The sequence below is a fragment of the Hylobates moloch genome, unplaced genomic scaffold (genome assembly GCF_009828535.3).
Source record: "Hylobates moloch isolate HMO894 unplaced genomic scaffold, HMol_V3 SCAFFOLD_5, whole genome shotgun sequence".
In the NCBI taxonomy this organism is placed as follows: Eukaryota; Metazoa; Chordata; class Mammalia; order Primates; family Hylobatidae; genus Hylobates; species Hylobates moloch.
The window spans coordinates 96635343-96705518 of NW_026652280.1; the positions used below are offsets into that span (position 1 = coordinate 96635343).

Sequence of the window (70176 nt, forward strand, 5' to 3'; positions counted from 1 at the left end):
TAGTTGGGGAATGTCTGTAAATCTACTCTGACAGGCAGGCAGCCCTGATCCTTGTGAAGAGTATAGGAGAAGGGGACTTTTCTCCCCACTGATTACTACTGCAAACACAGCTGAGACTTCTGCTATGGGAAATCAGCATGGGTACATCTGTAGACAGCCTTTCTGAAATACTTTGATGTGACACATCCCCATAGGAGGAGTGCCCTCCAGGTTCAGGCTTGTGTGAGAGGTAGAGTCACAATCGCCCTCTATGTAGAACATCAGGATTCCTGCAGATAAAAAGAAGTGCCTTTCTAATCTGAATAGCCGGAACATCACGTTAGGAGTGTGGCTGGAAGAAGGATCAATTTTCCGACGGCTGGGAAGGAGAGCTGTGGTGGCTCCTGCTCCTCCTCCTGAAAAGACCTAGTGCATCTCACTGAGAGATTCCCCAGCTACCTCTGTCAAGGCTGGGACCTCTGCTCACCATTGAGGTATTGCATTTACCCACCTGCTTTAGCTGCAGCTGGATTTTACCCATGGGCACCTCCTACTGGCCTGAAGCCTAAACTGTTCAACCCAGTGAATAAAATGCTAGGAAAAAAAATTTTTAAAGTGCACACCACTGAGGAATAAAATAAGTTTCATGAGACCTCTGGCATTCCAGCCCCACAGGAGACAGTGAACCTGCTTACACACCCAGCACATAGATACTACAACCAGCATCTGAGAAAGTTATTGTACAAAGATTCTCTATAACCAAGAAATTCATAGAGTCTTTGCCATTGAAAATACACAGCCAAAGCCAAGTACCAACAAACTATAAACATTAAAGTCACATCCTAAAGGGGAAAATATAAATTTAAGTAACTCAGAATCAAAACTAAATTAAAAAAATTAGAAAAAATAGTCTAGCAAAATGTGAAGGAACCCAAAAATAATAATTCTGGCAATATAAAAAAACAGATTTCTATAAAAGTCACAAAAGGTAACACTAACCCTCCTGCAGTGGATTCAAACCAAGATGAAATCTTTGAAATACCAGTTAAGGCATTCAAAAGGTTGATTATTAAGTTACTCAAGGAGATACAAAAGAAAAATGAAAATCAGCATAAAAAAACTTCAAGATATGAATAAATTTTCTAGAGAGACTGATACTTTAAAGGAAAAACAATGAGAACTTCTGGAAATAAAAAACACATTTAAGGAACTGCAAAAAGCAGAGAAAAGTTTTAACAGTAGATTAGACCAAATTGAAAAAAGAATTTCAGAGCTCAAAGGCAAGGTTTCAAAGTAACCCAATCAGACAAAAATGAAGAAAAAAGAAATGGACAAAGTCTCCAAGAAATATGGGATCATGTAAAGTGGCAAAGCCTAATAATTATAGGTGTTTCTGAAGTAGAAGAAAAAGCAAAATGTTTGGAGAACCCATTTCAGGTAATTGTTGAGGAAAACTTCCCTGGTCTTGCTAGAGATTTAGACATTCAAATAAAAGAAGCTCAAAAGCGTTAGGTAACCTATGAAAGAAAACCTATCAGACTAACAGCAGTCTTCTCAGTGGGAAACTTACAAGCCAGAAAAGACTGGGGTCCTATCTTTAGTTTCCTTAAACAGAATTACTTCACTGTCAACCAATAATTTTGTACTCAGTAAAACTAAGTTTCATAAATGAAGGAGAAATAAAATCATTCTCAGACAAACAAAAGATGAATGAATATGTCAACACTAGACTAGCCCTGCAAGAAATGCTAGGGGGAGTTCTAAATCTTGGGGAAAAAAGGTTAATATACATCAGAATAGAAGCTCCTAAAGGGCTCATAAAATAATAACACAATGAAGAAAACAACGTCAGTAGGTAACAACATGATGCCTGGAACAGTACTTCACATCTCAATATTAACATTGACTGTAAATGATCTAATTGCTCCACTTAAAAGTTTCAGATTGGGAGAATGGATTAAAAAATCACAAACCACATACCTGCTTTCTTTTTCTTTTTTTTTTTTTTGAGACGGAGTCTCACTCTGTCGCCCAGGCTGGAGTGCAGTGGCGCAATCTCGGCTCACTGCAACTTCCGCCTCCCGGGTTCACGCCATTCTCCTGCCTCAGCCTCCGGAGTAGATGGGAACTGCAGGTGCCCGCCACCACGCCCGGCTAATTTTTTTGTGTATTTTTAGTAGAGACAGGGTTTCACCGTGTTAGCTAGGATGGTCTCGATCTCCTGACCTCGTGATCTGCCCGCCTCAGCCTCCCAAAGTGCTGGGATTACAGGCATGAGCCACCACGCCCGGCCGAATCTGCATTCTTAACACCAAACATGCTAACCACCCTAACCCATCTTGCTGTCAGCTATATCCACAAGGCAAATTCACACCTTCATCTCCGAGCTTGAGGTCAGAATAGTTAAATTTTAGTTATGTTTTAAAAATCTACATCTGACCAGGTCACTCATCTATCAGACATTCTTCAGTGATGCCCTGCATCTATGGAGCTAAGGTCTTAAAGCATTGAGTGAGCTTTCCCAGTTTGCTTACCATAGAGGGGAACATGTGTTTCCTTCATGTGAGCTGCTTGCTCCTCGATATTTTTATTTTTGTCTGAAATATTTCTTTTTCTCTTTTATGCAGCTGATCCCAGATCTTCTTGGAAAATTCATCTTACGGGCTTCCTCTAAAAGTTTTTTTTCAGTCATCCTGACCTGAGAAATGAGCCACTTCTCAGGCACACTGAAGTGTTCTGTACTTTACAGTACTTTAGAGAAGATGTCTGCTTCTCTACAGGGTTGTAAGCTGTCTGGTGGCAGAGATTGTACCTTGCTGAATTTTGTGTTCTTTCTGCCTGATACATATTTGTTCAATAAATGTTTATAGAGGTGAATTGAACAATAAGAAAAGATTTGCTACTATATTAATCTCATACCCAAAATTCACTCTTTGAGGCTTTACTGAAGGAAAAACTACGACCTGGGAAGAGGAGTTAGAATGTTTGGGAACAGTCATATAGTATAGAGCTGAAATGCTTGAGGATGGTCTAAATGTTGTTTCTGTGAAATAGTATCTATAGGAAATACAAAAGTGTTCTAATTACTTCCTTCTCTCTATTCCTGAGTTTTCTTATTTGCAAAATAGGCAGAACAATGGTGCTTATCTCACTGAAGTATAAAAATTAAGTAAATATTGAATGCAAGACACTAGTAAAAATGTTTGATGAATAGTAAGTGCTAATAAGAGTTAGCTATTAATATTTTTACGGTAATAGTAATAGTAGTGAGAGCAACAGTAGTAATTTCAGTGCTACTTTTAAGTTAAAAAGAGAGAGAGAGAAATGAAGTTTTGGCATGGATTCAGCAGTCATCTCAATCCAATGTTTTCTTCTTTCCTTCTTTGCCTCAGCCTCCCATGGATCAATGCAACCATTCAAGCCTGGCTGAATTTGTGTTCCTTGGCTTTGCCAGTGTGGGCTATGTCAGGGGCTGGCTTTTTGTCTTGCTGCTGTTGGCATACCTGTTCACCATCTGTGGCAACATACTCATCTTCTCAGTCATCCGACTGGATGCAGCTCTGCATACACCTATGTACCACTTTGTCAGTGTTCTTTCCTTCTTGGAGTTGTGGTATACAGCTACCACTATCCCTAAAATGCTGTCTAATATTCTCAGTGAGAAGAAAACCATTTCTTTTGCAGGATGCCTCCTTCAGACCTACTTCTTCCACTCCTTGGGAGCTTCTGAATGCTACCTTCTTACAGCCATGGCCTATGATAGATACCTGGCCATTTGTCGGCCCCTCCACTACCCTGTAATTATGACCACCACACTCTGTGCCAAGATGGCTGCTGCTTGTTGGACTTGTGGCTTCCCGTGTCCCATTTCTGAGGTCATCCTGGTCTCCCAGCTCCCATTTTGTGCTTACAATGAAATCCAACACATTTTCTGTGACTTTCCTCCTTTGCTGAGCTTGGCCTGCAAGGACACGTCCACTAACATTCTGGTGGACTTTGCCATTAATGCTTTCATAATTCTTATCGCTTTACTCTTTATCATGATTTCTTATGCAAGGATCATTGGGGCTGGCAGAAGATAAAAACAGCATCAGGAAGAAAGAAGGCCTTTTCTACCTGTGCCTCACATCTTGCTGTGGTCCTCATCTTCTTTGGGAACATCATCTTCATGTACGTGCGGCTAAAGAAGAGCTATTCCCTGACCCTTGACCGAACACTTGCTATAGTTTACTCCGTACTAACACCAATGGTCAATCCAATTATCTACAGTCTTCGTAACAAGGAACTCATTAAAGCCATCAGGAGGACCATCTTCCAGAAGGGAGATAAAGCTAGTCTTGCTCATCGTTGACTTTCTTCCTATGTCCTTTCTCACCTCAATGTTCAATTCATAAAAGTTCCTTGAATAATCTTCCCATCATCACACATGCTCCGAATTTCATTCCCTTTCACTTCTTCAAAGACTTCATTTCTTTATGATTTTCTCATTTTCTACATCTTTACTTCTTCCATTTTTTACTCGATCACTTATGTCAGCATTTAAGAATATTTTAGTATCTACATTCTTTTTTTTAAAAAAAAGCATGTATATTTCCTAGGCCCACACATTTCCATCCAGCTAGAGATAGATTTCTCTGTTCCTTTTCCCAATCAAACTTCTCAACACACCATATCTCCTCTTCTTTACTTCATATCCACTTCTCAACCCATTCCAATCTTATTTTGGCTCAGACCTTCCAATTAATATTTTGTGAAGGCCATTATTGACCTCCATGCTGCCAAATCCATGAGAAACTTCTTTTCCTTCCTCTCCCCCGAACTCTTGACACACATGACCAGTTTTTATGCCTCGATTCTCCTAACATTTTACTCCTTAACTCTCCCTAACTCTCATGACATCATTACCTCCCAATTTTCTTCTTATCTTTCTAGTGAGTCTTTCCCAGCCTTCGTTGTCCTGCCGTGCTATCTCCCTAGATACTCAGAGTTATTCTTATGGATTTAAATATGATCTCTGTCTATCACAAGGGCTTTTAAATTTTTATCTCCAAACCACAATTTTTCTCTGAGATTGAGATTTATATATTCAACTTCCTACTTATCAACACTGCCTGGATTGGAATTCTCAATAATTTAAAACTTAACATGTCAAAATTGATTTCTTAAAATTTCTAACCATGAAAGCTTGATGCTTTTGTTTCCCTGTGTTTCTTCTAGAAAATTTTAAATATTCTATTTTGCTTCCTTTTCTTACACCCATAATTCCAATCAATTATTAATGTATGCCAATCTTTTCACAAAATATATTCTTAAATCAATTTATTTCTTATTCTCTGTAGTGTTTCTACCCTGGTGTAAATTGCCAACATCTATCAACTGGATTAATATAATAATATTCTACCCATGCTCCTTTCTCCTACTCTCATTCTATTCTAATATATTTTCCACATAAAATATAAAGTAATGTATTTGAAATCTGAATTGTATATATCACTTCATAAAAACATGAGAAATTCTCAATTGCCTTTAAGATAAAATTCAAAGCCTCACCATACTTTATAAGGCTATAAACAAAATTCTTCCCTGCCTTCCTCTTCAACATAGAGTCATACCTCTTCTCCCTCAGCTCCCTCTTCCCTAGCTACATGATTACTCTTTCAGGTCTTCAAATACATTATGGATTTTTCTGGCTTCAGGATCTTCACCCTGTTTTTTCCCCAACATTTCATTTGGTTCACTCCTCCTAACTGTGTGATTTTCTTTCCAAATATCAATTTCCAGTGACGCTAGCTTTGAGAGGACTTCTGAACACTCAGTCTAATTTATGTCACCCATTTTTATCTCTGAAGTATGTTTTGCTTCTTTTCAAAATATGTATGGCAATTTATGTGTTTGTGGACATTTATGTATATATAGATAGATACAGTTGGTCATTCTTTCCTACAAGTATCTATAAACTAGATTTGATCTTAAATTATTTCAGATTTTTTATTTGTTGTATGTCCAGAATCTAGCACAGCACCTAAATAGGATGAGTATTCAATGCTATCGTAATGAATGAAACATGTAATAAATCTTACCCACATCTGGTCAATAACATATTTGGCCTTTAACAATGACATACGGATTCTAATCATTACTGAAGCCCACTCTTCTATAGAATGCATCAGTCTTCCCTAGTTGTACTCACCAGTTTTCTGCACATCCCACCTCAACTTGTCTCACATCTGCCTTTTGAATTTCCTTGGATAATACTGGTAACTAGTGCTTACTTAGCTACTGTGCATCATACTAGGTTAACTTTTCTGGATCTGCATTGTTTTTTTTTTTTTTTTACTCACAAACTTTGGTGGGCATGTAAGCCATCTCTAGATAACATTCATTTTTAACATGATATGGTTATGTGTAAACATAAATTTTCATGTCATTTGGGAAAATGTGTAAGCATAGGATTGCTAGGTCACATGAGAAATGTATGTTTATAATTAACTGTCTAGGTGTTTTCCAAAGACTAGTGCTTTTTGGGTCCCTCTGCTGTGGTGCAATGTGGGGCATGTGTAGTGAGAGTTCATTCAGCCTGGGCAGCTTTCCTGAGCTGTGGGAATGGGCTTGTGATGAACCCCAGCTTCTGTTTCTCATTGCTGTGTGTCTATGAGTAACAAATCTGCTTTTCTTGATTTGTTGTGTGTTTTGTCTCAGCTGATTTATGAACTGGGTAGAGAACCTTTGCATATATATGTATGTCCTTTACTCCAAATCCTCCCTGCTGTCACCCACACTACTTTATCATATATTTTTGTAAAATAAACACACAGTACATTGCTACTATTTTTGCTATATACAGTCATTTTCTGTAAACAGTGGCGGTAAAAGACATTGCAAGAGGGTGAGAAGTTAGTGAGAACTGAGGAAGTCAATGGAGCTGCAGGTTCAAGAAATGTAATACCATAAAAAAGGCAGGCAGTTATGTGCTGAAGTCTGCTCATAGTTTTTGGGAAATGATTGACAACTTATTAGAAATTCTGTGGAACCAATAGCTTGGAATCAGATACAGTGGGAGTATTAGCACTATGCCAATCAGCAAATGTTATAAATCAGGACCTTTTTAGAAACAGCAGGCTATGTCAAAGCTAAACAATGCAGGCACTAAAGTGGTAAGGATAGATTTAATCAGTAATATACAAATATACAAATACACACACACACACACACACACAGACATAAATTATTTTGGTAGCCTTGAATTTTCTCAGGCAGGCACTTAAAGAGGTGCTAGGATCGTCTATGGCCTTGAGCTCTTAGAAACTATGTTAGTGTTTATTTAAGTCTTTTAATACATGTGGTGGGGGAGGGAAGGTGGGGAGGGTGGATGAAATCATTTTTGCTGACAGTCTATAGATTTTGTAAGCCAAGATTGAGGTTTAGTCAAAAAGAGAACTAGAGTTCAATGAAGTAGAGAATCTTTGTTAGAGGAAAATCGGTTGTTAAACATTTACCCCAACACAAGTAGATACAGAATATCATTTGGAAGGGAGGGTAGCAGAATTGATGGACATATTTTAGGAATAGAGGATATTCTAGTTCACAGAAAAGAAGTAATTGAAATGAAACTGACAGAGGTGGAAAATTTTATTTAAAAGGTAGTGGTTATTTAACTCTTAATTGCCTTATAGGGATTTAGAAAACCTGAATAAACCTCTAGTCATTAAGTGAATAAAATTATTACTTAAACTCTATGTATACTAGTCAAAAAACAAAATAATACTTTGACACAAAAATTAAGTTATTAGTTAAAAATCTATTCACCACAAACAAAATATTAAATACTTGCAACTCAGTTTGGAAGAAAAATCTTCCAGAAATAAATTAGGAGATAGAAAAATATAAACTTGGAAGAAGAATATTGAAAGTGTGGGTGGGATGGAGAAAGTGACAAAAATTATTTAATTCTTCTCATAGTTCATATTATAGTTTGTAAGTACTTTTTTTTACATTATCACATTTGATTATTAATTTTATATGAGGAAAGTGAGTCTTCCTTATACTTTTAAAATTTTTCATCTAACAAATAATAATTATATATGTGATGTTTTGATACATGTATGCAGAGTAGAATGATCAAATTAGGCTAATTAACATATTTATCACCTCACATATAGTACTTATCATTTTTATTTTGCGGCAAGAGTATTTAAAATCCACACTTCTGGCAATATTGCCAACCAAGGCTCAATGAGGTGCCTAATGTCTCATAAGTATTTGGAAGAATGGCTGGGATTGAATCCAAGATTCTGAAGCAGCACTCTTTACAGAGCAGATAACACTAAAGTAGAGAGGAGACTGCAGTGTGTAAGACAACATATAACTGCTATTAATTAACATGAGCAACAGACAAGATTAGGAGTCGGCCTTGATGGTATTTATGTCCCCAGTGTCTCCCTGTCTTCACCCTTTCAGGATCAAAGAAGGTCAGTCAAATTTTATAAAGATCCTATCATAATTGAAAGTTGTATGCTTACTCCCAAGTCATGCAATACAGGAATCCATCTGAACCTAGTTTTCACACCAGTTATTGTTATTTACTACAGTAAGTAATTGCCTTGGACATGTTCTATCTCAACTTGGACTGGTAGTTATTGTTGTAGTAATAGGTAATGAAGGACTACTGGCTAATGAACTTGCTGTATGTCAGTTCCTTTCCTGAGAGAGCACTTCAGTGACCCCAGGAGGTCTGCTCAGAAGGCCCATGGGCTTCTGCCTCTATAAGGACCCTATCAAGAATCCAGGTTTTATGGGAGAAGAATTTGTTTCATGGTTTAACTTATTCCCACAGGTTCCATCAAAGTGATAAACTTCAACCCCTCCAGGCCTCGGGAGTGGCTGGGTATAATACTGCAAATGAGACATAGGAAGTAAGCAGGAAGTTCTCTTCAAACTTCGGACTCTGAGCAGTGGCTGGGCTTCCAGAGTCAAGCTCTAGCAGAGCGCTCCCCGCCAACAATCTCTAGGTAAGACTTTATCAAGCAGGCATTTTCATCTTCACATTCCTTCTTAGTTTGATCACTAAGAGACCTAGAGGATTCAGAAATAGGGAGAGGCTTTTGGATAATCAGGGTCCATAAAACACATAATTGAAACACAGAAACTATTTTTAAAAACAGATATTCTGCTTTTCAAATGCTATAGTGAAGAGTCTGGCTTCAAAACTAGTAAATTGGCTATATTTTTAACTAACTATGTAAACTGGAACTAGTCTTCTCCCTTTTCTGGATCCCAGTTTTTGTTGTTGTTGTTATTTGTTTGTTTGTTTCTTATTTTAAATGAAGACATTGAGTGTGATAATCTCTAAAATTGCATCTCCCTTCTTACCCCCAGATCTTTGGCCCTATGCCTAAACAATTATGAACTATGAATAGTGCAGCTGTGGTATCTGAAGAAAAGAATGCAAGGCGCATATTCTAAAAGTTTTCTAGAATTAGGGGAATAAACTATGATTTCAATGGATCTAAGTAAGATAAATGTAAATTTGTATATGTGGTAGGTTTTATGAGAGCCCTGATTCCCATATCAGGAATAGGAGTAGATGAGTAACTGATGAGCTAAAGAGCTGCACAAGTCATCTCAATTGCCCTCTTTTTCATTACCCACCATAACTCTGATACATCAGGCATTGTGCTAAGTACTCTAGGAGGTAGGACATGGTATGAAGTTTCCTCATTAATTTCAAAAAGCTCACAGAGAGTTGCCTTGGAGTGATAAGACATATGCCTGGAAAATAATTGCAGTGCATTACAGGATATAATTGGAGGGACAGTGAGAAAGTACTACTGAGAATTTAGAAGTGTGAAAGAACAGTATTTAACTTAGATGGTCAGGGAAAAAAAATGACAGACTTGAGGTAGAAAATGGTTCAAGTGTCTTCAGATTGACAAAAGATAAAGCATATTTCTAGTGAGGGTACACTGCAAACAAAGGAGTCTAGGCTAAATACAGAAACCCACTTGGCAAACACTGAAATTGCTATAATGGTGACGAAAAGAAAGTTAGAAAACATGACTCTGGACCAGAGCAATAAGGTTGTTTCACAGAGCAAAACAAGGAATAATGGTGAAAGCCAGGTTTCTGGTCATTGGAAAGGACAGTTGTAAACTAAAACATTTCAAAAATGGAGAGAACTGTCTTATGGGTCAGGAAGCTTCCAGTGCTGTAAATCCAGGCAGAGGGTTGATGCCCATTTGTGGGGATATGGATTCCTCTATGAGTGAGAAGATATGAGTTTTTGCTGGGCTGAATCAAAATTAGAAACATAAGTACAACATGAAGTTTGATACACATGATTTATCCTTCTATTTTAGCCTTCCTTTTTGTGATATTTAAAGGTCTTTTCTTTTTATGAACTGTTGGAAATATATAATACATTTAAGATATTCTAGCAATCCATTGAAATCCAAAATTACGGGGGCCACTGGAAAATGATAGTTTCTAAAGCTTTTCTCAACACTAACTTAAGGTTTATCAGTACTAGAAGTTACAATCATAATTAGAAATAATAAAATAAATTTTTTAAAAAGGGAAAACCATCAGTATTTTTTGCCATCTTAAAGGGGGTGTGAAGAAGAGAAGGAAATGGTCCAAACCTCTGAGAATTGTGTGCTTGGAAGATGAGGGAGTTGGGGGTGCTAGTTTTCCGTGGCAAATTATACTTGATCTGATCCTGATGGCTGATTGCTTAGGCAGAGTATGGAGGGAGTGAACAACAGCAGGTCATTAATGAGTGATGACACAATGTATAGTGTGATAATAAGTCTTTGAAGTTATGTGGAAACTTTACCTTCTGAGAAAGGAGAGGACAAGGTACTGGCTTCTCATATTCAATCTTCTGACCAGCCATCCATGTAGATCTGAAAATTTAGTTAAGGGCTCAGAGTCTAGACAACTCATCTGTGAGTGGGACTGGAGGCCAGAGAAGGAAAGAAGCAGCTCTAGAATAGAACCTTTTATTTATATTTAGAAGGGAAGGAATATAGAACATCTAGAAAATAAGGGTCTGAGAAGAAGTAGAAATTTAGGGATAATCCTTTATAGAAGGCAGGTATGCATCCAAGACTTGAAGGAAACAGAAGGCAGAATTGGGCAGTGGATAGGCATGGATATGCAGTGAGAAAAACTAAGACAAAGAAATTTTGGACAATAAAGTAATTATGCTGAAGCAAAATCACCCATATAAAAGTTTGGCCCAGAAGTAGGTCTCTGGAATCTTAGTAGAGAAACATCCTATATTAAATCTTGGATTGAGAAAGGCTTTTGTATATGGGATGGACATACTCCCTAGGTTTAGAAAAATGCCAAGAAAAATCAGAGTAAAGAAAGTTAGTTTGGATGAATTTCAGGATCCTGGAGAGGGAAGAAGTGATAAGAAGACTGGAAGGCAGAAAGAGAAGACTCGGTGTCTTTCATAACTCTGCCTTTGTACAAGCACTCCCTTTTGTTTCCAATACTTTTATTTTTCATTTTTCCATCTAAAAAATTCTGACATTTTCTTCACTTCAAATAAAAATTATATCTTCTGGCAAGGCACGGTGGCTTATGCCTGTAATCCCAGCACTTTTAGAGGCCAAAGCAGGTGGATCACTTGAGCCCAGGAGTTCAAGACCAGCCTGAGCAACATGGCTAAACTCCGTCTCTACCAAAAACACAAAAATTAGCCAGGTGTGGTGGTGCATGCTTGTAGTCCCAGCTACTTGCTGGGCGGAGGTGGGAGGATTGCTTGAACCCAGGAAGTCAAGGCTACAGTGAGCAGAGATCCTGCCACTGCACCCCAGCCTGGGTGATAGAGTGAGACGCTGTCTCCAAAAATAATAAAATAAATTATGTGTTCTATGAAATTTTCCTGATTTATCTGCATATCCAGCCCATGGCTCGTAACTCCGATTGCATATGCAAATTAGCAGTTATCTTAATAGATTTGCATATTAATCACATAAATATTTATTGAGTTGTAACTATATTTCAGACATGGCTCTAGGCACTTGACATACACCAGTAAACAAAATAGAAAAGAAAAAAATGTTTGCCCTTAAGGAACTTAATACTCTCAAAGAGGAGAGAACCAATAAACAATAGGAATAAGAAATAAGTATATTTTATAGGTTAGAACATGATAAGTCCTCTGGAAAAAAAGTTAAAAATTAAGTAGAGAAAGGCAATAGCAGTACAGAATATAGATGTAAGGATGGAGGCACACTGCAGTTATATAGGGTGGCCCAGGTAGTTGAGCTGGTGAAATTTGAGCAAAGATGATATAAATGAAAGAGCTATCCAAGTGGTGAAAGAGATACTAGAACAAGGAAACAACTACAGCAAAGGTTGTTAAATGACATGTCACTAAACACATTTGATCAGTGGAAACGCAGAAACCTAATTTAGAATGTAACAGGATCACTTGGTGTGTTGAGATGAGGCTACAAGCGGACAAATGCAAGTAGGGAGATCTGTTAGGAGTCAATTACAGTAAGAGAGGTGAGATAAAAGTGACTTGGACCGAGGTGGTAAAACATAATCAGTTCCTGGGTATATGAGAGAAAGATAGAAACAAGGTTGACTGCTGGAGTTTAGCTTGTCAGTTAGAAGATTGCAATTGCCATCATTTGTGATGGGGAAGACTAGGGGTAGAGCCCCCAGGAGTTCAGTTTGAGATGGCTCTTAGACTCCGAAGAGGAGATGTGAGTAGGCAGTGAAATATATGAGTCTGGAGTAGGGGAGAAAAATATTGCCTGAGATATGGATTTAGATGTCTTCAACAAATTTATAGTGTTTAAAGCTCTGGTATTGGATGGTATTAGCAGAGGAGTTGAGTTTATATAGAAGAGAAAAAAAAGATTAAGCACTGACCATGGGCACTGTGACATTAAAAGGGTGGGGCATGGTGATAAAGTGGCCACAGTCTGAAGTTGAAATGCAGAAAGATAGATTTGCCTCCTGTCTTTCTTTGGCTTTTTTATTTACTCCAACCTTCTTATTTCTGGCTGGAGCTCTCACCGGTGTCCAAAAGAGGTCTAAATTCAGACCTATATGCCCCTGAAAGATACTAGCAGACCTGAGTTCTCATAAAGGAATAGGAGGGAGCAGAAGGGAAAACAATTGATTCTTTGGTAGCCAGAAAGTTGAAGAAGAAAACAAATTAAAATGAGAAATTAGAAAATAATATTCAAATTATATATATTTGGTCCAGTACAGTATCAATATATTATCAGTATAAATGATGATTTGTACCTTAGACAAACAATATGTATAAATGTTAATATATACCTTGGATTAGAAATACTTAAATTTCTAAAATCTATATAGATTCTATTGAGAAAGTCAACTGGGTTACAGGATGGATTAGGAAGGCCAAAAATGAGATGTGTTAATCAGGGAAGACTAAACATAAAGGTGAATAGTCTGAAGGAGGCTGTTGACAGGAAGGGCAGGGAGAAATGGAATTGAAATGTTGACCTCTCAAAGCATTTACTGAGAGGGATCTACTCTGGAGGTGAGTGTAGGGAGGGCAATAGAAATTTGAGGGTTGCCTTCTTGTTAGAACCTCTACAGTTCAATTTTCTTTCCTATCCTTCCACACTTCACATCTAGGGACATGAATGATGAACAATGGACACAGGGAACTGGAGCCAGGTAACAGAATTCATCATCCTGGGCTTCCCCCTTCTCCAGGGTGTCCAGATTTATCTCTTTCTCTTGTTGCTTCTCATTTACCTCACGACTGTGTTGGGAAACCTGCTGATATTCCTGGTGGTCTGCCTGGACTCCCGGCTTCACACACCCATGTACCACTTTGTCAGCATTCTCTCCTTCTCAGAGCTTGGCTATACAGCTGCCACCATCCCTAAGATGCTGGCAAATTTGCTCAGTGAGAAAAAGACCATTTCCTTCTCTGGGTGTCTCCTGCAGATCTATTTCTTTCACTCTCTTGGAGCGACTGAGTGCTATCTCCTGACAGCTATGGCCTACGATAGGTATTTAGCCATCTGCCGGCCCCTCCACTACCCAACCCTCATGACCCCAACACTCTGTGCAGAGATTGCCATTGGCTGTTGGTTGGGAGGCTTGGCTGGGCCAGTAGTTGAAATTTCCTTGATTTCACGCCTCCCATTTTGTGGCCGCAATCGCATTCAGCACATCTTTTGTGACTTCCCTCCTGTGCTGAGTTTGGCTTGTACTGATACGTCTATAAATGTCCTAGTAGATTTTGTTATAAATTCCTGCAAGATCCTAGCCACCTTCCTGCTGATCCTCTGCTCCTACGTGCAGATCATCTGCACAGTGCTCAGAATTCCCTCAGCTGCCGGCAAGAGGAAGGCCTTCTCCACGTGTGCCTCCCACCTCACTGTGGTTCTCATCTTCTATGGAAGCATCCTCTTCATGTATGTGCGGCTGAAGAAGAGCTACTCACTGGACTATGACCAGGCCCTGGCAGTGGTCTACTCAGTGCTCACGCCCTTCCTCAACCCCTTCATCTACAGCTTGCGCAACATGGAGGTGAAGGAGGCTATGAGGAGGCAGCTAAAGAGAATTGGGATATTGGCATGAGTTGGGGCTGGGAGTAGGCCAAGGCTGGGCTTGAGGATATGGTGGCCCGAGGGATCAACAGTGGCCAGAGGCGAGAAACCAAAAATTCAGTGCTTTTCTACGTGGGATGGTGGAGCTGCAGCAAGTGCTGACTGACTTTTAGTGTTATAGCGACCTTCATACTGTCTGCTGGAGCCACATTCGGCTTGAGACCAGAGACTAGGGAAAGTACACATCCCTTCAACATGATGTGGCGCAGTGATTTTCAAAACTCAGGTGTTTATGTATCACACTTAGGATTTTTTAAAAATCTGTGTCTTACCTAATATATATATAATATATATATATAGGCATTTTTCAAATTTACTTGACAATATAAATATAGTCAGTCATGTCCTAAACAAAATGTGCTAAATAAAATTTAGAACATGAAATTCATGATGTTTTTGTACCACTTGCAATCATTTCATGTGGAGAAGGCTGGTACAGCAGAAAAAAGCATGTTTTTTGAACTCACATATATCTGGATTTAAATCATATTTTATTCAGTCACTTGCTAATTACTTAATCTTTAGAAAGTAACTTAGCATCTCTGAGTCTTAATTTCATTATTTGATAACGATATTTTCTTGAAGAGTGTTTTGAATATTAGAGTTAAGATTTGTAAACCACAGTGCACAGTGTCTGATATGTAGGTGATAGTAAATAAATAAGGACTTATTTTTATTTATTTTATTCTGCGAAGACCTCTCATCATTACTCTGAGTCTTAGAACAATATCTAGTAAAACATAAATAAATAAAAATACTTTCCAGGTATTTTCCCCAAAGGAAAGGAGTAAACCAGCCAGAAGGAATACTTGTATAGTATACAAGTATACTATACTTGAAAAGTATAGTTTGTCACAGTTCTGTTCTGACAAGTTTCACATACCTGTCTTAGTGGTCCTAATATCTATGGCCAGTATAATGTATGAAAATATAGGAGTTGAGTCAGTGGCAAGAAATAGGATTTACTTTTTACATGGAACCATTTCTTTATTTAATTGTAAGCTAATTATTTCCCGAAACATGTGAAAAATAATTCTAAAATGTAGCATATGAGAGATCTGGGGATTTAATTAATAGCTAATATTATGTATTCTTTATGTATCCTTCCATGAATGGAGGATCAAATATTAACTACAAGAAATCTTTGAATTCTATAGAACTTCCTAAGAAGATTACAAAATATTTTTAATACCACACTTTTAAAGGTATTCATCCATCCATGCATTCAATTTAACACGTTTATTTAGCTCTTACTATATATCAGATGCAGTGTCAACCCTACAAAAGCAATGAACAAGACATATATATGTCCAGGTCCTACCTTTAGGGTGTTTTAAAAGAGTTGAGAATATAAATATTAAAATCATAATTAATTTATAATTAGTTATAATTAATTATAATTGTGGGAAGTAGTATTAAGATAAACATGCATTCTCTTCTTGAGAAAGTTGCATTTAAACTGAAAACTGAAGAACATGTCAGTTAGCCATTTTTATGAAAGTATGCATAGCAACTTTTTTTTTTTCTTTTTTTTTCAGATGGAGTCTCGCTCTGTCACCCAGGCTGGAGTGCAGTGGCGCGATCTCGGCTCACTGCAAGCTCCGCCTCCTGGGTTCATGCCATTCTCCTGCTTCGGCCTCCCGAGTAGCTGGGACTACAGGTGCCCGCCACCACGCCCGGCTAATTTTTTATATTTTTAGTGGAGATGGGGTTTCACTGTGTTAGCCAGGATGGTCTCGATCTTGATCTCCTGACCTCGTGATCTGCCTGCCTCTGCCTCCCAAACTGCTGGGATTACAGGCGTGAGCCACTCGTACCCAGCTACAACTATTATATCTATTCTGAAATATTAGAAATTTAGAACTCGGTAGATGAAACAACTTGCCAAAACTATAGAGTAAGTCAGAGTCAGGGACTCTGAATTAAGAAAAGTGTTCATCCTTCCAGGCTGTGTTTCTCTAATCTTTAAAAGGCCCAGGGAAGGAAAGGCAAAGGACTAAGATATGAAAGTAATAGTTTAAAACATAACAACCAGGTTATGGGTTTAGAAACAAAAATGCAGTGGCTGAGTGGCTGCCAGGGTGCTTTGTTCCTTGGGACTTCACTCCCTGTTTAAAGAAAATGATTTAAACTGAGAGAATGATGGTCTCTACCCCAGTTTTAGAGAAGCATTGTTTAACCCCATATTCTGCTTTTTAACTCTTTTGCTAAAGCATTCAATTACAAGACTGATAATTTTCCAAGTCCAAAATAAAAATAACTGTGTCTTAGGAAAGTTAGTAAATTTCTAACATGAAGGAACAATGCTGCATCATAAATGGGGCTGTATTTCTTTCTATTTTTTTTTTCGGAGTTGGAGTCTTGCTCTGTTGCCCAGGTTGGAGTGTACTGGTGCAATCATAGAATCACTGGAGCCTCAAACTCCTGGCCTCAAGCAATCCTCCCTCCTCAGCCTCCTAAGTAGCTGATGTTACAGGCATGAGCCACGGCATTTTCTACCGTGAAATGGTAAATTGCTGTTTTGTTTGTGTCAAAATATTATATAACAGTTTCAGTTCTTGGCCCTAAGAAAGTCACTTTCTGAAATTTGGAGAACTCAGCTATTGCTACTAGGATTTCAGAAAGCAGAAACTAAAGATTTAATAGCATCCTCCGGAGGTTTCCAACATGTTGGCCCTATAAGTAATTTTTGTCTCATAACAATAGTAAAAGTAACTGCTAAACATTATAGGCACTGTGCTCAGTACGTTTATATGTATATGTGATTATATATGTAATATATATTTTATATATATAGTCTTTACAATCTATGAAACTCCCATATTATAGATAGGAATATTAAGACTCAGAACACCTGTGTCAGTTTTCAAAGTTGTATAGCAGGTTAGCGGAAAAGCCATGATTCATGTTTGGACAGTAGGATTTTGAAGTTCTCAGTCTTAGTGAGACCTTAAGTCTACTCTAATAAAGAGAAGCTTTCTCGTTATTGGAACTAGTTAACACTGGGAAGGCCACCTTAGTTAAATGTTCAAGCAGAGGCTAAATTACCTTTTTTGTCATATGCTGATGAGGAGTTCATATATTTAGGTGTAGAAAAAAATAGATGTCTTTTTTTTAACTTTTATTCTAAGTTCAGGGGTACATGTGCGGGTTTGTTACATAGGTAAACTTGTGTCATAGAGGTTTGTTGTACAGATTGTTTCATGACCCAGGGATTAAGCCTAGCACCCATTAGTTATTTTTCCTGCTCCTCTCCCTCCTCTCACCCTCAACTTTGTGAAACGTTCCAATGTGTGTTGTTCCCCTCCACGCGTCCGTGTGTTCTCATCATTTAGCTCCCACTTATAAGTGAGAACATGCAGTACTCAGTTTTCTGTTCCTGTGTTAGTTTGCTAAGGATAATGGCCTCCAGCTCCATCCATGTCCCTGCAAAGAATATGATCTCATTTCTTTTTATGGCTGCATAGTATTTCATGGTGTGTATGTACCACATTTTCTTCACCAAGTCTAGCATTGATGGGCATTTAGGTTGATTCCATGTATTTACTATTGTGAATAGTGCTTCAATGAACATACACGTGTATGTGTCTTTATAATAGAATGATTTATATTCTTTGGGTATATATGCATCTGACAAAGGTCTAATATCCGACATCTATAAGGAACTTAAACAAATTTACAACAGAAAACAAATAGCCCCATTAAGAAGTAGGCAAAGAACATGAACAGATACCATCTCACACCAGTTAGAATGGCTATTATTAAAATGTCAAAAAATAACAGATGGTGGCGAGGCTGTAGAGAAAAGGGAATGCTTACACACTATAGATGGGAGTGTAAATTAGTTCAGCCATTGTGGAAGACAGTGTGGTGATTCTTCAAAGACCTAAAGACAGAACTGGATGTCTTCCAAGGTAACTTCGGGTTCAGAGCAAATGAGGAAAAATGGCTATTCTTTTACACAGATGACCTTAAGGAAAAAGTAACAACATCATACTAATAGGAGAGAGCCTTATACTGAACTAGGGCTGGGACTAAGAAGAAGTTAAGGGGGGTACCTGAAAATAAAGTAATGAAGGATCTGGACAGACTTATTATTTTAGCCTGGCTCATTTGAGTTCTGCTTCCACTTGGGTGGCAAATTTTCCATTCTTTACTCCTTCTCCTTCTATTTTCTTGGGCTGATACATGCACTGCTTATTATTGACATCAAAGGCTTCCCCTTCTCACTCTATCTCCTTTCTTCCCACAGGCCTTGATCCACTGATTCTCTCAGCCAGCCCAACCTGTCAATCAATTGGTGCACCTACTTTTCTCATGTAAAAAGAAGTTCATATTTATTAAATACAATTGTTGATGACAAATGAGATAATACATGTTAGGGAATTGTTAAAAATGAGTATTAAATAGCTTCAGGACTAGAAATGATCTTAGCGATCATCCAGCCCAGCTGTTCCTAAATCAAGAACAAAGCTTGGATAGTTGACAGATAATCTGCAGAATTATATTCTGTGTTCCGGCAATCAGAAAGATGAGAAAACATTTCTGCTATCTGTGGACCCCTACTTAGTCTAATGAGAGATGTGGGACAAACAAAACCATATTAATAGCAAGAGAAACAAAAAGAAAAAAATCATACCAAAATAAGGGCCAATATTGGTCCTAAAATCAGTGCCAGAGATATTAGTGTGAGGAATCTTTCTTGAAGAGTGCAGTAATTCCAAACCAGGTTGAGAAGCTGGAGGCAACAATATTAAAAATAATTATGTCTAAGGTTCATTCGTAAAGGTTAAGGATATCTTTGTGAAAAGAATCAATGTGCAGGGTTGAGAGAGAGAAGAGAATAAAAAAGGGTACCAACTAAAGAGGTTTCAAACACACACAAAAAACTTCAGAAGACTTAGAGGAAATAAAATGGCCTGGGAACAATGAGTCCATAGGGATTATCCCATCTCATGACAAGAAAAACAGTAAATTTTATGGGTAATGACATTCTCTTTAATAGCAGCAATAATGATTCATTAGACTCCGAAGCCTCCAAAGCCAAGACCATTCATGTGATAGCCACTAAGTGGATGCTCTGCACCTAACAGGTTGCCTGACAAAGAGTTCCTACTCAAATTTTTAAAAAATAAATCAATCTTGATGACTCGAGGAATAAACTCTTTCACCACATAATGTAAGATAATTTGTAATTACATTTACTTATTGAATACTGTATTTCCTTTAGAAATTTTATTAAGTTTAGTGATTAGGATGAAAGCCTGTGAACTAGGTATGAGATCATGGTCAATAAAGACATGGCTCTGGGACCAGACATAATGAATTTCTGCCTAAAGATTCATAATAATTATCTCTGTGTACTTGGACTAGTTATCGCAACTCTGTGTATCATGTTTCTCATGTAAAAAGAAGTTCATATTTATTAAGTAGAATTGTTGATGATAAATGAGATAATACATGTTAGGGAATTGTTAAAAATGAGTATCAAATAGCCTCAGGATTAGAAATGAGCTTAGTTATCATCCAGCCCAGCTGTTCCTAAATCTTAGCCATCATCTGAATTTTCTGGGAGATTTTTAGAAATGCGAATGGCCAGGCTTCACTTTCAGATTTTCTGAACCACAAATGTTGACAATCAGTTTGAGCAATCACTGATCTAATCCAACCACATAATTATAGAGGAAGCTGAAGGCCAGCAAATTAAGTGGATCATCCAAAATGGCACAACTTAGTGTCAGAAAAAGGTATAAAATACAGTCCTTAAATCTCCTTGTCCCCTAGTCTTTCCATGATGCCACAATCACATGAGGGCTGGAGGATTCATGGAGGAAAGAACCATTAACTCCTAGGACTCATTGAAAACTGGTAAGCTTTCATTAAACTTTGGGGAAAAGAAGTTTGCATAATTTAGTTTTTTGAACATCAAGTAAATTACACAAAATTATATATTTAATGGGGACAGAGAATACAGTGGAGTACCTGAGGTTAACTCCCAGCTCTATCACTACGTATATGACCTTAAGCAAGTCATTAAACTTCTGTGAGCTTTAGTTTTAACATTTAAATAATAGTGATCCCTGACCTATTTATTTCAGGGTATTTTAGATTTCAAGAGGATTTATCTCTGTAAAAATATTTTAAATAGTAACATGCTCAAGACATATAGTGGACTGTTACTGTTATTAATTTTGGTGGAACCTCTTGGGGTCTAAAATTCTGTAACACATCATGTACATAATCAGTTCACGTTTGCTGAAATGAGTTTGGGAATTAAATGAGCTAAAAGTAGAGAAGATCTCTCTCTAGTATCAGGAAACGATTTATTTATATGGAATGCCAAATGACAGGGGACGCATTTCCAGAAAGGGAGTTGGGGAAATTAGCAGTAGCAATTCTCAGAACTTTCTTGTCTGTCATGCCTCTTCTATTCTGCTTCCCGGCCCCACTAGCATGTCAGATCACCAAAGAGACTAGCAGGAGCCTAGCTGCTAGAGTGCGAGGAGGAGGCCAACCTGTGTTAAAAGCAAGAGAGTCAATCTATACTGCTTCAGCTGTCACAAGGATGGTAGGGGCATTGATGTAAATTGGCCATCCACTTACCATCCACAGCCTGTATACAGCAGTTTACCATTCTTTTTAAAAATAATAGAACAAGTAGCTGCAGCAATAGGGAAAGAGGATAGACATGGAAAAGATAAGTAACAGGGAAATTTTGCTCTTCCAGGAGGCTTTTTAGAAGTCTCCAGGATCTGTATTTATTTCCCAGCCCAACCAGCCCTCTTCCGATGGTGGAAAAGCCTTCCAATAGCCTCTTTCATGTCCTTGTTTCTCAGGCTATAGATGATGGGGTTGAAAAAGGGAGCAAGGATAACAAAAGTGACAGCAATTGCTGTGTCCCAAAACACTGAGTAGGTGGCTGAGAATCTCAAATACATGACAGCTACACTGCCAAAAAATAGCAAGAACACAGCAAGGTGAGCAGCACAGGTGGAAAAGGCCTTGTGACGACCTTCAGCTGAGCGCATTCCCAGAATCAGTATAATAATCCGGATGTAGGATAGAGCAATGACCAGGAAGGAGGCTACAATTTCTGCTGCATGGATGGCATCCACAATGACCACTAGGGATGTATCTGTGCAGGCCAAGCTCAGCACAGGTGTGAAATCACAGAATATCTGGTAGATCTGGTTGGAGCCACAGAAAGGCAAGGTGGAAATCCATGCAATCTCAGGAAGCACAAGGAGGAAGCCACAAAAGCAGGATCCAACTGTCAGCTGGATACAAAGTTTGGGAATCATGATGGTTGGGTAACGGAGTGGATTGCAGATAGCTATGTACCTGTCAATGGCCATTGCTGCCAGGACACAGCCTTCTGTGATACCAAGTGAGTGGAAAAAGTACATCTGCAGGAGGCAGCCAGCCACGGAGATGCTCTTCTGCTCACTGATTAGGCAGGACAGCATCTTGGGGATGGTGGTTGTGGTATAGCAGATCTCCAGGAAGGAGAGGACACTGATAAAGAAATACAAAGGGGTGTGCAGGGCCATGTCCACCTGGATGACAATGAACATTATTAGGTTTCCAGTTAGGATAAATCCATAGATGAGAAGCAAGGGAATAAAGAATACGAGGCCACCTCTGTGCGGATGTGGGAACACAGAGAAGCGGAACTCAGTCACCATTGTCTGATTCCCACTGGCCATCAACTGTGTCATCTGTGAACAGAGAAAAGGAAACAAGAGACTCCTATAATTGGAATTTTGATTACCCACTGAATATTGCTTCATTCCTTTCTGTAATGAGTTACTCAAGCTGATTCTGGAATCCTGAAGAAACCAGTTAGAAATATCTCTTAAGCTTTACCTCCATGCCAAAATCATCTGAAATATTTGCTGTTGGACCCCTAAATGACCTTTTTTTTTCTGTAAATGTCTTCAACTGATGTGCAAAAAGCAAAGCAACACACAAATTTCATTATCTGGAAATATTTTCTGTAGGTTTGGTCATTTCTTAATGTCTGTCTGTCCTGGGTGTGAGGTGAGAAAGCTGACATGGTTTATTCAATAGGTCAAAAGCAGATACAAATAAAAGCATTTCAGACTAGGAAAATTAATTATTATTATTATTATTATTTGAGACAGAGTCTTGCTCTTGTTGCCCAGGCTGGAGTGCAATGGCACAATCTCACCTTATCGCAACTTCCGCCTCCCAGGTTCAAGCAATTCTCCTGTCAGACCAGGAAAATTAATTTTTAAAGGATGCCTCTGCCTTGCACCTTAAACTTTGAGGAAGGTAGATAGGAGAGGCAGGCTTTGGAAGGGAACAAGCAACAATGCTCAGCAGAAAGGCAGAGCCTCCAAGGGGAAAGGTGTAAGAGATTGGAGTTGTCTTCTGACTAAAATATCCACTTCTCTGTCCTTCCTGTGTTTTTCTTTTCTAAGCCATTGAGTAATCGTGCTGAGTAGTCATTATAGAGAATATGGAAGGACAGAGAAGGAAACGTAGGGCTATAACAAAATACAAGAAAATAGGTGCTAAGTGGCTCATAAAAGCCAGACAGAGTGACTATTTTGTTGCTGTATGCATGGGGCCCTTCTCAGTAGCAAAGCTGCATCATTATTCATCATTCGTACATTTATTCAACTAACACTCATATATCGATTGATCTTCTGCTATGTGTCAATGATGCCATAGTTTCAAGGGCTATATAAAGGTAAATAAATGTTATTCTTGTTTCTGAAATACATAAAGAACCATCAATAAAATCCTACTGTTAAAGATATTTAGTAGTGTCCAAGGAGTTCAATCTAAAAATATTTCTTGTATAACGTAAAGACACTTGAATTAGATTAGACTTGACTTTGAAGAAAAGCAGTAACTTTCTCTGTGACTCTTCAAGAATCCACAATTATTAGGGTTTCATGTTTAAAAGACCTTAGACGTTATCAGTATCTTCATACTGTTAGCTGAACCATATTCTTTCTGTTATCCCTTCCCGATTTCATTTACCCTTATTATAATATTTTACTCATGTAACAAAGTTCTAAAAATATGACACTTTGCCATGAAAGAGTAGGGCAACAGTTGGGTTCTGAAGAGTTGAGGATGTAAGGAAGCTATTGCAGGCAAAGTAGAAGTAAAAGGAGGTTGGATGATGCCCTTTCAATGCAGTCTTTTGTACTCACCCTGCCTGACGCCATGAGAATGCTCCTCAAAATCTCTGCAGCCACCTCTTCTCCTAGCTCATCAATAAGGGTACAAATGTCTCTGAAGCCTCTTCCAGGAATAACTAGAATGGAAAGGTAGTCTTTCCTGGGAGTTTCTCTTTGGATGATGCAATGTCTAAGGAAAATTATGTATCTTTCTCTCCCCTCTAAGGGACAAATTAGAAGAAAAGTGCTACATAGTAATTAGACATTCCCCAGGGTCAGGTTTCAAAAGTTGTCCTGGGACTAAAACCTTATCTCTCATAGAGGAATAGAGTATAAAGCTGGGCACTGGGGCATAGCTGTGGGAGTCAGAAATAAACTTCATCCAGGATCATGATTCTCTGGAATACTCAATCAGTAAACACTCTTTCCTCTCCACTTTTATTCATTTTCACTATGATTTCTATTCCCTCTGTTGATATAATCAACATCATCATATTTTTAGAAGTTTTTAAATGCAAGTCTCATTTGATCCTTTAAAAAACCTATTTGTATGCTGAAAAAAATAGTTAACGTGGTTAAGATTTATGTGATTTGCTTTTAATCACATTTTAAAAACCTTTGTATAAGGTAAGCAAAACTACAGTGATTCCCATTTTGCAGATGTAGAGGCTCAGAGAAGCCAAAAGCTTTCTGCAGTTCACACAGGCAATACAAGGCATGGAAGAAATTGAACCTTAATCTTCTAAATTCAAATCTAGTTAAACACTAGCATTACCTTTCAATTGTATCTCTACTGATTAGTCTCAAGTATATATTCCCTGACTTGGGAATATATTGCCAGTATTGATGGCAGCAGTGGGCCATCTGGAGTGGCCACTGCCTTCAGGCCAGCTGCAGCAGGGAGGTGTGGTTGGGGCAGGAGCCAGGGACAAGGCGGAGCCCTGCGCCTTCCGAGTTGGGGTGGGAGCACCCCAGGTGTCGCTGCAAGCCACTGCTGCAGACCCAGGCATCCTTGTGCTCTTGAGGCCAAGGAGCAGGTGAGAGCCCCGCTCTCCAGGCGCAGCTGCAGCCACCCAAACCCAGGCTATAGATCTGGGCCACCTGCTCCATGGAGCAGGCAGAAACCCCACCGAGGAGGTTCGAGCTGCAGCCACCCAAGTCATGACTGCAGATCATGGCCTCCCACTCCCCCATGCAAGTGTAGCCACCCAAACCACGGCTGCAGACCCAGGTACCTCTGCACTCCTGGGGTCCTGGGAAGGTCCCCCTTCTCTTGCAGGTTTGAAAGTGCCTGCTTCTGCTGCCTGGCTTCTCCCTGCTGTCGATGTCCACTCCAATCTAGGAGCAAAGTAGGAGCTGAGACCTGGTACTATTGCAGTCTTTCCAGGTGTGCACACATTACGAGCAGTGCTGATACACCAGCCCCTTGATGCCTTGTCCCCCTCCAGACTTTGGGCACCAAGAAGCATAGGAGGGAAGCCGAGGGGACACAGAGGGCATCTCAGAGCTGGCATGCAGGCCCCCCTTCACACCTACAGCCTGGGAGCCATGAGTAGTAACAGAGAGCAGACAGGTTCCTGGGCAGAAGGAGGCAGGTCCCTGGTAAGATCCCACATTCAAGCCAGGGAAGGCCTGAAAACTGGGGGCTGGGCTACCAGTCCCTCAGACCAGAGCGGGAACTTACGGTGCCCAGCTGATTTTTGTATTTTTAGTAGAGACGGGGTTTCATCACGTTGGCCAGGCTGGTCTTGAACTCCTGACCTCAGGTGATCTGCCTGCCTCGGCCTCCCAAAGGGCTGAGATTACAGACGTGAGCCACCATCCCCGGCCAGGGAGTCTCTTTTTTGTGCTTGTAAAGCATCTAGTGCCTACATCTGTTGTTAAAATTATCTAGTTATAAGTCTAGATTCTAAGAAATTTGATGATTATCTATCAATATTAATTTATATTTTAACCTTTAATGCATAGCCCTAAGACTTACCTAAACTCAGGTAATGTATGTTTAATAGAAGAGAATCAACTAGGATTTTGAGGTGATAATACAAGATCCATGTTTATGGATTATTTATCACATATTCCTGGCTTCAATCCTATGGCATGTAGAATGTAATAGGGAAGAGACAGAACTGGAAGGTAGGGTTTGGCAGAGTGTGGAGGTCTTTGAATGTCAGACATTGGGATTTTGAAAACATATTTTTCACATAACAGAAAGTTATGAGATAATTTTTGAGTTGGAATTAATGCACAAAATTGCATTGGTGATATGTAGAATGCATTTAAGTAAAGAAATTATGGAAGTAAGAAGTATTATTTATTCAACTCACATTTATTGAGTAGCTATCAGACTTCAGACCCTATTCTGCAATAATCTGGAGTAAAGACCTAAAATAGAGCTGTAATAATGGAATTAAAGGACAGAAGAGACAGGAGTAATTGTGAATAATCAATAGGACTCGACACCTGACTATATTTGTGCCATGATGGTAAAAGGAACATTAAAGGTAGCAGATTCATAAGGTTGAGTCAGTCTGTCAGATGGCACTATGGACAGATACAGGACCAGCTAAAGCAAAGCTTGTAGGGGCAATTATAAGAAGACGAATTATAGATATTTTATCTTGAAAATGTGAGAGAACTTTTAAGTAGAAATGTCTATTTGTCATTAATGATGAAGAACTGGATTTCAGAAGAGATGACAAGTCTCTTCTTAGACACATCTGTGGACACAGATGTCTGTTATTTAAGTAGAGATTATAATTGAAATATGAGAATGCACTAGATAATTGAAAAAGAATTTAGGGAATATGAGAAGAGACTGGAGGATTACAATTGGTAGGTGAGAGAAAAATGGTATTAATAGTAAATAACTTTCATTTATTAAATATGTGATAAAATATGCTAGGGAATTTTTATATTTCATCTCATTTTATCCTTTCATAGTTCTGTAAATTAGTCATTATTATTTCCACTTAACAGATGAGAAAACTAAAGTGTAATGACTATGTATCTTCTCTGTAGTCAGGTAGCTGAGGAGGTGGCAGAGTAAGAATTTGAACCTAGGTCTAACTTATTGTCTTATCCCAAAGAGTTCAGGAAACTAAGAGAGAATCAAGGCAATGATGTACTACAGAAATCAAATGAGAGAATTACAGGAACAAAGAAACAATCACTGGGTGAAATAGGGAAATCGACTAGCTTTTCCTTTTTTTTTATTATACTTTAAGTTTTAGGGTACATGTGCACAATGTCATCATTTTTTATGGCTGCATAGTATTCCATGGTGTATATGTGCCACATTTTCTTAATCCAGTCTATCATTGTTGGACATTTGGCTTTGTTCCAAGTCTTTGCTATTGTGAATAGTGCCGCAATAAACATACGTATGCATGTGTCTTCATAGCAGCATAATTTTTCTGTTATTATTTGTAACATTCAGCATCTAGAAATTTAAATATATTATATAATATATATATCATTATCCCCATTAAAAAATTATATACATAGATATGTATATATACCTATATAAAGAGATACATATTTAAAAATGGGTGTCCATCATAAAAGGTAAAACTTCATTTGAAAATAAGAAAAAGAAACACACAGCATTAAGACCATAAAAAAGAAAGAATGAAATTAAAGATGATATAAAATTTCCAAATGAAAATGAGGACAAATTATAACACAAAGTTCATAAGTGCATAGACACAAATGGATATATTTAACATCACATTATTGTATATCAGTAATAGTTGACAAAAAGTTTAATAAAAAGATGCCATTTGAAGTATCAACAAAAATAAAAAACTATAAAAGATATGTTACATCTAAACATAGTACTTTATAAAACTGTATTGAAATATATCAAAAACATAAATACATTGATTCATATACTGTATGAATGACTAGGATGTCTCAGTTACATAAACATGCCAACCATCTACAAGTCAATAATTTCAACCCAATTTCAATCAAAATCTCATTTTGAGTAGAAAGCAGTGAGATATGTAAGAATGAGGGCCAACAAGAAGACATTTCAAAGGAGGAGATTAAAATGGTGGCACTTGTCTTACTATTTATTAAAAGTTATTATGAAGCAATATTTGTAATAAAACACCAGTGGGAGTAAACAGCCAATGGAAGCAAAGAAATAAACTAATATAATATGGGATTTTAACATATGTGAGAGTAGGTATAGCAAATCACTGGGGAAAAGATGAACACAGCTAGCACAACAGGTCTGTGGAAAAAGGTGCATTGTTTAATCAATTGTATTGGAACTTCAGTTAAAAATTTTTTCAATTCCATATAAATATAAACCATAAATTTAAAGACTGATGAATAAAACTATTTAATAGTTCCTTTCATCAGATAACATCATTAAAAAGTAAAACAAGAAGATATACACTAGGAGTGTGTATTTGTAATAATGTATATAACTGTTTATTTTTATTCAGAATATATAAAGAGCTTCTACAAAGTAATAAGAAAAAGATAAACAACAAAATGAGGGGTACACCCACACACACACACACACTCACACATACACACACAACATTCAACTGCAAATCAAAGCAATAGCATATTGTTTACACAACAACCAAGTAGCAAAAATGTGACCACCCAGAACATTAGAAAAGATGTGCAACAATAAAAACGCATGCATTGTTGATGGTAGACAGACTTTGGAAAACAATTTGGCAGCATCCAGTGAAGTTGAAGATGCAAATGTTCCAGAATACAAAACGTGGAAGGCTAATGAATGACTAAATTGTGCTACATTTATACAAGACGGCGTGGATTTTCTTTTAAAGTTGCAGCTAGATACATTGACATGAATGATTCTCAAAACATATGTTGAGTGAATAAGCAAGTTATAAAGCAATGCCTAAAATACAATTCTATTTACATAGAATAAAACAGACAGAACTAAACATATTGTTTTTGAGTGTGCATACATGTGCTAAATAGAATAATAAACACAAAATTCAGGTGAATGGTAATATGTAATATGGCAAGACAGAACTGGATTTGGGAGGAGAGTATAGTGATCTTCAAAGTTATTCACAATATTCTATGTCTTAAGTGGGGTTATAGGTTCATGTGAAAAAGAGGTGAAAAAGTGGAGGCAGAAATACTGATGAAAGAGTGAACCAACCATGCTTTTAGGAAAATAAGAAAGAGAAGGAGAACGGCAGTATGGTAGACTTAGAGCAACAATGAAAATGAGAAAGAGTATATACTTTAATATGTTTGAGTATATTCATAAGCTGTATAAGCAGATTAAAAAGTGGAAAATTTGGAGGATATATAGGTAAGTGAGACAACTGAAGGAACAATGTCTCCGAATGAGATGACATAAATAGGTTCAAAGCATAAGAGGAGGAATTTATCTTAAATGGTAAGACTGGATAAAATCAGGGTCAAAAAGGTAAACATCATTGTGGCTACAAATTAGGTTATCTTTGGGTCACTATCTGATTCTTTAGCTATTCACCAATTCATTCAATTATTTATTTATTTAGCCACATATCCATTAATCAAATGCTTATTGAGGGACTGTCTTTATTTATTGTTATTGTTTTTTATTTTTATTTTTTAGAGACAGAATCTCACTCTATTGCTCCATTTGAAGTGCAGTGGCTGCTCACAGGGGCGATCAGAGTGCACTGCAGCCTCGAACTCATGGCCTCAATCGGTCCCCCTACCTCCACTCAAGGGTCTGCCTTAAAAATTGCCTATTAAAACTCTAATCATTCAGAGTCAAAAGTCACCTCTGCTCTGACTCATTTTTTGCACCATATATGCCTGTGTCCCATCAGTTTTTTTTTTCTAATTTCAAATCTGCTTTCAAATTCTGTTGCATTTCTATATCCACTGCTACTATTCCACTAAACATTTAACACTTCATGATTGTTTTGTATCTCTTTTTGTGATAGAAGAAAAAGAATCTTATATGTTGTATATGTCTATTTCTTCTGCCTTTACCCACCTGGAGGTTAATATTAAGTCCAATTTCAGTTTCTAAAAAGTAGGAAAAAAAGAAAGAAAAGTATCCTTCTGCTTCTATTTCCTGTCCACTATATGAGGACTGTTTTTTTTTCCCCCCCAGGTCTGTCCAAGGGCTAGCTCATGTGTGCTCATCAATACAGCTTTCATGCAGTAGGAAAGGTTGCCCTTCAATCCCTTCCTCACTCCATACACTTGGGATATCTGCTGCTGGAACCCTTGAAACCCATGAAATCTCATGAGAGCCCCCTCATTCCTGCCACTACTGCAAATGGCCCTGTGATCCCTGGATCCTTCTGAAGAAATTCTGCTAAGCTGTGCTGGATGGCAGCTGGCTGAATCTTCTGCAATACACTTCAGGGTTGTGCTGTGTGATCACTAAACTACTCCAAAGAGTAGAGAAAATTCTCCTGCCTTTGAACCACATTGCGTTAGTTTCATTCCTTTTGTTCCTTATCCTTCCCCTTTCTCAGCAGATTTTGTAATTTAAACCATTCTTTTACTCCTTGGACAGAATGGAAAGCCAAGTACTCTTTTCATCTGATTTCTAGCCTGACTGAAAAACCTAGCTTCCCATAGGTGTGTTGACCTCATGAAAGGGGAGTGTGGCAGCAAGTGTTTTCCTAATTAGTCACATGGGGCATAGAGTTGCTTTTCCCTAAGCCCCCCAGGAAAGAGTCCTTTAGAAGAAAGCCTTTCTCCCACTTAGCAATTCCCTGTGAAGCCTAAAGTTGTGGCTGTGGTTACAACCTTCCTACTTATTGGGCTGCAGAGCAATGAAGATGGAGACATTTGGAAAAGAGGAGGTGGCTCTGCTGGTTTCTGTTGGTCCACCCATGGCCTGATGGGTGGACTTTCTACTTTGAGATATGAGTGAATGACTTTGTTTACTAGATATTGGGGGACAATTGTCACATAACCGTATTATTTCCTATTGGACTTTAAAGAGGGACTTGTGGAAATTTTGTTGAGATTGTGACAACACATGAGGTAGAGGAAAGGACCATAACTTAGGGTTGGAGGGCTTTGGTGAGTGTTTGTCCTACAATTAGAGATTGTCATAAGATAACAAACACCCGGACTAAATCTATCAAATTGTGTCTGGCCCACTAGCTCTATGACTTTCACAACTCTACTATTTTCTGAGCTAAATTCTAATCTAGGTTGTTTGTATTGTATTTAGTGGCATCAGGACAGGCTCTTAAGAATAAAGGAATGTCAGGACAACTAGTGGAGCTTCTGGTTGAGATTCTGGGGTATCCATTTCTACAGACAATAGGAGAGTCCTATTAGGTATAACTTTGCTCCCAAGACTCTGTATCAAATTGCCTTCCTACAGGCATCCTCTTTCCTTCTTAAAGACTCAAGTTCCTAAAGACCTACCTTTTTAACAAAAATTTCCAGATTTCAATTTTCTAATTCCAAACTGTAATGGACATAGAGCTTAATGCTTCTTTCCCTGTTTATCTCCCTACTGCCTCTGTAAGCAGAACCCAGAACAATTACATGGGTATCATTTTCTATCATACTAGGAAAGCCTGTTGGGGATAATACAGTCATAAGATATTGGGATGACAAAATAATTTTAAAATCTCATATACAGCCATATTACCTGTCTGCTTAAAGGCTCAGGTTTGATTTGGAACCCTATAGAGAGCCAGTATAAGGTTTTCAGACAGAGGATTGACAGCTTTGCATTTAGGAAAGATTATTTCAGTAGCTATGTGAAGAGTGAGATGTAGTAAGACAAGTCTGGAAACAATAAACCCAGAAAAGAGTAATTAAGATAAAAATTGCTAGAGTATAAATTACTTTTTATGAACCTCTATTTTTTATGTAAAAGTTTTCTTAAAGAAAAACAAGGGAATTTTCACCTCAGATTTTCCTGTTTCAACATAGACTTACTATTTTGCTGTATGTATAAAAAGCAAGAGAAAAAAATTGTGGTTGCCATATGCCAAGCTGTGTTCTTATTTGTGTATAGCCTCTGGTATTGTGGTTTCCAAATAATTTTATCTATTTATTGTATCCATTGGCAGTTCACAGTTGTCTGACTTTTTGGTAGATATCAGTAGCTTTCTCCATTTAGATGTCCCATCTTTACCTCAGTACCAAGTGAAGAGTCAGAATTCTGCCATGCAAACAAACATTTATTAGCAAACAGGCAAAAACATACTACTATTAGGCCTTTTCTTGGAAGCTCATGGAAGTCTCAACTCTTTTTCCTTATGCTTTCTGGTTAGTATAATAAATGAAAGTTTCTATCAAAGATAAAATGTAATAAAATTCTCTCCAGTAGAAAAGCTAACTTTCCAGTGAGATTAGGTGATAAATACCCTTTTAAGGAGGGAACACAGGAATAAATGGATCATGTGCCTATTGCACCTCTCCAAGCTCTATAGGCTGCCTGAATCATCCTGTTTTATATCCCTGCAAGCCAGAGGTTAGGAATACTTTCAGCCAATCAACGTATCTTGATCACCTGGTTTTTCATTAAAAAAAATTTCTGTATGCCAGTGGTTCTTAACTGGCACAAATTTTCTTCTACTTCTTCCCTGCAGGGACATTTGGCAATTTCTAGGATGATTTTGGTAGTCATGGCAGAGGGAGGAGTCTATGCTACTGACACCTTATAGGTGAGACCAGGGGTGGCTGCTAGACATTCTATAATGCACAAACAGCCTTGCCTTCTCTCTGAACAATGAATTGTCTGTTTCAAAATGTCAATAATGCTGAAGTTGACAAAACCTGCTTTACATTATTTAATAAACTCAACAGTGTGGATACAGATAAGAATATTTGAAGCTCTTGTCAAATCTGCCTCTTGAGGTAGACTATTGTTTAAAGTATTTCAAATGTTAGCAAATTACACCTAGAATGTAATTTCTAGATTAGCACACTTCAACTATTAACTAACTCCCTGTGATAGTTAATACTGAGTGTCAACTTGATTGGATTGAAGGATGCAAAGTATTGATCCTGGGTGTGTCTGTGAGGATGTTTCCAAAGGGGATTAACCTTTGAGTCAGTGTGCTGGGAAAGGCAGACTCACCCTTAATCTGGGTGGGCACCATCTAATCAACTGCCAACGTGGTTAGAATATAAAGTAGGCAGAAAAACATGAGAAGACTAGACTAACCTGGCCTCCCAGCCTACATCTTTCTCCTGTGCTGGACCATTCCTGCCCTCAAACATCAGACTCCAAGTTCCTCAGTTTTGGGACTCAAACTGGCTTTGCTTGCTCCTCAGCTTGCAGACAGCCTATTGTGGGACCTTGTAATAGTGTGAGTTAATTTTGATAAGCTTCCCTTTAACTATATATATATCTCCTATTAGTTCTGTCCCTCTAGAGAACTCTAATACACCCCTTTTAAAGTGTAGATTAGATTAATTTGCATACCCATATACGTCACATGAGATTAGCCTCTTGTGTCTTAAAGTAAATTACATTTAGTGGAATGTTTGGATTTTTTCTTTTCATTCAATTGTTAATAATGAGTCAGACTAAGGGAAACTGGTAATTATACTTTAGTTTTAAACGTGCCCACTTAAAAATGAGCTTATTCTTATCCACAGAGGGTATCATTGTGTCATGATCCATTCTGTGTCCCAAACACTTTATCTCAAAAAAAAGAAAATGTCTACTTACTTCAATTGTTTCTAATTTACTGTTATAATAAATATTCTAGCTAATATTGTCATATATTTCTTTTTTAATATCTGAAATATTTCCCCTAGACTACATAGTGAAAGGCAGGCTCTAAACAGTCTTAAACTCTCAATATAAATTGCCAAATTGCCTTTCAGGGGAGTTTGTACCAATTTATATGTCTAATTAGCAATACTGTTAGCCTATCCAACAGAATAATTGACAACATAAGTTGTTATAATTACTAAAAAGCACTTGGAAATTTGACAGGATAACTTTATATTTTGCAAAATGACTCACATAGTGTATTTTATTTAACCAGCCTAATTTCAAGGCTGTTTAGCTGCTTGAAAAGAAAGTTTTTATTTGTTCTTTGTATGTACTTAGAATGCTGACTGTGTTTTATTAGCCGACAAGTGAAACCGCTGAAAATATGGATCCAGAGAATCAGACATTGGTGACTGAGTTTAATTTCTCTGATTTTCCTCAATCTAAGAATGGCAGCCTCTTATTCTTTATTCCTACGCTCTTTATTTATATATTCATTCTTGTTGGAAATTTCATGATTTTCTTTGCTGTCCGACTGGACCCCCATCTCCATAATCCTATGTACAATTTTATCAGTGTCTTCTCCTTCCTGGAGATTTGGTACACCACCGTGACTATCCCCAAGATGCTATCCAACCTTCTCAGTGAACAGAAAACCATCTCTTTCATAGGCTGCCTCCTGCAGATGTATTTCTTCCACTCACTCGGGGTCACAGAAGCCCTAGTCCTCACAGTGATGGCCACTGACAGGTATATAGCCATCTGCATAGCCTTCGTTATGCAGTCATTATGACCCCTCGACTGCGTATCCAGCTCTCCACTGGCTTTTGCATTTTTGGCTTCCTCATGTTACTGCCAGAGATTGTGTGGATTTCTACTCTTCCATTCTGTGGCCCCAACCAAATTCATCAACTCTTCTGTGACTTTGAACCTGTGCTGCAGTTGGCCTACACAGATATGTCCATAATTCTGGTTGAAGATGTGATCCGTGCTATTTCCATTCTGACCTCTGTCTCTGTCATCACCCTTTCCTATTTAAGAATCATCATGGTGATCCTGAGGATTCCCTCTGGTGAGAGCCGTCAGAAGGCTTTCTCCACATGTGCAGCCCACATTGCTATTTTCTTGCTGTTTTTTGGCAGTGTGACACTCACGTATCTGCGCTTCTCTGTCACGTTCCCACCATTACTGGACAAGGCCATTGCACTGATGTTTGCTGTCCTTGCCCCACTTTTCAATCCAATAATCTGTAGTCTGAGGAACAAAGATATGAAAAACGCCACCAAGAAAATCCTCTGTTCTCAAAAGATGTTCAATGCCTCTGGGAGCTAATGGAGTTCACGCACATCTCTTCAAAGAAATCTTGTCATCTCTTTAAGTTTAAAATGCTAACAAATCAGTTTTTTTAAATTACCATGCACTTCTTTTTTTAACGAAATTATTTAAAGACATTTTGGCATGTATTTTCAAAGTGAAGTATCTCTTTAATGATTTTTAATATGAATAACAACAGTACTAAGTTGTGTGTCTATCATTTTAATTTATAGGTCTTGTTTTTCTAAGGCTATAAGTATGATTTATAAATGTTATTAATTTTGTTTGAAAAGTAAGTTAAGCTGTAAAAACAAAAACAAAATAAGTACATTAAGTTTTAAGGATATTTAAATGATTGTAAAACCTTCTTATACATATATCTACATTGTTCTCTTTTCCTGCACTCCACATTTCTTTGTGAAAATCTGTATTCATCTGGTGTCATTTTCCTTCCACCTGAGAAGCTTCCTTCAACTTTTCTCACACTGTGGGTCTGTGGATGATTAATCCTTTTTGTTTTTGTAAGTTTCAACAAAGCTTTGTAAATCTGAGCAAGTATTTTATTTTGTCCTCATTTTATAAGATGTTTTTTTCTGGATATAGAAGTCCAAAATATAAGATTTTTTTTCTTTTTTTCTATGAGTTAAAGATGTTGGTCTACTTTGTTCTCACTTGCATTGTTTTTGATGAGTAATCTGCTGACATCCTTGCTTGCGTTTCACAATATGTTATGAATGTCTTTTATCATCTCTTTTATTTTTTAGTTCTCATTTATAAGTGGGAGCTAAACATAGAGGTTACATGGACATATATACGGAAACAATAGACACTATGGACTATCAGAGGGTATGGAGGGGTGGGTAAAACAACTACCTATCAGGTAATATGCTCGCTACCTGGGTGACGAGATCCATACTCCAAACCTCAGCTTCACGCAAAATCCCCATGTAACAAATCTGCACATAAACCCACTGTACGTGTTTTGATTTATGCTGTTGATTTGCTATACTTTCTAATTTTCTAACGTAAGGACTAATGTTTGATCTGACAGGGGATGTCTGCTATAGAGTTACCTATGTTTCTATCATTCGCAGATTATAATGGAATATTTTCTTCACTTTGTAACTCCAAGTAGTGGAGTTTTGATTTGGAGTATTCTCCAAATCAAAAGAGAATACTGGTCTAAACAATAATCATATTTATTACTTTATAATTAAGTAAATCATATTTATTACTTTCTAAGTGTTTCCATTATGAAATATTTCATTTAATATTCACAATACCCTTATGTCAGTTTTTTTTTCACTTTAAAAAGATTAACATGGTGCACACCGGTGAAGTGATCTGGGCTTGGAAAAGAACACTGGCTCCTTAACATTCAGCCCAGAGACCTTTCCCCCTCCATAAATTGTCGTCTGATATATCACAGTGATTATGCGGCACGTAGAGTCACTGAACTTGTGATGTTTGTATAATGCTGTTATTATGAATTCCTTTATGGATTAATTTTCACATCGTTTTGTAGATTTCAGAGCAAACGCTCTTGTATCCTTGAAGATTAAATAGATACATAATATATAGGCTTAGGACCAAAAACATAAATATACAAATTATACAGAGATATATAGTTATATTTTGGTAAATTTTTAAAAATTATTATCACTACTACTAAAAATGTTCCATGTTACAGTTATGTTATGTTATGTCAAAATGCTGTGCAGTTTTATATCTCAACATCTTTGTTCTCATTTCATTTTTGCTCTGGAGTGTTGCTCCATTTCTTCTTCTCTGCTTTGGAGCTTATACTCAGAAAGTTCACACACACATTTTATCGTTTGAGATAAACGTCCCTGCCTTCCTCCCACAAAACTACACTAGCATTTTTAAGAGCTGAGTAAATTGTCTCTAGAAAAGGAATTTTGCTCAGCTCCTGTAGAGAAAATAGCAGGGACACAGGGCAACTGCCAGCAGAATCATAATGACCAGGAGGCCAGCTAGAGGTGTGGGGAGAAAATAAGCAGATAATAATGGAAATATCAATAGTGCTGGCCAAAAAAAAAAAAAAAAGTCTCAATTAACTGTTTTCAGGGAGGCAGATACATATTCTTGTATCCACCTATCCGCTTATGAGTGCTACAGTGGAGAAAAGGCCTTAGTCCCAAGTTCAGTTCAGCTCTAGACCTTGTTTCCTCCCCTGCCTTCCCGACCCAGCCCTACCGTTTGTCTCTTCTCACTCCTGTGAGAAGAGACATTAAATCTTCTCCTGCATTGATATGAGATTTTAAATACTGATGACAACACATTTTGCATGAAGAAAATTATATATGTTTCTTCGATTATACAATTTAAATTTATTTGAGGTAAACATTAAAAAAGTAGGTCTTCTTTAATTCTTTGAATTCCCGCTTAAAAATCTTAGTATTCTATTAATAAACCTAATGTATTTTATTCATTTTTAAAGGTGTTACACAAATATTTGGTCTGATTCATAAACTTGGCATTTAATTCTCTTTAAACTATGTTTAAATAGTTTTAAATCCTCTCCTGCATTGATATGAGATTTTAAATACTGATGACAACACATTTTGCATGAAGAAAATTATATATGTTTCTTCGATTATACAATTTAAATTTATTTGAGGTAAACATTAAAAAAGTAGGTCTTCTTTAATTCTTTGAATTCCCGCTTAAAAATCTTAGTATTCTATTAATAAACCTAATATATTTTATTCATTTTTAAAGGTGTTACACAAATATTTGGTCTGATTCATAAACTTGGCATTTAATTCTCTTTAAACTATGTTTAAATATGATCTATGCATTTCGTTTTTAAGCATCTCAATTTGCTGACTTAATAAAGCCTCATCAGGCTTTTAAAATAATCTTTTTAATCTAAAAAGAAAATTATAACTAAAGCAAATCTTAAATCCTTTTAAATGTTTCAATACTGTGACCAATGAAGTAAGATTTCAACTTAAAATAGTAAGCTTACTATCTTGATTAATTGGGTAAATTTTACTGACTATTAAATTTAATCTGAATGAAGTCAATTTTTAAAAGTTCAAGTTAATTTTTCACTTACGAATTTTAAATTATAACTACAAAGGAGATCTGGTATTCAAATACACAAATTATCTTAAATAATATAAACTCAAAAATTATTAAATACATGCAAATTTACTAATAAAAACATGAATAATAGATTTCAATCCTTTTAAATAATTTTATTTTTGGCTCTAAAATCCTGATGAGTTTTAAAGATGCTAACCCACTAAGGAAATAATTATGTAACCCATTTTTTCATTCATACAACAAATATTTACTGAAGCTACTCTGCCAAGCACTGTTTTAGGTCCTTGAAATAGAACTGACAAAAAAATTCCCTGCCCTTATGTAGCCTATGCTATAAGGAGGAGAGGTATTTTAAAAATGCATATTAAACATAAGCAAAAAAAGATAACTATTACATGATACTATATATTCTGTAGAAAATATAAAAGAAAATAGAATAAGATGATCTGGTATGGGTAGCAGGATAATAATTTTAGAACAAGTTGGTAAAGTTGAACCTTATTTAGAGGGCCACAGTTGAACAAAGATTTGAGGAAAATGGAGTTAGCCATATGGAGGGAGTGTAAAAGCTAAAGAAAGAGGAAAGAAACATGAAACATGGCTTAATAGTCCAAGACAGGTTTTCTTTACATAAAACCTGAAAGGGGCTTCTGGCCGATTTCGGTCAGGACTGCTTTCTCTTACAGACTAAGAGTATATATTGGTTTTAAAGTGAAGAGCTTATTACAAGCTTGGAATGTTTCTGTGTGAGGGAGAAGTTTTATGGTGGGGTTGGAATGTCTCTGGGAGGAGGGGAGGTTATCTTGGGGCAGACATCTTTCCAACAGGAGGAGGGTTATCTTGGGGCTAGCATGTCTCTGGTTGGGGAGGAGTTTGGAATGTTTCTGGCTGGAGATGTTATGTGTGGTTTATGGCCATGCTGACCTTAGCCATTAGGCTGATGCTCTTTGGATTTAGGTGGTTTTTTAAGAAGGTGAACTTTAGAATGAGGGACTTGTCCAAGATGGTGATGCTCCTGCTCTGTCAGGGAGAATAATCCAGGCAGCACCAAGAGCTGGTGAAAAAGCCCTGAAATGGGTGAGCCTCTGGCCTGTTTAAGGAATCAGGAGACTAGTGTGGTGGAAATGGAGTCAGGGACAGCTCTAGAAAACTAGACGATGAGTTCAGGGGAAAAAAAAAAAAAAGATGGATTATACACAGCAAGCTTGTCCAACCCGTAGCCTGCAGGCCACATGCCGCCCAAGATAGCTTTGAATGTGGCCCAACACAAATTCATAAACTTTCTTTAAAAATGAGATTTTTTTGTGACACTTTTTCATCACATTAGCTCTTGCTAGTGTTGGTGTATTTTATGTGTGGTCCAAGACAATTCTTCTTTTCCAACGTGGCCCAGGGAAGGCAAAAGATTGGACACCCTGATATAGAGACTTGAAGGTCATTACAAGATTTAGATTTTTCTAATCTACTCTGAGAATTGGGAAGTTATTGGAAAATATGGAGCAGAGGAGAGACATCTTCTGATGTTGAGTTTAACAGAGTCAGGCATGCCTCTGTGTTGAGGAGACATTGAAGGGAGGCAAGTATAGTAGCTGCAGTCCTTCGGGAGCTTCTGCAATAACCCTAGTGAGAGATGATGGTGGTTCAGATCAGGATAGTGGCAATGAAGATGGAGAAGTGTGGTCCAATTCTAGATTCAGTTTGACAACAGAACAAGAGAATTTCCTGATAGACTGCAAATTCACTGTGAGAGGGCAGTCAAGGATGACCAACTGGAATGATGGAGTTGTCATTAAAAACATAGAGAATACTGACAAAGAATACTTCAGGAAGATGTTGGGAGAAGGGATACTAGAAGTTTAGTTTTGCATATTTTAAGTTTAACTGGACTGTTAGACATCTAATAAAAATGTTGAGTAGGCTGTTCCGTGAGTTAGATACTCAGGAGTGAAGGCTAGAATGGAAATGCATGTGCAACTTTTTCATAGAATTGTACTACCATTGAGAAAAGAGAATTAGGGTAACAAGGAGCAAGTGGGATCACTAAAAACTTTGTTGACTGTGATTCACAATAAATAATATACTTTAAATCATAATTTAGGACATACATATCTACATTTACACATATTTCTATGTCACATTCATATTTCTAATAAAAAACTATTTTTATAAAACAATACTTATTCCATGCAATACTTTTGATCTTTTCTATTCTGTTTTTTCCTATTCTCTGTTATTAAAAACATTTTTGGAACTGATTTCACTCACTAATAGGTTGTGACCCTCAACTTATAAACAAAATGAGATTAGGTATTTAAACTAATTTAAATTAAGTTTAACCTAATTTAAATTACCTTGGAATACAAATTTAACACATGATTTCTATTTTTAATTTTTTATTTATGGTTTCTATTTTTTATGATAATAATTGCATTATATTAAAAGCTAAGTTTTGTTTTTAAAAGCATATGATAATTTTAAGATGACGAAGAAAATATATACTCTCTGACAATGCTAAGATATCAAAATGGTGTAATCCTTTCTAAAGCAAATTAGCAATATGAGTCAAAAGAATTAATAAACACGAATATCCACTTAGAAGTGACAAATAAGACTTCATCAATGAAGTAGAATTAAAGCCAAAACTTGAAGATTGAGAAGGAATCAGCCAGAAAAATATGTAAGACAAGTCATTTGTGCAGAGTCCCTGAGGTTAGAAACAGCTGGGTTCATTAAAGGAATCAAATGTAGGCATGGGTAGATGGGACACAGTAAGAGTCATGAGATGAAGGCTAGAGGCAAAATATGCAGAACCTTATAGGTCATGCTTTGAGAAATTGGAGTTTAATCCAACCTATAAGTGAAGACATCAAAGAGATTAAGTAAGACATTACACTCTTAGAATAACATTCCAGGTATGGTATGAATAGTAGATTGGACTTGGAACAAAACTGTGGAGGTGGGAAGGATGATTTAATATACATTATCCATTATATTTTGCTATATAACAAACCACCCCAAAAGTTAATGGTTTAAGACAGAACCTGTATGTTTGTCTCAGAATTTCATGGGTTAGGAATTTGGGCTGGAACTAAATGGGTAGTTTCTCTAGTCCGGCTTCACTCATGTATCCAAGGTCAGCAACTAGTTGTCTAGAGCAGGCTGGGACAAGATTAGCTAAGACAATTCTATTCCCATTCATGTGGTGTTTTACTTTCCAGAAGTCTGGTTCTGAGTGTGTTCACCCAGTTACTGGTTAGAGTGTTGAAACAGAGTCTAAGTATGCAACAAGGTCTCTTGAGGCCTAGGCTCAGAACTGGCCCATAATCTCTTCTCTTATGGCCCAATCCAGTCACAAGGAGACATACAGGGAGGGAAAGAGATTCCACCTTTTAATGGCAAGAGCTGCCAATTCACTTTGCAAGGAGCATGAGCACAGGGAAGAGTTAAGATTGTATAATTTTCTTTGCAGCATAGAGATTATTTGTATTTTCACATTATGCTAAAATCTTCTTTGGAACCACTGGAACTAATCATGTATGTGTGGACTAAAAGAGTAGGGTGTGGTCTATATTTAGAGCTGTGGTAAAAAATATCTTGAGCTAAGTAAACAAATTAAGTACAGCATTGCCTTTTATGTAATCAACGGTGTTATTGCAATGAATTATGTCTTCTTCCAGAAAAGTGAACAGGCCTTGAAAAAATTAACTACCCTTTTAGAGGATAGTGAAGTAAAAATAAATAAATAAATAAATTCTTAATTCTGTTGAAAGCAATTCTTCAAAAGAACATGTATTTATATAACCTGTTGATTCTGAGCAAATCTATCAAATGAGGTTCATACTTTACTTATGACACATACTTATGACATAGCAGACACTTCAAAAGGACCTCAGCCCATGTCTTCAGATAAAGAACCTTAGGATGAAGGCTCAGGGCTAGGAATATAAATATGCAAAGAGCATGACCAGCCTGAATCCTTGACTAACTCGCTTCAGAGGCTGCAGTGCCTTGGTCCTGCACAGAGCCTGGTGTAGGAGGAGCAGCTTTCCCCATGAGCCTGCTAGGTAAAGCCTTTACTCAGATGCTTGGAGTTCCTGACACTATGGAAAACTAATGAGAAAATATCAGAGGAGTTTCCATTAATTAAGCCATGGGGAAATAGAATTGCTGCTTTTCTCTAGTTATCAGGGGAAATAGCCCAGTAGAGAAATCTCCCCAAGAAACCTTTAGAAACAGGTATAACAGTGCTTCCAGCTCAACAGAAGGGACTTAAATTTCATAAACCCAGAAGTGGTTAGGGACCTCATTGTCTCTGCTAGAGGTAAGAGGAGAATGCACATGGGTTGAAGATGTAGGCTTGTCCTGGGTCAAGGAGAAAGTAAATTGCCAAATAGGTAGAGGGAAAAGGACACTTAGCCAGTGATCTTTCTGTTGACTTAAATAACAATATTTGGGGACATATTTGAGACTGCATGGGTGGCTGAATAGAATTAGTCTTGGTGGAGGAGAGGAGGACAAACACAGGATTAGAAATCAGGGATAAGGTTTTATTTTTTCTGGAGCACGACATATTGAATAATTGAGACTTCTTCACTGGTCATAACATTGTTTCTCTGCTTTTGTATCCTCAGAATTTTCTAAATTAATTACAATCCAGGAGGACACCATTGCACATACTGGTACCTTGTTTGAGCCAGATAAATATAAACCATCAATATCATTAATAAGAGAGGTCAGACATATCAGCAGAGTCTATTACTGAAAATCTTATGTCAGGATATTGACTCAAACAGAACAGTCTCTATCCCAGATCAATTATTATTATTATTATTTTTTTTTTTTGAGATGGAGTCTCGCTCTGTGGCCCAGGCTGGAGTGCAGTGGCACTATCTCGGCTCACTGCAAGCTCCGCCTCCCGGGTTCATGCCATTCTCCTGCCTCAGCCTCTCCGAGTAGCTGGGACTACAGGCGCCCACCACCAGGCCCGGCTAATTTTTTGTATTTTTAGTAGAGACGGGGTTTCACCGTGGTCTCGATCTCCTGACCTCGGGATCCGCCTGCCTCGGCCTCCCAAAGTGCTGGGATTACAAGCGTGAGCCACCGCGCCCGGCCCCCAGATCAAGTTTTTATGCTTACCTTTCTTTCTCTCAGTGGGATTGAGTGAGCTTATGTTTTTCCTTCCAAGTCTCCAACATCATATAAACTTCTAATTATCATATTAATCTCTGAAGAGTAGAACATTGATTTTGCCAAAACACAGGTATCCTGATTTTATTAAAAGGATTAGCACCAAACACTTTGAAGAAATACATAGGAATGCCAGAAACACAGTAAGACAGTAACTCTGACTGCTTTAGAGGTCCTAATGATCTCAAATTTCTGGAATTAGTAGTAATCATCTCTATACTAATTTGAAAATTGAGATAGTATATAAATCTTTTTACCTCTTTCTTTAATCTCTTCATGTGTGTAGGCCAGGGGCTCAGTAGAGTTGAGACATTGAGCTGCCAGATGTAGGGGTAGTCAATTAGAGCAACAAGAAGCCATGAGGAAAGTTAGCAGTGAAGTCTTTAATCACTTATGGTGATATTCTGAGCAACAAGTTAAAACCGGAGAAGGTGCTACTCCTCTCTTCTATTTTCCCCCATGGACTTGTGCACAGGTCAGGTGGATCAGTGCAGACCTAGGGATTGTTCCACTGCTGAGGGAGCCCCCAGAAAGTGTTGCAGCAAATTTATGGATCCTGTGGTAAGGGAAGGAAGAGAACTAGAAGTGGAAAAGTACTGGGCTAAGTCAGAGTAGGGCAACATGTCTTCAAGGTTTTCTCTTCTTACCACCTCCCGCCATGCACCCCCACCAGAGCAGAGGTCTCAGCAGAGACACTTCAAAAGGGCGTCAGCCAGCGTCTTCAGATAAAGAGATGTAGGATGAAGGCTCTGGGTCTAGGAATATAAATATGCAAAAAACATGACCAGCCAGGGGTCCCTGAGTCCTTGACTAACTCACTGGAGAGACTGCAATGCAGTCTTGGTTCTGCACCAAGTCTGGTGTGGGGAGAGAAGCTTTTCCCATGAGACTGCCAGGTTTCCCAAAGGCTTTAGCCTTTGTCATTGCCTGTTTTCAAGCCTGAAAATTCACACATAGGTTTTAACCAGGAGCCGGAACTCTTCAACTTGATTTTTTAGGACATGGGTAAGAAACATAGGCTACTTTAACATGGACCCAAGTCAGGTCAGATGCTGAGGTGCTGTGACAGCAACAGCACCATTAGTCTAAGGCAATGGTAGACCTAGACTATGATCAAGATCATTCCAAGTAAGACGATCAGGCTTGCCTGAAAGATTGAATGGAACTGTGAGTCCCAACAGTTACCAGGCAAGGAAAAGATGTTCCAAAGCCCACTAGGATCTACTTTAAAAGAGCCAGAAGGCGTTCTCCTATTTCTATATGAATCTTTTTTACCTGCCTGGAGCATCAGTTCGGAAACAGAGCAACTATGCCAATAAGCTGACTTAAAGGCCTCCCAGGATTGTAGCATTGTCATGACAATTAGGGTACACACACAAGAAGCATCCTTTCAGAGGACACATATGGTCCCCTGTAAACAAAGAGTTAACAATGTTAAGGCAGGCCAAGCTGGGCATACATTAGGCAGGTAGTCAGGTTAGCAGGGCCCCCAATATAGCCTCCCATCGTGGGGCCTCCTACCTTGGTGTTTCCAGCTCAGTTTGAATAATTTAGTTTAATCTTTGGTTTTAGAGTAACTGTCTGGGGCAGTCAGTTTTAAATAGTTTTATTTGTCTGTGGCATTTGTCTATGGGTCTCACAAGTGTGGATGACATCTGCAGGTATTTTTTGTGGAATGTGTAGACGCTGACACCATCTTCTGTTATCTCAGAGTCAGTGTTAACAGTTTTCAGAAGCTTGGAAAGGTAGCACAGAGAAATATGTTTGGTTCATTTTTCTTTTTATTTATTTGTTTCATTCTTTTTTAGAAAAAAGGGAAACTTTTAAAAGCAAGCCTGAAAAAAAGATTATCAGTATCCTTCCATTTCCCCATGTCTCCTCAGGTGCTGGGTTTTAGTTTATTGTTATCAATATGTCTCATATAGTAACCAAAATATTATATTTTAAAAATAATTATTGCTTATTTTTTATGTGTTATGGAGCATGGAGAATCCATCCTACGGCCCATGATTGGGCTTCTTGATGTGTGGCTTTGGTGGAAAATTGGGGGCATTATCAGATGTGATGTGCTCAGGAAAAATGAACAGAAAGCAAATGTGTTTTTCTAGGACCTGGATAGCGTGGCCTGGGTCAGTGGAATGCACAGGAATAACTAGGTCCGATCCAGAGAAAGTGTCTGCTGTCGTCAGGATCTAGAGAACCCCTCTGAATGGGACAACGTGATTTACATGCCAAGAACATCCTGGTCCATTGGCTTTGACCTCTGTCCGTGGGCAGTGTGGTTAGCCTTAAACAGGTTTTGACAAGCAGACCAACTTTTCATGTTGTTTTTGAGACTTCTGATGGCAGTGGCAGTCCATACGTGTAGGCCCAGTCTAAGATGGTTCCTGAATATTTATGGGCCATCCTCTTGTGGATCAAGGAGGTGATCAGCCACACATCAGCTTGCTGTGGGCCAGAGGACAGTTTGGGATCTGTGTTCAATTGGCAAGTGCAGTCTGCTCATTGGTCATGTTATCCTTGTTAGCATAGGGGCCTCTCTGGTCAGCATCCACATGGGTAACAAAAAGTAGGAACAGAACTGGTTCCTATCTAAATGTCTTGTCCTCACAGTGGGGCTTCTATATGTCAGTACTAGGCTTCCCAGTGGCTCCAACAAATGGCCAGGCTTATAGCTAATGTCCATGTATCAGGTAGGTTTTTTTGAGACAGAGTCTCGCTCTGTCACCCAGGCTAGAGTGCAGTGGCGCAATCTCGGCTCACTGCAAGCTCCGCCTCCCGGGTTCACGCCATTCTCCTGCCTCAGCCTCTCCGAGTAGCTGGGACTACAGGCGCCCGCCACCATGCCCGGCTAATTTTTTTGTATCACCGTGGTCTCGATCTCCTGACCTCGTGATCCGCCCGCCTCAGCCTCCCAAAGTGCTGGGATTACAAGCGTGAGCCACCGTGCCCGGCTGTTTCAGGTAGGTTTATAGTTTTCCATATGCCTTGCTAAAATGGCCTAAACTGCAGTAATTTCAGAGCATGGGGGCAAAGGCTTGCAGAGGTATACATAGACTACACATTCGTACTGATAATACATTTAACAGTAAGGATTATAACAGTGAAGATTTATAGGGGCCTGATGGAACCCACTCATAGTTGAGCTTGGGCAAGGGTACCAGTGGTGGTGACCTCAAAACAGAAAGCATTATATGTTTTATCCTCATTTGGTTGCCAGTGAGACTCACAGTCACCTGTGAATGGGTAGCCAAAAAGTTTAAGATGTACAATTTTCTTTTATTTCCCTTTTGAGTGTTAACCTTGGTTTAGAGTCTCTAGTCCCCTATGTACAGAAGGACATTGTCCAAACCCCTAGTTTTGTTTATTTTTGAAAACTGAGAGGTTTGGGCAAATCAATGAGGTCCTCCAACCCATTCCTAGACCCACAGGGAGGGACAGAGAGAACCCTTATCACTTATAGAGGCTGGTCCATCAGGATTTGGTGATGAGTTTTCTGGGGCAGGGGCAGGAGCAGGAGTTGGAGAACAAGGAGGAGCAGCAGGTTGAGGTGGACAGTTATTTTTTTGGCCAGGACCTGTAGGGGCTGCAAAGGGCAGGTTAGTTTCACCCCAGTTTCCTTAGCTTTCTCCTGGACCCTCTGTTTGGTATTTAACAAACAGGAGCTAAAGGAAAGAACTAAAGATCTCCTTCAGAACAAATAGTTTATATAAACAATATGCTAGCAACCTCCAAGAATGTCCCATTGCTTCTACTAGCGTGTTCCCAGTCTCATTGGTATGCTTAGAGAAATTCCCCTTGGGATTCATTGGCACTCCCCAAGAATCAATGGCAAAGTGCCCTGCAGGACCCTGGGACTTTTGCAGACAATCTGGTAGCATCTCTCTACAATGTCCTTCAGACTCTTCTACCACCGCCCTACAGTACCCCATAGGATCTTCATGCTTTTTGCTTTTGCAGAATGGGATTGTTCTGAATTACTTACCCCGCTTACTGCCCCAATTTGTCAGGACCTCAACTGAGCTGAGAGAGAAAGAAAAAGACAGAGGGAGAGAGAGAGTTGAACTGCCAGGAGTTCCTGATTAAAAGAACAAGGAGCCAAAATGAAAGTAACAGTGAATCCTTTAATCATTTACTTTGATAGTATCAGCAAAAGGCTAAACCCCCTCCAAAATAAACGCTGATTCTCCTGTTTCATTTCTCCCATGAAAAGAATGTTGAGGGTCAGGTGGATCAGTGCAGATTTGGGGGTCATCTTACTCTATAGAGACAGTAGATACACTGCACATAATCATGTAACAATCACCAAAATCAAGACAAGGAAAAAGTCCACTCCTTGCAGCCTCTCCTCCAAATTTCTTAATTGTGCCATTCAAAATTGACATTTCATTTGACAAGACCCTCTGGCATGGCAATCATTATCTGTTTCTGTTCCTATGCTTTTGCCTTTTACAGAATATTATATAAGTGAGTCATACAGTATGTAGCCTTTGACGTTGACTTCTTGCACTTACATAGTTAAGATGCATCCATGTTGCTGTGTGTACTAGCAGTCATTAATTTTTATTGCTGAGTAGTATTCTATTTATTACATGTGTTTATCATTTTTTTTCAAATCCATTTACCACCGTTTAGGTTGTTTCCAGTTTTATAAATAAAGCCACTATGAGTATTTGATTACAGGTGTTGGAGTGAACATAAGCTTTTATTCCTTTTGGGTAAATACCCAGAGGTGTTATTGCTGGATTAATAGTAAGTGTATGTTTAACTTTATAAGAAACTGCTAAACTCTTTTCTACAGTGGTTGTAACATTTTGCATTCCCACAAACAATGTATGCAAGATCAAGTTGCTCCACATTCTGCCTAGGGCTTAATATTGTTAGGTATTTTGTTTCCTTTTTTAAAAAATTGCAATAGTTATTTTTATCGATGAGTAATGATACTGTATCTCATTGTGGTTTTAACTTGCATTTCTCTAATGACCAGTGATGTTGATGTTGAGCATATTTTTATGGACTAATTTGACATCTGAAAGTTTTCTTTGGTGGAATATCTGTTCAAATAGATTGCTAATTTCTTTTAAAAAGTGTTGTTTGCTTTCTTATTGTTGAGTTTTGAGGTTTGAGGTATTCTATACAGTTTTTGTCAGATTCTTTTTTTTTGCAAATCAATTCTCCTGTCAGTAACTCAAAATAAAAACCCGAACAAAAACAAAAATAAACTACTGAGATTTTGATTTAAGTTGCATTGAATGGCTAGCTTTGGGGAATTGGTATCTTCACAATATAAAGTCTTCCTATCCATAAACACAGTATCTTTTCACTTATTTAAGTCTTCTTTGATTTCTTTTATCAGTGTTTTACAGGGTACAGCATATTGATTCTGCAATATATTTTGAGAGATTTAAAACTACTTTATATTTTTATGTTATTTTGAATCATATTTAAAATTTTATGTCCCAATTGTTCATTCTTAGCATATATAATATATACAGTAATTGATTTTTTATGTATTGGCCTTTTATCCACTAACCTTGTTTTTCTACCTCAAGTCATCTCTGCTCTAATCCATTCTGCATAATGCAACTAGACTCACATTTCAAAATCAAAAGCTTTGTCAAATAAATTTAATTCTCTGTTTAAGATTATTCAGTGGTTTCCTTATTTCTGGCAGGGTAAAGTCTCATTCTGTCAAGACAAAACTTACTACTTCCTTCAAGATAAGCTTTTTGCTGATTTCTCTGGCTTTATCTACAGCATCATCATCATATTGTCTCTGACACACACTCTCTCTCTCTCTCTCTCTCTCTCTCCCTGTTCTGCCCAGGGTCAATGAGTTTAATTTCTGGAATGCATCAGCCTATTTTTGTGGCTTTAAAAAAAATATTTATACTTATTATTCTTTCTGAAACACACCTCTTCGTAGCTGCAAGCTTTTTGCCAGTCTCCCTTCTACATATACTTCAGATAATGTGCCAGTCACTGTTCTAAGCATTCTGTTTATATAAACTGATGTAATTCTACAGCAACTATGCAAATTTACTGTTTTTATTATCTCCATTTTACAGATGAGGAAACTGAGAGTATAGTTTATAAAATTACCCTAAAATCACAAGTGTAATAAGAAGTGTTAGAGCCATGATTCAGACCATGCAGCCTATAACCAAATTCCATGTTCTTAAATACTAACTTATTTTAGTCCAGTTTCTACTCTGGACTGCCTCTAAATTATGTGCTCAATAAATTGTTCCTATTTAAATGAATTTACCCACTCTCACGTGCCTTCCTCTCTCATATTTCACTGAAAATTATTTGGATATAGTTAGCAATGATTCCCAAATCACTTCATCTAAAAATATTCTTATATTTCAACCTCTGCATTACTTGACTAATCTTCAGGATTTGAAACTGTCACGTACTACTTTCTTCCTTAAATTTTCTACCTTTCTGTTGCACCTTTGCCAGTTAGCTTTTCATGATCCTCTTCCCCATTTCCTCTTAGAGATTGGTGTTTTCCTGGGCCGCAATTTTCTGTCACTTTACTTTCTACTTTATTTATATACTTTCCCTGGATACCTTTATCCATATTGAGTTGTCATGTATAATTTATATGACATATCACTGATGCAGACATCATTCTGAACTTTACACCTGTCTACTTGATGACCTGTTGGATATCTTCCTTTTAAGATCCCATTGGTGCTCCAAAGTTCAGCCACTCTAAACCTATCTCTTTACTTTACTCCAAATCTCCTCCTCCTCCAAAATTCTCCACTTTTTATTAATTTTAATTCATTGTGGTAAGAGCATTTCTTTATTTTTAATGTTTTATTTGGTTATTTATTCTCAAAGCCCAGTAAACTATAAAATGACACACAATAGGAAATAATAAATGTAAATAAATAAACTAGTAATAACTTATAATTGAAAAATTGGTTTTTATAAGTAGGCCACTCAACTGCCTGTATGGTATTTTAGCATTTAAGGCCATTATCTGTTATCTATAGGCATCCTCTCATTGTCAATAAGAAAAGTAAGCATAGTTTATTCTTAGAATCATCTTTTAAACTTAAAACTAAAATCAGATCGGTGTATATATATATGTATATATATTCCTTTTTTCTATAATATAATCCAATGTATAAGATAATTAAGAGGAATATATGTCAAAACATCTTGTGAATGATGAATACATGTAATTCTATCAATTCAAAATAAAATAAGATGAATATATATGTATAAGATAATTACATTCTAAGAGAATATATAAAATTCATTCTGCTGTGCCTTTGAATGTACTCTATTTCAAAACTTGCTTTTTAGATTTGAGATTTTTATTTTTTTACTTTGTTATGGATTTTCTCTGCTCATAAAGTGATAAAAGTAAATTATTTTCTCCTTAATCAATGTTTAAATTAAACTGGGCTCCAAATGATATCAAGATTTGTTTATTTTTGGTTTAGTTTGTTTACATTTTTGTTTTGTCTTGTTTTGTTTCACTTTTCTGCTTTATGTTTAATCTCTCTTCTCTAGCTAGCACTTTTCTCAGAGAAAAGTCAAAAGAACTTTTCTTGTCGGTATCCATTCTGCATCAACAGATTTAAGGTCTAACTATGTGACTGTCAATACTCAAATTATTATTTATTGACAAGCTACCTTAAAATGTAGCAAAAGCCTGTTTCTATTTGGTCCTCAGATCAATTTCTTTGTTTTTCTCAGTCAATTCATCAATGATAACCAGTTTGGAGTAAGTGGAACCTGCTAATTTTCTAGCATCTAGCATCCATCATCCAGATTCACAAATTCAGAATTATATCTTTAAAATAATAAGGATATGGAAAAACATGTGAATTAACTGTTGGATTGATCAACTTTCTCATACACTTTTTTAGCAACATGTTTTGTATTCTGCATAATATCAAAGAGCTACTAAACATGAGTGTTTCGGTAGTCTGGCACTACAAGAGAAAAGTTGAAGCTCACTCTGAAAGATTATTTACCAAAGTGAAACAGTTAAGAGAAGCAGGAAGGGATAGATAGATAGATAGATAGATAGATAGATAGATAGATAGATAGATACATAGATAGATAGACAGATAGATACATACATACATACATACATACATAGAGATAGATACATAGATACATAGATAGATAGATATCCATGTGCCAGATGTTCCATAAACAACAAATAAATCAATGACAATATCTGTAGAGCAGTAATATTTTTGTTTGCAACTTACTTTATGAAAATCTGAAGGATGCACATATATAAAAACAATCAAAATGTCCTAATTCTCTGTAGGCACTTGATTTTCCAGAAGCTGCCAAAGTAATATTTGTTAAACTTCGTTAATATAAACTAGTTCTTGATAGAATGTGTTCAAGATGTATATTTTGTTCTGTAATGAGTTGTCTCACAAATACCAAAATGTACCAAATATTTTTATTTCCTTGATCTATGTTTCAAATGCTTTGTTTTAAGTTGAAACTTCAAATATTATTTCTTATTAAAATAACATGAAGTTTTAAATTCATGATTTATAAATAATTTTAAAAATAGTATTAGCTCAGGAAAAATATTTGCTGTCTTCATGGAGACATGCTGGTGTACAGCATAAGCAAATGTTCTTGTCTGAGGACAAGAACATTTTTCATTTTTAAATGGTTCCACATTACCCCAAAGGAGATATGTTTCAAACTTCCTTTGTGTTCTAAATCTCTCTCCTTAACTAATTTTTGATCCGTCTGTTAGGCTAGCTTCTGAATTGCCTGGACAATAAGTCCTGGGTGCAGCTGATGAGTTTCTTTGCACTACTTTTAGAGATAGTATCTTTATAGTTTATGCCACTTTTGAGGGACATTGTATCAAGAGACCTAAATTGTGCTAGAATCCCACATTTTGGCCTTTGCGTTCTCATGGTGATGGTCTTTGTCAGGATATAAACAATCTGAATCCTGTGACTCAGATATTCATAAAGAACCTCTGCTTCTTTGCAGTATTTGTCATGGACAGACGCTTAACCTGACTGACAAGATACCAAATCTTCCAGTGCCGAATTTCTCACTGATCCCTTCTTTCTGTTCTGGCCAATTTCTGGTGACTTAATTATTTTCTGCTGCTGAGAATAGAATTTCCTACCAAGGCTTTACCTTTATATTTGTGCCTGAAAAGTTTACCCTCTTTTCTAGCCACACAGTGTCATTCTGTGGTATGATAAAGGAGCAGAATACTAAAAACTAAAAATATTCAGGAAAATGGAGAATACAACTTTACAATAATTATATAGAGAGAAAGATAACTAAAAGTTTAGTCTAATCTGCATCTAAGAACCGTTAGAAAATTTATATGGTATATGATTCAAAACAATTTGGGGAATTATTATAAAAGATTATTAACACCCTTATATATTTATTTTACTTTATATATTTATTTTAGTTTATATAGTTTATACATATGACATTCTTAACATCTTATTTTCTTACTATTTGTATCCTTCTTTTGAATGTAAGCTTCATGAATGTAGAGATTATTTTCCTTACTGCTGAATTCAACAAACCCACAGCTGTGTTTGGGACATAGTAGGCACTAAATGAATATCTGTTTAATTCGTAAATAAAGAGAAGTACATGATCCACCTAAAGCATAGTTTTCATTTGACTTTTATATAAGCTAACACATCTGACTTTGTCAATTTCTTCTAGGAAATGAGCTGTGTCTTTCTATCCATAGCTGTTAAGGTTGCTGAGACCATGGTGAGGATTAACCAAACTACTACAGTAACAGAGTTTCTCTTCTCTGTATTCTCATAGTTTGAAGATGGTAGCCTCCTCTTCTTCATTGCATTGTTTGTTATCTACATATTCATTGTTTTTGGGAATCTTATTGTATTTTTTGCAGTCAGGGTGGATACCCATCTCCGCAACCCCATGTATAATTTTATCAGCATTTTCTTATTTCTGGAGATCTGGTACACAACTGCCACAATTCCCAAGATGCTGTCCAACCTCATCAGTAGGCAGAGGACCATCTCCATGATTGGCTGCCTCTTGCAGATGTACTTCTTCCATTCACTGGGAAATTCAGAGGGGATTTTGTTGACCACCATGGCCATTGACAGGTACATTGCCATCTGTAATCCTCTCTGCTACCCAACCATCATGACCCCCAGGCTCTGTTTTCAGCTCTCTGCAGGGTCCTGCATCTTTGGCTTTCTTGTGTTGCTCCCAGAGGTTGCACGGATTTCCACATTACCCTTCTGTGGACCCAACCAAATCCACCAGATCTTCTGTGATTTTGAACCTGTGCTGCGCTTGGCCTGTACAGACATGTCCATGATTCTGATTGAGGATGTGATCCATGCTGTAGCCATTGTATTCTCTGTCCTGATTATTGCCCTTTCTTATATCAGAATCATCACTGTGATCCTGAGGATTCCCTCTGTTGAAGGCCGCCAGAAGGCCTTTTCTACCTGTGCAGCCCATCTTGGTGTCTTTCTGATGTTCTATGGCAGTGTATCCCTCATGTACCTGCGTTTCTCTGCCACTTTGCCACTGATTTTGGGCACAGCTATTGCACTGATGTTTGCAGTTCTTGCTCCCTTTTTCAACCCTATCATCTATAGCTTTAGAAATAAGGACATGAAGATTGCAATTAAAAAGTTTTCTGCCCTCAGAAGATGGTTAATTTGTCTGTAGATTAATGCTAGCTCATAGGCACCTTTCACTGTGGATGTTACTCTAACACAATAAACCATATAATTAACATATAATTCATTCATTGTCATATGGATATTTTGTGTCTCTTTACACTGGTTCTTCCCATGTACATGTATATCCTGCTTACACATGCCAAATTAAGATATCATGGACTACGTGTCTAGACTTATACAGGTGGGTAAAATATAGAAAGGAAATATGATGTTTAAGCCACTAAACATAATTAATATGTTTTATGAAAATTAATTTATTATTTGTATATAAGCAATTTATGTAAATGCTTATTATATTACATAAGTATTAATAACAACTATGAATTATGAACCACAGTAGTTAAAAGAATCAGATCTGTAGAAGAGGTTAAGGTTTGTATTTCAGTGATGTCACATATTGCTTTGTGACTTTGAACAAGTTGATAATTAACTTGTCTGCATCTTAGTTTTATCATCTATTGGTATAAAAGTAATATATTTTAAAAGTAGGACTTCAAATGCTAATATGAATATTAAATGACTTACTCCATGCAAGTGCATAGAATGTGCATAACACAGAGCTTGTGCAAAATAAGTGTTATCTGTTAATATCATTTGCAACTAATTACTATCTTTTGTTACTGATGTTTTAGAGAATGCTTTAATAATGAGTGATATATTAAAAACAAAAACTCATACTTAGGAATACTTAGCTATGATTATTATTTATAGTATATTTGTTGTTATTATTTATCTGGAGCCAAGTTGAATTCAAACTTCATTTACTTTGATTACTTTGGGTGAATTCATCCAATTTGGTTGAATAAAATTATTTGGTTAAAAGTAGTCTCCAGCACATTCCAAAGTGATAGATAGATAGATAGATAGATAGATAGATAGATAGACAGATAGGTAATAGAAATATATATCATTTCAACTACATTACTCTTGTTTTCACTTTTGCTGCCTTTAAAATGTCTATGCATTGCCACTAGGAATTAATTTTCTAAATTTCAAGTTTAGATTTGTGTATTAAGATAACAGTTTAAACACACGTATTTAAATTTTCTTCCACAAAAAATTCAATAGAAATAAAACAGTCGGGACTAGATGAACTGTTAGATGACCTAAGAACTGAAAAGTGTAAGGATATAGTAATGAACGTTAAAATATGTATTAGTTTACCTAAAAACCTTCATGATAGCTATGTCAGTACTCTGAAATATTATATACCACTTTCTTTTTTTCTAGAAAAGAAAATAATTTCTGTTTATATCAAAAGCACCAGTTGACTCTATTTATTGGATAGTCCAGGAATGAACAAAAATATATATTGAAAATTTAACAGCAAAAATCAAAAATCAAAATTAAATTAAACCAAAGCATTATATATCCTGTGGAAAAGAGTTCCCACAATTGACCCCTAAAGTTAAAACACTTCCTCAAGTATGAGTATATGAGATCCAACTGTGGGGAATACTTATCTGCCTGGTGTTGGACAAGAAAACAGAAGAGGAGAGCCTAGAAATTAACTGGATGAAATTCCACATATAACCAATGGAAAAAATAATTAAAGCTTGGAAAAACAGAAGTTGAGAACCATGCTCTACCTGGGAAATCTGGGTAGAGAGAATGGAGCCAAAGAACAAGAAATTTCCCAGTCACAATGGAGTTATCGGCTGAGCTGTGTTCAGAGAAGGACATGAAAAGTAAATCTTAAATTTACAAGCCAGAGAAGTGAGGAACTATCCAGGTAAACTGAGACTACTAATACAAAACAAAAACACACAACTTTTTAGCACAAAGCAATAATCTATAACTAATACTGAACTTCGTGGCAGATATTTCCATATTTGCTGTGCATATTTAGATATTTGATATTCTTATTCTTTTTTGTATCCAAATATATTCTCTCCTCTCTCACACACACAGACAAACACAGATTGCCTTCTTTAAAACAATGATTTTAGTTTTGCCATACACCGTTTGTATTAAAATCATTAACTTTGTCAAACGCATAGCCCAATAAGTAGTTGGATTACTATAGTTAAAGAGAGAGAGAGAGACTGAGAGACACAGAGAAGTTTGGGAATTGAAAGTAAATGCTCTTTCATTACATAGACTAACTCTAATACACAAATCATTAAAATGTTTCCTATTTAAAATTTTGATGAGATTTGTGAAGGTAGATATCAGAAAAAAGTCTTGGCAAACAAAAAATACAAAATTTAAAATACAATGGAGATATTGAAGAATATATTAAATACTACAGGAAATTAAATTAATAATTTGTGAGATTGCCTGGAAGATATGTCTCAGAATTTAGAGAAGCCACATGAAGAGCCAAATATTACATGCAAAGAGAAAAGATATATATGGAGAATGTATTAATAGATACTACAGAGCAAAATATGATTATGGGAATTCTAGAAAAAAAAACAAAAGTGGAAAATAATAATTAAAATCAAAGGAAAATATTTCTGAGCTTGAGAATACTTGAGTCATGGGATCAAAACTCTTTTATATTATACTAAATCATTGGAAATACAATGTGGCCTGTTGACATTTTTGAATTAAAAAAACCCTACAAGTTAGATAACCAAAAAAGGGCTCCCAAATCATAAGAAGAAAAGTTAGACAAAACTCAGAAAGCATGTCTTCCTATTTGAAAACTTGATACATATTTCCAGAAGATGACATGATAAAAGTAATTAACTTTGAAAAAAATGAGAACTTTGTGATTTCAACAGATCAGTGGATGGAACACATGATATAAATAATACTCTTGTAGAAAAGATGAGATATTGATCTTCAATAGAGAAGTCAGCAGAACCAGTGTGAGTTATTCAAGGTAGGAAAGACCCACACACACTCATGACATGAGAAAAACAAAAAAAGACATGGGTTCCTCACTTTCTTCAGTATTGGCACTAAATCCCCAGTGACATGTTTATTATGAAATGGCCTTATTTTCTGTAAAATAGCTTTTCAAGATGATCTTCTGGTGTCAGTATATTCTCTTCAAGGCTTTCCAAATCTGTGTGTTCATGTAAGAAGGCCAGGACCATGTCAAAACTGCGCTTTGCATAGCACGCTGGTAGACTCAAGAACAGCTGAGACAATCATGAAAGTGCTGGAGAAAGAAGCTTACAAATTTGAGATGATGAGTACAATCAGGAAAAAAATATATATTTATTGAAAACTTCGATCTGAAAATCTAACAAAAGGAGAGTAAGAGAGGAAACTTTCTGTTAATTAACCCCATGAGAGAAGGTGATTCACTTCAATGCAGTGGAGGGGAAGAATCCTCCACAGAGCCCAGTTCCCCTTCCTGTTATTCCTTGGATGCCCTATGGAGAGACTATAAATCCCTTTTTGAAGAGGCTGAAGTAATATTAAGGATACAGTGACCCAGGCAGACTGAGGAGTCCCCGTGTTTTTGGCAAAGGTGACTGTAGATGACTGAGTCATAAAGAGACCGAATTCACTAGCCATGCATAATCATCATCATCGTCGTCATCTCATAACCTGAAGACTTTATTATTAAAGAATTTAGAACTTCGAATAAGGGCGGAAGGCAAAGGTATTTACAGGAGGAAGCTCTGTTCAGTGTGGTTCTGGGCATGGGTATACATGAAATAGCATGCCACATTTATAATGCCATTTTCTGAGAGATCATCTAGTCAAGACTTGACTGGGGCTCTCATTAGAACTGAATTGTCTCCCTTTTCAAAGAGTCCCCAGTTTTCTTTGTTCACTTATTCATGGCTGTCTTGTGCACTTAATTATAATTGTACCAAGTGGCTGAGTTCCAAGTTAATTTATTTGATACCCACCATCTCTACATATTAACCCTGTTGTAGTCACTATGAGGGATAAAAGACATTCACTGTCCTGAAGGAGAAACCCATAGTCTAGAGAAGGTAAAACAAGTAAGTTGATGATGGATCCTGACAAACACTTCAATACAACATAATGGCATTCAACACTTCCAAGTGTTTCCTATATTCCTGACACTAAGGTTTTAAAATACATTTGCATGTATTGGTAGCGGCAGTCAACTGTATGTAGGTTAGAGTGTGTCTCTAGAGATACAGTGCATAGATTTAAATTTTGACTTTGCCCTGCATTAGCTGAGAATTTCTGGACAAAGAACTTAACCTGTCTATGCCTAAGTTTTCTTCTCTGTAAAACGGGGATAATCATTTCGCCTCATTAGAGCATTAAGAGAATGAGGTGAAAAATATATACAATGTGCTTGGAATAGTGCCAGCATTAGTGAGGTAATAATACCGTACACTATACTATACAATTCTATTGTTATTATAAAATGTTTAGTCATTCTCAGGACCTCATTAACCAGTATTAATATTTTCTCAATTTTACAAATGAGATATTAAAGGCATAGAGAAGATAAGTAACTTCACGTTAAGTCACAGAGCTGGTAAGCCATAAAGAGAATTTAAATGCTAGCAATTTTTTTTTCTGGCATCTAGACTTTAACCAGCAGTGTATATTGCTTTTGTGTGAGGAGAGGGGGCAGAGGAGGGAGAGGTATGTTACTTTAAATTCAGAGGAAGTAGCAAAAACAGGAGGGAACTGTGATTTTGGAAAGCAACATGAACAATGGGATTGCAGGGGAGAGAGGAGTGGGAGAATGTTAGCAGGTGAAGCTACAGAGAGTTAAGAGTCAGATAGTTGGTGTGAAGCTTATGAAAGAGAGAATGGTTAGAGAAAAACATTTAGAAGTATTAATAGTTTAAATCCTGTAAGTGGATGAGATCACTAAGGGAGTGTATACAACTATAAGAGGCTGAAGTGGATGATAGGAACCTGGGGAAAATAGACTCTTGGGAAAGAATTTAAGAAAGACAACACAAGCTAATATAAGAGAGAAGAGGCAGAAGAAGAAAGAAAATACAAATAAAAATAAATAAAACAGAAGCAAAAGTCAAAGCTAGAACTGCCTTTAAAGCCATCTGGGCGTCACATCCCTTGAGAATGGAATCGTGGAACGGAGGACCAAAGTCTCAAGCAGGAGTAATGAAAAGTGTCAAGTGCCAGAGACGACTGGATAGTTTCCATTAGTAATTAGCAGGGCATTGATGAACGTGATCAGTACAGTATCAGCATAATGCTTCGAAGGAAGCACACAGCAGTGTTAAAGGAGAACAAGAAATGCAGAGAGGTAGATTGTATCACTCTTTCCAGAAGTTGCTGGTTAAATACTGTCCAAATCTTTCTGCAAGTGTTTACTAAATCCTACAGCATCCTTGTTAGATAGGTACTATTTTTAATCCCATTTTGCAAATGATTACCTGAGACTCTGAGGTATTAAGTAATTTTCCAAAAGACATATAGGTAACAATAGACTTAGGATTTCAATGTCAACTTCAGGTTTACACTGTAACACCTTAGAACAGAGATTTTCAAAGAGCATGTGCACAATGGCTCAGTCGGGTAGGGAAAGAGCATAATATAACTTCTATTATGTTTATTCTTATTCATACTTTTTACTTTTAAATTTTATTATATGAGATACACATATATAATTTTGTATTATTATGCCTTAATATAGTAAATGTGTATAACTTATAAATGCAAATACTTATATTAGAGATTAAGCTAAAATAAAAATAATTTTAACTGTTTTTTTAATTATTAAAACATTTGGAGACCCCTATTTCTGCAGTTGTGCCAATAAATAAGATGTACGGCTAAACAACTTTGAGGAATAAGAAGAACTACCTTGAAGGTTTCAATTTTTTCTGACTTTAAACTAGTGTACATATTGTCCAAAGTTTGATATGAAAACAATGTTTGATATGTTTGATATGAAAAAAATCAAACATTGGACAATATGTACACTAAAGTCAGAAAAAAAATGAAGCCTTCAAGGTAGTTCTTCTTACTCCTCAAAGTTGTTTAGCTGTACATCTTGCTTATTTTATTCTCTATCTTCTCATAAGCTGGACTATGCCCTCTACTTCATTCACAGGTAGCTCTACTAGAAATATGGAGAGCGGAAACCAATCAACAGTGACTGAATTTATCTTCACTGGATTCCCTCAGCTTCAGGATGGTAGTCTCCTGTACTTCTTTCCTTTACTTTTTATCTATACTTTTATTATCACTGGTAACTTATTAATCTTCTCTGCTGTAAGTAAGGCTGGACATCCATCTCCACAACCCCATGTATAATTTTATCAGTATATTTTCCTTTCTGGAGATCTGGTACACCACAGCCACCATTCCCAAGATGCTTTCCAACCTCATCAGTGAAAAGAAGGCCATCTCCATGACTGGATGCCTCTTGCAGATGTATTTCTTCCACTCACTTGGAAACTTAGTGGGGATCTTGCTGACCACCATGGCCATTGACAGATACGTTGCCATCTGCAACCCTCTTCGCTATCAAATGATCATGACTCCCCAGCTCTGTGCTCAGCTCTCTGCAGGTTCCTGCATCTTTGGTTTCCTTATCCTGCTTCCTGAGAGTGTGATGATTTCCACACTGCCTTTCTGTGGGCCCAAACAAATCCATCAGATCTTCTGTGACTTAGTCCCTGTGCTGAGCCTGGCCTGTACAGACACAGCCATGATTCTGATTGAGGATGCGTTTCATGCTGTGACCATCATCGTTACCTTCCTAATCATTGCCCTGTCCTATGTAAGAATTGTCACCGTGATATTGAGGATTCCCTCTTCTGAAGGGAGGCAAAAGGCTTTTTCCACCTGTGCAGGCCACCTCATGGTCTTCCTGATATTCTTTGGCAGTGTATCGCTCATGTACTTGCGTTTCAGCGACACTTATCCACCAGTTTTGGACACAGCCATTGCACTGATGTTTACTGTACTTGCTCCATTCTTCAATCCCATCATTTATAGCCTGAGAAACAAGGACATGAACAATGCGATTAAAAACCTGTCTGTCTTCAAAAAGTGTTGAACAAGTCTGGAGGTTAATACAGAGCCACAGGTTCCCTTCCATAGCTTTTTTGCTTTTTTTTTTTTTTTTTTTTTTCTGAGATGGAGTTTCACTCTTGTTGCCCAGGCTAGAGGGCAATGGCATGATCTCGGCTCACTGCAACCTCCACCTCCTGGATTCAAACGATTCTCCTGCCTCAGCCTCCCTAGTATATTTTTAGTTATATAGTTACCTATTTATTGGAATAATTACGTGTTTAGTAAGATTAGATTATTAGGACTGCCACACATGTTTAAAAGAAAACTACAATATAGGATACTATTTACAGTAATATACTTTGGTTTCCACAATTATCAATTTTAGTTATTGTTTGCCCTTTCCAGGGTTAAACATCTTCACTTTCTTTATTTACAGTAAAAAATCTTTGGTGTATTCATTGAATGGTAGTGTCAAAAACACATGATTCATTTAGCTTTTTGACTAATAAATTTAAAAACTTTCCTCTTCTTTCCATATTTACTAACATTGCCTTAATTTAATTTTCTATAATTATTTATGCACAATTATTATAATTATCTTTAAAAAATACAGTAAAATTTTGAAATGAAGATAGTGATTTTATCTCACGTTTTAATTTTCTTCTTTAACGAATCCAATACAATGACCAAATCTTAGATTACATAAACTTCTTAAAGGCTTTAAACCCAGAAAAGATAATAATGATTCTCATTTTTTTATTGAGTGGTCCAGCAGTGGTCATATCAACATGTGAACACAGAGTAATCATAAAACAACCCTTTCCAACATGTATCACATTACTTCCCCTAAAAAAAACACCCTAAAAACCTCTATAAATCCTGACAAACAGAAAAGAGTGACCTCAATAGACAAAATCTAAATGGTTTCCTGAAGACATAGTGCAGATAAAATAAAATTCAAAGGAATTCAATACAGGCAAGGGAAGGGAGTATCTAGAAGACAATTTGGAGTAATCTTTTCAGTAGGTGTTAGAAATTCCAAACTGAGAACAAATTGAATGGCTAGGGATGGGGAGGTGAAATTTATGAACCTCTGAAGTATTTCTAGCATATTAGGTGAGAAAGTTGCTCACCTAAATATTTGTTCCCTGGTCTTCACCTGGTGGATCACATGCTATGTAAAGCTGGGCTACCCTAACTTCAATAGTTCTAGTTTAGGTTCCCATAGCCAACAGAGAAAAAAATGCACATTGGTGATTCTTCATAACATACTTTGACTATATACATTTTTCTAAATGAGTTAGAGCTCTAATCTAACAAGGAAACCATGAAAATTAAAATACTGCTGTTAAAAGCAGCTAAGAAAGGGGAGATGGCCTTTCAATCCTATATGACATTTTAACCTGTTTCCTTCCCAATCATTTTAAACATCGTTCATATTAATTATAAATAAAGAAAACAAAAACTTACACCAAAAGACTTGTAATTGACTAGAGGTTGCATTTCATGGCTTCATGGTGGCCTCCTCAGGAAACGTATTATTTTCTCATGGGAACTTGAACCTACTGTATTATCATTCCCAGGTTTCCAGCAACGTGAGTTGAAGAAGAGGATGGACCAAGGGTGCTGGAGAATCCACAGAGAGACCACAGAGTGCAACTTTTACCCCAGTGGACACCTTTAGCAACTGTCCTCCCAAGTACCTGCATGCACAGTAGCCAAACAATTTAGCCCAGAGAGAGAGAGAAAGAAAGAGAGAGAGAGAGAGAGAAAGGGGGAGGGAGGGAAGAAGAAGAAACTTGTTTCTTCCCCTTCTGTGACTAAAAGATTTACAGGAGGTATTCACAATGCCTTATATAATTCAACCAGAATAGCTCTTCTTCTGTAAGAATTAGCAAACAGAAAATTAGCCTAATTAAAAATATAGTTTTGGAGGTGATATTGGTATATATCTGAATAAAAACCATCAACATTTACAGTGACTTTAGGGATGTCCTCATTAGTTTAGTTCTTTAAACAGAACCCCAAAAGAGGTAGGGTGTAGCAATTTGTGCTTTCTCCTCTCAAAAGCATATTTATGAGCCAGAGAGGTGCTTGATTACTTCATACTCTAACCTCTCAATATATGATTAGAAGACCAACTCAAGGGTAACTTGCCCCTGAAAATCCCAATAATCTATAAAAAGATAAATCCATTATATCTGCATTCTTTAAAAGATTGTAAAGCAAACCAAAAGGAGAAAACCAAGGAGAATTCATGTGCACAACATACCATATTTCTAACCAGCAAACATTAGTTTGAAAAATGTTAAAACATGATACATTCTATATTGCATAAAAGTCTTGAGACATTTTCATCAGGAGATTAAGATCTACAACTCTTTTTCGTGATCAGTTGAAAACATGGTTTTGGAAATAAGTGACCAATCAGGTTTTAATGTCCATATATTCTTTTTGCTTGTTTTGAGGGTATTTATGTCCCCTAAACAGCTCCCCAAATGCTTTGTATATGTATGTGTGTGTTTGTTTGTGTATTTAGCATGTGTCATTTGGAGATTTGTGTGTGTGTGTGTGTGTGTATGTATGAAAACTACATTGAAAAGCGCATTTTCAGGTACATGATGCACCTTTGGACACAGGCTAATGTAATTTTTAAAGTGAAAATGTTCTGTTAATAATACCAAATCTTTAGCCATTAATCACTCTAAGCAAGAGTCACAAAAATAATTTTAAATGTATAATGAAATCATAGAGAACTTTTACTATTAATACATGAAATAAATTAGTTTGTGATGGCAAAGTTAGTGATAATAAAAAACATTACAGAATATAAAAATGCAATGGAAGAAGAAAATGGAATACTCCAGTAAACTAGAGAGTTAGAATTTTGACTTCAGAAAGTATCATAAAGCTCAAAAAATAAGAAATAAAGTGCCCTATCAAGACTGATGGCAAAAAAACTAAATCCTAGAAATGCAATATTAATGAAATATGTATTCCAGAAAGAGAAAGCATAGCAGACTGAGAAGAAAATGAAAGTGCTACAACAGTTAGCAATAAAAAAATTACCTTAAAACAAAATCAGACAACTATTTATGCTTCTAATCAAAATAAAATAGCTTGTAGTAGACCTAACTTTTCACTGAAAATAAGAAGGAAGCTGAATAAAATAAGATTAAAAACTGCTTGGAGGTATTACAGATAGAAACACTATGGGCGCTTAATCCCCATAGACACTGGGGATTATAATTGAAGATAAGATTTTGGGTGGGGACACAACCAAACCATGTCATGCTTGCATTAGGTAGCTCCTTCCCTTTCAACACTAAACCCATATGAAGCCATGCCCAGAGAGCCACTGGTTCACAGAATGAGAACATGTAAAGCTGACCTGAACCCAACCTGCCTAAAGCCTGGTGTCTGGGGTCCAGAATCTGAAGTGTAGCCTATCTTACCTGTTGCCTCTGACTTACAGATTTACTAGCACAAAGCTAATTAATTGTTGTTTTAGTACCCATGTGTAAAACATTTGATAAGTCACTATACTCGGTTGCGTGTGTACTTCATTTGACAATGTACCATTCTGAGATTGCATAAATTTAATATATAGTACTATCTGAATCTTAAGATATTCTGTTGAGTTGTATATACTTTTGTATTGTATTGTTAATTTTTAAAACAATTCTATCATTTTCAGAAAGATTATCTGTGTCAAATGTGTTGTTATTTAACCACACTCTGCTCATTTATATGCCAAAGAGTTTTTACCCGTTAAAGAGATTTTAGCTTATTTATAAATAGAGCAGGGGCTGAAGATTTGAGACTGAGTGCTGGGTTGTGAAGAGATACAAGGGAGTCAGTCTTTGAAAGTTGCATTATCCGGAGGTGTGATGTTCCCCTTCCTGTGCCCATGTGTTCTCATTGTTCAATTCCCACCTATGAGTGAGAACATGCGGTGTTTGGTTTTTCGTCCCTGTGATAGTTTACTGAGAACGATGGTTTCCAGTTTCATCCATGTCCCTACAAAGGACATGAACTAATCATTTTTTATGGCTGCATAGTATTCCATGGTGTATATGTGCCACATTTTCTTAATCCAGTCTATCGTTGTTGGACATTTGGGTTGGTTCCAAGTCTTTGCTGTTGTGAATAGTGCCGCAATAAACATACGTGTGCATGTGTCTTTATAGCAGCATGATTTATAGTCCTTTGGGTGTATACCCAGTAATGGGATGGCTGGGTCAGATGATATTTCTAGTTCTAGATCCCTGAGGAATCGCCACACTGACTTCCACAATGGTTGAACTAGTTTACAGTCCCACCAACAATGTAAAAGTGTTCCTATTTCTCCACATCCTCTCCAGCACCTGTTGTTTCCTGACTTTTTAATGATGGCCATTCTAACTGGTGTGAGATGGTATCTCACTGTGGTTTTGATTTGCATTTCTCTGATGGCCAGTGATGATGAGCATTTTTTTCATGTGTTTTTTGGCTGCATAAACGTCTTCTTTTGAGAAGTGTCTGTTCATGTCCTTTGCCCACTTTTTGATGGGGTTGTTTGTTTTTTTCTTGTAAATTTGTTTGAGTTCATTGTAGATTCTGGATATTAGCCCTTTGTCAGATGAGAAGGTTGCAAAAATTTTCTCCCATTTTGTAGGTTGCCTGTTCACTCTGATGGTAGTTTCTTTTGCTGTGCAGAAGCTCTTTAGTTTAATTACATCCCATTTGTCAATTTTGGCTTTTGTTGTCATTGCTTTTGGTGTTTTAGACATGGAGTCCTTGCCCATGCCTATGTCCTGAATGGTAATGCCTAGGTTTTCTTCTAGGGTTTTTATGGTTTTAGGTCTAACATGTAAGTCTTTAATCCATCTTGAATTAATTTTTGTATAAGGTGTAAGGAAGGGATCCAGTTTCAGCTTTCTACATATGGCTAGGCAGTTTTCCCAGCACCATTTATTAAATAGGGATTCCTTTTCCCATTTCTTGTTTTTGTCAGGTTTGTCAAAGATCAGATAATTGTAGATATGTGGCATTATTTCTGAGGGCTCTGTTCTGATCCATTGATCTATGTCTCTGTTGTGATACCAGTACCATGCTGTTTTGGTTACCGTAGCCTTGTAGTATAGTTTGAAGTCAGATAGTTGTGGGGTGGGGGGAGGGGGGAGGGACAGCATTAGGAGATATACCTAATGCTAAATGACGAGTTAAGGGGTGCAGCACACCAACATGGCACATGGATACATATGTAACAAACCTGCACATTGTGCACATGTACCCTAAATCTTAAAGTATAATAATAATACAAAAAAAAAGAATTAAAAAAAAAAGAAAGTTGCATTCTCCTTTTTGTAACATTTTCTTCATCATTTTTGTGGCTCATAATCATCTTTACTTGATCTGTGCTTGAAAATAAAGTTATGGCATTTAAAAAGTCTTTTAAAATAAAAACTAAATCCAAAAGCTCTTCATACCATATAGAAACAAGAAATATGTACAAGAGATGACAGAATTATAGAACATTTTACTTTATCCTTATTGCTTACCATCCATATGTAAGCAAATGTTTTGGGTAGACCAAACAGCACAAAATTCAGATGTATTCTACATGATATTCTATAACTAGAAACTGTTGTGTTAGGTAAGTTGGTCAGTGTATCTTTGTCTGAAATCATAATACTACCTCTTAATTCACATTTATTTAGCTTGTTTTGGATGGAAAATTTATTGGACTTTTATGAAAAAAAATATGACCTCTTTAAAGAAGTGAGAAAATAGAGAAAACAGAAGAAATTTGGCAAATTTTATAGACAAACAATTTACAGGCACATAAACTCGAAAGTCTAGTAATTACATGAAGAGATGCTTAAAAATCTTTATTAAGGCCAAGTGTTAGAGCAGATGAAGCGACAAAGAAATACATGCACAACTGATAAGAATGTAAACTGATGTGGCCATTTTGGAGAAAAATCTGGTAGAAATGAAGTTCAAGTGTATCCTCTGTTTTAATAATCCTGCTTCTAGGAATATTTGTCAAAGACATTTTTACACATGTTTATAAGTTGACATACATGAAGATGTTCTTCAGAATGTAAGGTATTTGCAGGCAACCTGGAGCTTATTATGGAGAAAACAGGTACTTAACATATGTCAAATGAATAGTTCAGAGAATCATGCAGGTATTAAATATTATGAGCTATTGAACACAAAGAAACAAAAATAATACCTGTAAATAATACTAAAAGGTAAAAATAAGCAACACAATGAAATCAACACCATTTACATAAATAGAAAGTACATGTGTATGAAACAAAAGCACATGTTTTATAAGAATACATAGAGAAAATATTTGTCAAGTTAATTTAAATAGTGTATAAAAAATGAGGATAAGTAGAATTGAAGGGAAATACATAAAAATATACAGAATGGAGTGCTAGTTAGCCATAAAAAAGAATGAGATTCTGTCATTTGAAACAACATGGATGTAATTGGGGGTCATTATATTCAATGAAATAAGCCAGGCACAGAAAGAAAAACTTTGCATGTTCTCACTCTTTTGTGGGAGCTAAAAATAAAAACAATTGAATTCATGGAGATAGTAGAATAATGGTTACTAGAGACTGGGAAGGGAAGTGGAGAGGTTGGAGGGGGAGTGGGGATGGTTAATGGGCATAAAAATGGAAAGAATAAATAAGATCTAGTACGTGATAGCACAAAAAAATAAATTTCAATATAAACTTAGATGTAAACATGTATTTTTCAAAAAAACACATGAAATTAGTGTTTTGATATTTGCTGAGTTGACAATATGTTTATGTCTTTCCAATATTTATGACTCTACTTTTATAGTCACAGCATACAGATGTATTATTTCCCTATAAAACAGCTGCAGCATAATATTCTGTGTTATGTCTGCATGCACCTTATGTTATTTATTTTATTCCTATCGATGGAAATTTAGATTGTTTTCAAACACTTCTAATTTTAAATGGGGCTACAGTGAAACTTGATATACAAATTTGAATACTGCAATATTATTGTGAGATCAATTCTTAGAAGTATAACTACAATCTCCAATATTATTCAAGATTAAAAATTGAGTAAATAATGACAAATCACCATTCCAAATATTTTAAAACACTGTATCTATCCAGTAGCATTCATTGGAAGTTCCTATTTCAACACGTTATCCCACGTAGTGTATATTGCTTCTTGTATTCATTGTCAATCTATTTAGGCAAAAAATACATGTATGCATATATTTAAAAATTACCAGAGAATAATAAACTGACATATATCTGATAGCCAATCATAGTTTGTTGTTGTTGTTGTTAACTACTTTATTATTTGTTGCCAATTATTTTCCATTGAGCTCTTTATTTTATGAATTTCAATTCATTCAAAAACAACCACATATTTTATTCTTTTATAATTATTCATAATTTAAAAATTAATATTTATACACATAATTTATTAAAATATTGAACTTTTTAAATAAATCAAAAATGGCTGAAATTAATATACGTTTCCTATACATGCTTTTATAAACAACTTGAAGGCTACTTATTCAAGTTATAAACAACTTGAGGGCTACCACTATCTGATTTTGTAATCTACAACAATAACAGAATTAAATGTAATCATATATTTTCAGCTAAATGTGTTACTATGTTGAAAACTAGTGTTTCCTTATAAAGTCTTATAAAACAAATTTAATACTTAAAATTGTACAGATCTTTAAATTCCAAATCTAAAAACTGGCTCAACTGTCTGGTCCAAAAGCCATATTCAAACCAATTACTCTTTATCCAACCTTTGTAAATGAGTTCTTCCCATTGTGTTACAGGCAGAAATCTACTAGGGTTTTCGGGATAGCTTTTGCTGTTTGCCTCCCAGTCATAGAACATTTTGCCTTGAATATGGAAGTGATGCCTGAAACTTAGAGATTTACTTTGTAACCATAAGGAAAAGTCCAGGAGAATAGTTTTTTAAATTAGGAATTGAATAAGCTAAGAGCATGCCCAACTGATATAAGTGTAAAATATAATTTAATTACAGAATTACTAAACCATTTTATGTTGAAAAACAATGTTAGCATCCAGTTGAAGTTGTCAATGTGAAACAAGTTTAGAAAAATAAATTTCTAGCTGTCTATTCTCATATGAAATAATACTCAAAGGACAAAAAAATGCCATTTATTTCCCTAACGTGTTCATTTGAGTTACTAATAGTTATTTTTAACAAGGAAACTGGAACTTTTTGAAAAAGAGCTTACTCCACATCACGGGGCAGGATAAATTTAAGAAGAGAATGTACCATCTTGAGGGCTCAAAGGATGGTTACATTAACAGAATTCTGGAGCAAAACATAAAATAATAAATAACAATTGAAACATAGATGTTTCAATTAAAAATAAACATAAAATCTATATGTCAGTAAGGATACTCAAAAAATGAAGCAATTCAATTTAAATGATTTCGTCAAATAATTAATATATGTAATTTGAATTTATACAAAAAATATAACTCTTATAAATCAGTTACGCGAACCTTAAAAATATGATGAAAAGTCTATTCAAGCACATTTATACTCAGGAATAGGTAACTAACTAAATAAATGTCACTCCTAGGTTTTAAAACACCTACATCCTTCATTGTAAAACCATTTAAAGACTTTCAACATGCAATTGCGTCTTTTATTACTGCATCTTCCCTAAAACCTAGAATGAGATCAGCACTTTGGACAGCCTCCTGAAAAATCCTATTCTATTAAATAGCCATGTGCTTACATGAGATTAATATATTAAACAATGATAAAGTAGATTATAAAAAACATGTAAAACTATTTTAAAGTGTTTTACTCACAGATGTTAAAAGCCCTTTTAATGAACAAGAACAGTCCATGCTATTACTTTTATAACCTGTAAGTTAAATTCCTGTCAAGTTTCCTCCAGAGACATATGTTAAACAATGTTAACAATTACAATGAAAGGACTGTAAGGCCTACAAGAGTCTCCACATTTGCCAACTTTCATAGGACCACTCCACTAATTTCCAGATTACTGAGCACCCCATATTTTATTCTTTTTTTATCCAATGCTATTAAAATTCCAGAAAAAATAAGATACTTCTTATTACCATTCTTCAGGTAAAAGAAAGTAGTTAATCATTTCTCCCTCATGGGACAGAGAGTAGGTTTTCTTGAAACATTCTCTATGACTTGGAGCACAGAGCTAAAGCAACAGTTTTAGCCCAGTAGCCACTCTTCTGTCAAAAAAGACACAGTTCAAATAACAGACAAGGACAGTAAAGTATAGCAGAGGCTCTGACATTAAACTTCTAGAGTAGAGCTCTAATTCTAACACTTACTAGTTGTGTGACCCTAGGAAGGATTCTTTTATTATTATTATTATTATTATTATACTTCTAAGTTTTAGGGTACATGTGCACAATGTGCAGGTTTGTTACATATGTATACATGTGCCATGTTGGTGTGCTGCACCCATTAACTCGTCACTTAGCATTAGGTATATCTCCTAATGCTGTCCCTCCCCC

General features: G+C 36.6%; 6 protein-coding genes across 6 annotated transcripts; 5 read left to right on the forward strand and 1 right to left on the reverse strand.

The window, feature by feature from the left end:
• The first annotated feature begins 3377 nt into the window (after positions 1-3377).
• Positions 3378-4330, forward strand: LOC116467912 (olfactory receptor 6N2-like). Its single transcript, XM_032151534.1, is given in 2 exon segments — positions 3378-4047; positions 4050-4330. Coding segments are annotated over 2 exon segments (951 nt in total).
• Positions 4331-13629: 9299 nt separating this feature from the next.
• Positions 13630-14568, forward strand: LOC116468276 (olfactory receptor 6N1). Its single transcript, XM_032151893.2, has one exon. The coding sequence runs from the start codon at positions 13630-13632 to the stop codon at positions 14566-14568; it is 939 nt and encodes a 312-aa protein (XP_032007784.1).
• Positions 14569-21355: 6787 nt separating this feature from the next.
• Positions 21356-23899, reverse strand: LOC116468277 (olfactory receptor 6K6). Its single transcript, XM_032151894.2, has 2 exons — positions 23786-23899; positions 21356-22315 (listed from the first exon to the last, which is right to left on the reverse strand). The coding sequence occupies exons 1-2, from the start codon at positions 23798-23800 to the stop codon at positions 21356-21358; spliced, it is 975 nt and encodes a 324-aa protein (XP_032007785.2). The 5' UTR covers positions 23801-23899.
• A 9941-nt stretch (positions 23900-33840) lies between these two features.
• On the forward strand, positions 33841-34787 carry LOC116467913 (olfactory receptor 6K3-like). Its single transcript, XM_032151535.1, is given in 2 exon segments — positions 33841-34219; positions 34222-34787. Coding segments are annotated over 2 exon segments (945 nt in total).
• Positions 34788-52736: 17949 nt separating this feature from the next.
• Positions 52737-53726, forward strand: LOC116468279 (olfactory receptor 6K3-like). Its single transcript, XM_032151895.1, has 2 exons — positions 52737-52784; positions 52842-53726. The coding sequence occupies exons 1-2, from the start codon at positions 52737-52739 to the stop codon at positions 53724-53726; spliced, it is 933 nt and encodes a 310-aa protein (XP_032007786.1).
• A 5963-nt stretch (positions 53727-59689) lies between these two features.
• Positions 59690-60685, forward strand: LOC116468280 (olfactory receptor 6K3-like). The gene is given in 3 exon segments (XM_032151896.1): positions 59690-59878; positions 59880-60645; positions 60648-60685. Coding segments are annotated over 3 exon segments (987 nt in total). The 5' UTR covers positions 59690-59695.
• The last annotated feature ends 9491 nt before the right edge of the window (positions 60686-70176 follow it).

Coding starts and splice junctions, on each gene's coding strand:
- LOC116468276 (XM_032151893.2), top strand. CDS start 13,630: ATGGACACAGGGAACTGGAGCCAGGTAACAGAATTCATCATCCTGGGC.
- LOC116468279 (XM_032151895.1), top strand. CDS start 52,737: ATGAGCTGTGTCTTTCTATCCATAGCTGTTAAGGTTGCTGAGACCATG. Junction 52,785..52,841: donor TTAAGGTTGCTGAGACCATG/GTGAGGATTAAC, acceptor GTATTCTCATAG/TTTGAAGATGGTAGCCTCCT.